Source organism: Sorghum bicolor, chromosome 10 (assembly GCF_000003195.3).
Source record: "Sorghum bicolor cultivar BTx623 chromosome 10, Sorghum_bicolor_NCBIv3, whole genome shotgun sequence".
Classification (NCBI taxonomy): Eukaryota; Viridiplantae; Streptophyta; class Magnoliopsida; order Poales; family Poaceae; genus Sorghum; species Sorghum bicolor.
In genome coordinates this window covers 14167880-14239700 of record NC_012879.2, presented here as the reverse complement: position 1 = coordinate 14239700, position 71821 = coordinate 14167880, and the positions used below count along the sequence as shown (strand labels likewise).

Here is a 71821-nt window from a genome sequence, read left to right as displayed (position 1 = left end):
AAGAGGGACTCTAGTGCAAAATAAACATGGAAACATATCCTCCATGGGAAACGTCGCGAGAAGACTCAGGAAGGATCGAGAAGCCACCCGAGCAATGGTGGGGCTTGGCGGCTGCCAGGTGGGGCCGACCAGCCCCACCCTAGCACCAGCCGGCGCCCCCCTTAGGGTTTTGGCCCTCCTCTTCTAGAAGCTTCCTCCACCGCCTTTGAGGAGTCATCTCGGCCCTTAGTTAAGTCAGTTTGATCCTACGGCGCACGTGAATCCACCAGACTATAAATTCATGGGTAGACCCCCCTAGAGAGAGCCACTTCATTATTCATCAATGCCTCAAGCCATCAAGCACCTTCAAGTTCATCAAGAGCCTTCTAGTTCATAGTTCTAGTTACTTAGATTAGAAGTAGAGGAGATCTAGTTCTTTATCGGGATCTGGAGCCCCTGGCGTCGGTCTGGAGTGCAAGAGTTCGGTAATAGATCTAGTTCTTATTTTGTAGTATTCAATTATATATTAGGGAGACTTTATTCTTAATAGATTCATATGTTCTTAATTGCATTAGTCATTGTCTACTTTGATTATATGTCTAGGATATTTGGTTTGATCTTATTGAATTCATGTAATTGCTCGTATAGCGTTTACCAAATCGATCGCTGGGTAGATGATAGACAATATGTAGATGTGGTGTCTAGATATATTGTTTGTCTGTAAGTTCCCCGTGATGTGCTAGGTCGTGTGGTAGTCTGCGTAGGTGACAGTTGCGTTAGTTCCTCTGTAGTCCACCCCCCGTACGTAGGGCTAGGGTGGGCGCGGTCGTGAAGGAGGTGACCTTTGTCTTAAAATCCTCATTAGTTGATGCCTCTTTACATGCAATTATGATATAGGGTTGACTTAACGATGATGTCTAGATGTAATTGCACTAATTAGAATTATTCATTGGCGTAGTTAAAGAATTACCTTAGATTCAACTCCCTAGTTTATCCATTGGCTAACTATTATTATGACTAGTAGATGCTCTAATGATTATCTTTAATTATGATACTTGATGATTATGCTATCACTATTATTTATCTATATTTATCTTGTGACCTCTGCCTATTATCAGTAAATGTCAACAACCTGGATACTTCCCTAGGTAAAATGCTACAACAGTATAATTATATGTCCGCTTGCAGAACCCATTTAGTTTATAATTATATTCATATCTATTATGCCATGTAGTAGAACATGTGAATCTATATTAAATTCCTAGCAATGTAATTAGGGATGACAACCTACTTCATGCTTAGGAATGTTAGAGTGGTTTGTTGCTATTTGACAAGTTAATGATATACCGTGCATTTCTGGTGTTGTTGCTAGGGATAGGGTTAATCTCTATTTTTAGTGATGACGGTAGTAAATGTTAACAAGCATTTTTGGCGTCGTTGCTGGGGAAGGCATAATAAACTTAGGATATATTGATAACATATATATGTATGAATAAAGTTATTTTACCAATCAATTTCTACTCAATCAGGTAGACCCTTCGTCGTTATCATTTTCTTATCTTGTGTAGGGTGATGAATGAATGGTTTATCTCTTCCAAGAAACTTTACTGAAGATCCAGAGAAACTCCTTAGGAAGAAGAAGTTTGTAGAAGCAAGGGACAAATATGAATCACCATCAAGAACACCCTCTGCTGCTCAAGCTAGCTCTTCAGAGGAGCCAGCTCCCACATTGGAAGAGGAATTTGAAGGACAAATAGAAGAACAAGTAGAAGAGTTAGGAGAAAACCTAGCTCCTGTGTTTGAAGACATGGCTGAGAAGACACTGCAAGAGTTCTCTGCCCCAACAACAACAAACATTCGGACTGGACCAGCAATCAACACTAGGGAGAATGGATTCGAGCTCAAGCCTGCTCTCATCACCATGGTTCAAGCCAGCCAATTCTGTTGAAAAGCTCATGAAGATGCAAGTGCACACTTACAACACTTTCTAGAGATCTGCAGCTCCTTCACGATCAGAGGAGTACCAAAAGATGCTATCTTACTCTGTCTTTTCCTGTTCTCATTATTGGGGAAAGCCAAGCGGTGGTTCTACACCAACAAGGACAAACACAATACATGGGACCTTTGCTCGACTGCTTCCTAGCAAAAATCTTTCCTACAACCAAGACTATTGCTCTGCATGGGAAGATTTCATGTTTCCAACAACAACATGATGAATCATTCATTGAAGCATGGGAAAGATGTAGGCTTTCTACCACGGGCTCATCATGGGATAGAGGAGTGGCTGTTAATGTAGGCTTTCTACCACGGGCTCATCTCTAGTACCCGTGAGTCTATTGATGCTACAGTCGGGGGAGCTTTCCTGTCACTTAAGCTCTCAGACGCTAAAGCACTTGTTGAGAAGATGGCCTCAAATTCAACAAGCAATGAAGAACGTACCCAGTCTCGGAAGAAAGGAGGAGGAATCTATCATCTCAAGGAAGCTGACATGGTCACTGCCAAGCTAGACCTCATCATGAAGAAGCTCGACATAGAGAAGAAGGAAGTCATGCACATCAATGATTCCCATATGACATGTGAAGAATGTGGAGACTACATGCACTCAGCTATCAGTTGCCCTACACTACAAGAGGATGTGAACTTATCAACAATACCACCTACTATCATCCTCAACAAAATCAAGGATGGAATCAACAACCTCGACAAGGTAATTACCAAGGTAACAACCAAGGTAATAATTTTATAATAGTTTTCCACCTTTGAGAGAATTAGTCGCTAGTCAATCCAAATTACTAGATTAAATGACTAGGAAACTAGCATCAAATGATAAAACTTTGAAAACATACATACTAGGATGGATACATTTGCTTCTGCTATAAAGAATCAGCATAGTTTCAATAAAATGCTAGAATCACAATTAGCTCAATTAGCTGATCTTGTTCCACCATTACAAAAAGGCAAGATTACAGGCCAACTAGAAGATTTAGAAAATGCTAACCTTGTTGATATTCACAATGCAACCCAATATCATATTGAGCCAGCAATTGTACAATGGATTGACCACTCTCTACCAGAGAAGATGGGAGACCCTAGAAGACCTATCATTCCTATCTCTATAGGATGCCACAACTTTCCAGAGGCTATCTGTGACTTCAGCGCAAGTGTCAACATCATGCCCAAGGTAATTTATGAGAAAATATTAAATGATCCCCTGTTGTACACAAATATGCGTTTGCAGCTTGCAGATCAGTCCATTTGCTACCCTGAGGGAGTAGTAGAACAAGTTGTCATTAGAGTGGGGCAATCATATGTCCTAGTTGACTTCGTGGTCATGGAGACAGGAGTAGATGAGAAAGCACCTATCATTTTGAGCAGACCATTCTTGTGCACAACAAAAGCCATCATCTATGCGGAGTACGCCTAGATTGTCCTATCCATCAAGGACAAGAAGGAAAGATTCACATTCAAGAACCACGTCCTGAAAGCTCCTGCAGCCCCGAAACAATTCTACCAGCAAGGAAAGCAAGAACAGCAATCAATGTCGAAGAAGAAGAATAATAGAAACAACAGAAGATGGAGGAGGACTAAGCATGCACCTACAGAGACAACTCAATTGATCACCGCTCTCAACACAGAGAATGACCATATGCTACCCAAGCCATTTCCAATCAAGAGAGGTGATCCAGGAATCCCAATCATTGAATGCACAATCAAAGATACCACACCTTCCCCACACCGTCTGCGACACTGGATCAGGCTGCAATGTAATGTCAAAACAGGTATATGATGAATTATTTGATTTACCTTTATACCCAACATATATTCAGTTGCAGATGGCGGATCAATCATTAAGGTTCCTAGAAGGAGTGGTCAAGGATGTCATGGTAAGAATTCAAGGACAATATAGACCTGCAGATTTTCTAGTTCTTGACATGCAGGGAGACGATGATTCCCCAATCATCTTGGGAAGACCATTCCTCTACACAGCCAAAGCCAACATCTACATCAGATCAGGGCATATCCACTTCAACCTACCTACTAGAAAGGTATGTTGTCAATTTAAAACACAAGTTAACCATGAACAGATCAGGAGACAACGCAACAGGAGAAGACGCCAAGCCCGCCGTCAGGCTGCCTAGCCTCACTGTAGATGGGAAGATTTTCCTAGGAAAATTGTGAAATATGAAGATCGCTTCACGGAGCAAGAAGAGAACACGCAAGCACCCCGATGGAGTGAGTGGGCTGAAGAAGCTGAAAGGATGCACCAAATTGCCAAGAAAGAGAAAGAGGAGATCTTAGCTCGATTAGAAGCCTCGGAAAAAGAGAACAGAGATGAAGAGTTGGAACTAGAGAAGGAAGAAGCAAAAGAGACAGAAGCAAGTTGGGAGGAAGACGCATGTACCGCATTACCACAAGATAGGGAGTTGACTGAGGTTACCTTAGACAATGAACCCACTGAGTAAGTTCTCTCTGCCATCTAAGTCCTGTCGATAGACTTTAAATTCCGTACCCTAGCCATAAGGTCAGAATGGTAGTTATCTAATTAAACTAGCATGCATTAGTAATTTATCTTTAATACACTTAGTAGCATATTTATTTCTCTTGGCATATTAATACAAAAATAACAAAAATATTGCTTTAATTACTGCATCATAAATACCAAAGCCCCATGTGAATAAACTGATGGTAACCCCTTAGGGATATTTATTATGGTGGCATAATATATATATATATAACATTCATATTTAATTCTGGCATCATAAAAAGAAAATTCAAAAAAGAGAAGACAAAAGTGAAATCCTATTAAATCAGACAACATTAAAATTAGCTCATAAGAATAATCAATTGCTCATTGGCTCACCGCTAACCCATTATTAAATTCAAGCCTCGAGTTTTGATTTTCTTGTTGGAGTATAATTATGCAGGAATAACATCATAGCAAGGAGAGAGTCTATCAGTGGCACCCACCAATTCGCCATTGGCTAGCTCGATCTGAAGGACATCTACACCAAGTATTACAGACATCCAGCTTGGGGGAGAAGCATCCCCTAGTTATCAGGTAATTATACCTAAGCAATTATCGAGTCTACATAGTTATAAAAATAGCAAAAATATGTGAGACATGAAGGTCCACAAGTCATAGAGTCTTTTGTGAGTTTATAATCAGTTAAGTGTTAGAGTCTTTTTAGAGTTAGTCTAAAGTAGAGCTAAATAAAAGTTGATGAAGATTAAAATTTTATCTTGGAAATGATGAATAGTTGCTCTACTCTTTACAAGTACCTAGATTCCAACATTAGATTTTCTTGAGTTTTAGACATTACTGTTTTCATTTGAAGATTTACTCTGAATCTGCAATTTGTGGAGGCATAAGTTTGAGCTAAGTCTAGGTTGTCAGTCGATATGATCATTGAAAGTCTGAGCTACTATTTATCTTATTCCTAGCATTACTAAGTTCTGGAGATTTATTTTGAAAACCTAAAATCCTACATGATGAGCTCTTGTATGACAAAGTATTAATCCTATCAAAACCATATATAATATATATTTAGAGTTAGGAAAACATTTACACATTTATGTTGCTTGCTTTGCATTGAGTTCAGTCAACCTTTGTCGTATACCTTATAAGAGTCTTGTCATGCTTTTAAATCCAAGATCACGTACACACTCCAGTTCACATATGCATTATTCTCCTACACTGGGAGTAAACACCAACATAAACCAAACCCATAGGACAACCTTTGTTTAATTGCTCTAAGTACTTATTGATATCTCTCCAATTACCATATTGTATCCAAAGGATGCATGTGGTTATGCAAAAGGAAAATTATTAAAAAAGAGAGAAGAAGAGAAGAAAAGGGTGTAAAAGATGGACAAGTGTCCCAATAATTAAAACAATGGGCACTAGATGCCCGCCTCCCTGAATTTTAAAAAAAGAGATAGCCCATGTCTTTCCTGAAAAAGTTTTCAATATAGAGTTATTCCCTAAGAAATATAAATTAGCCACAAATACCACAAATGCACCTACCCACCATATTCCATACACATGTGTTGATGGTCCTTAAGTATCAAATTTAATTATCAAATAAATAAAGAAAAGGATCCAAATGAAATCAACATCTAGACTTAGGGTTTTATCTGACAGAATTCCACGAGTTTTGGTGTTTGTGTATTTCTGTAGGGGGTTATCAGGAAATATGGAAGAAAGGCCCACATGTCGGGATTACGTAAAGATATTAACGTGCTGCGCAATTATCTTACATCTAGAAGACTCCAGAAGCCACGAGACCGAAGCGGAGGCGAAACGGGGCCAGAGGCAGGGCGCCCGCCCTGTCCTACTGGGCGCCCGCCCACCTCCTGTGTCCAATCAGGACTCTGCTTTGCGGGAGATCTCCACCGACCTAAAGGATGAATCTAAACCATACAATCTATGTCGGTTTGATCCAATGGCCCATATTCACTTGAAGGGACTATAAAACCAGACCCCCTGGCCCCTGGAGGAGAGAGCCTCTCAACCCTAATTTATTGTTCCATCAAGGGAGAAGAAGCCTCTGATCAAGATTAGAGCCACCACATCAATTAGATATCTAGATTAGCATAGCTACATAGGATTAGAACTAGAAGGAGTCAATCTTCGATTGGTTTCCGGATCTGTCAGGAGGATTCTTGGTAATTCTCTAATTGTGCTTCTAATTACTTTCTAATTATCTTTGTTCTTCAATATTATGAATATGACTTTGTTCTACTTCAATATATTGCTTATGACTTTGCTCTACTTGCTTATATTCAAGATTATATTGTTCTTAGTTTATCATAGTTATGTACTTAGCTTAGTTAGATTTGATCTATATACATGCTTAGGATCGTATAGCGTTTATCCATCGGATCCATCGGTAAATGATAGATATTGTGTAGGCGTGGTGCTTATACCGTATTTATCTGCGATTGTACCCAATATGCCAGATCGTGGGGTGGTTCGTGATAGTGACAGCTTCATTGATTCTATATAGTCCCCCTCTCGTGTATTGGGCTGGCAGAGCAACATTATTACAGGGGTGTGATTGCTATATTTCTCATATTCCTTGCTAATATCACTATGCATGGGCGTAGTCTTGTCTCGCAATGATTGCTAAGTATGCTTGCACTAACTATGATAATGCTAGACTATATAGTTAAGAATAACTTAGGGAATATTCTTGTAGTTCGTTCTAATACCATGCTAATGACTTTCTAGAGTATCTAATTGAGGTGCTTATCATATTTATTATGTGGCTAGATCAGATTAGTTATCCTTGTCACTATTATTATTTCATATATCTTTTATGTGACACTTATCCCTGTATGAAGAGTTAGATATAATGTTCTCAATTATACATGCAATGATAGATGCTCAATCTCATATTCTATTCTGTAATCAATAGTGATGATTGCTAATCCCTTCCTAGTGATAAAAATATAAATAACGATACCTGGAATACTTCCCGGTTAAAATGCTGCATCGGTATTAATCTGTGCGCTTGCAGATCCCATTCATTATTTATTTAGAAGAGCAATTGCATATTTCAATACCGCGTCTCTTATATCATGCTGGGGATGACAACTTGGCTTAAGTGGTGTGAGGGATAGGTTTGGTATTTTTGGCACCGTTACTAGATTTAGAGAACTTAGTCTACTTTTGGTAATGATGTTAAGAATACCCAACAAGCATTTTTGGCACCGTTGCCGGGGAAGGTTGATTACCAATCAGGAATGGAATAAAAGATTTTGAGTTATCATTCGCATCACTAATATGATTGAGCTTATCTGTTCTCTCATACAGTTTTACCCCGATATTTTCCTATTTCATCTTATGCAGCGGAATGTATGAATAGAAGACATCTTCCAGGAAATTTTGTTGACAATCTTGAAGCATTATTCAAGAAGACGAGAGCCAAGCTAAAGAAATCATCAACACTTCACGAAGAAGCTTCATCCAATCAAGAAGATCACCGGAACTTGTCTTCAGAGTTCGAAGCCATGGCGAACAAATCGATCCACGAGTTCTCAGCTCCCACTACGGACAACATCCGCACTGGACCTGCTGCAGAGATCGACGGCAACTTTGAGCTCAAGCCTGGACTTATCAACATGGTGCAATCCAACCAGTTCTGTGGGAAGGCACACGAAGATGCTAGTGCTCATTTACAACACTTCCTGGAGATTTGCAACACATTCACCATAGCAGGAGTTTCCAAAGACGCTATACTACTTCGCCTCTTCCCATTCTCACTGTTAGGAAGAGCGAAGCAGTGGTTCTACGCTACAAAGGAGAAGAATACTACGTGGGCACTCTGCTCAACAAACTTCCTGGCAAAGTTCTTTCCCATGGGCAAGACCAATGCTCTCCGTGGGAAGATTACAAGTTTTCAGCAACAAAATGATGAATCTGTTCCAGAAGCATGGGAGCGCTTTCAAGACTACATCCTAGAATGTCCCCATCATGGAATGGAGAGTTGGCTATTAATGCAGACGTTTTATCATGGGCTCGGCAACAGTGCCCGAGAGACTATGGATGCTGCAGCTGGAGGAGCATTCTTATCACTTACTATACCACAAGCCACAGCTCTTGTGGAGAAGATGGCGTCCAATCAAAGCTGGAATGAAGAGAGGACCCAGACACGCAAGAGAGGTGGAGGTGTGCATCAGCTGAAGGAGGTAGATATGTTGTCTGCAAAGCTAGACCTGCTCATGAAGAAGCTCGATGATAGAGCTGGAGACAAGAAAGAAGTTATGCACATCTACGACTCTCACATGACTTGTGAGGAGTGTGGAGACACTGGACACTCAGGCAACCACTGCCCTGAGATACTTGAGGATGTAAACTACATCATCAACAACAACAACAACTACTACAACCGTCCTCAACAAAATCAGGGTTGGAATCAACAGAGGCCTAACTACTCAGGTAATTATCAAGGTAACAATTCTTACAACAATAATAATAATTTTCCACCTTTGAGAGAGTTAGTGTCTAATCAAGGCAAGCTAATGGATAATCTATCTAAGAAATTGGCATCTAATGATAAAATGCTAGAAAATATAAATAATAGAATGGATAATTTCTCTACTGCCATCAAGAATCAAATTAGCTTTAATAAGATGATTGAATCTCAGTTAAATCAAATAGCTGCTGCTGTTCCTACTACTAACCCCGGTATACCATCACAACCGGAAGGATTAGAATCTGCAAATCTTGTAGACATGTTTGATGCAGGTAATTGGAGTAACCCCGTCAATGAATTCTCTACTGACCTTCTGCCGGTCAAGAGAGGCGATCCAGGACGCCCCGTCATCCCGATCTCCATCGGCATGGTGGACGTTCCAGAAGCACTCTGCGACTTTGGCTCTAGTGTCAACATTATACCCAGGGTACTCTATGAAAAATTCTTTACATATCCTTTATTAGAGACAACCATGTGTTTGCAGTTTGCAGATCAGACGATAACTTTCCCAAAAGGAATAGTGAAGAACCTTTGTGTCCGAGTTGGTACCTTATATGCCCCAGCAGACTTCGTAGTGGTAGAGACCGGAAATGATGAGAGAGCACCTATCATCCTAGGGAGGCCATTCTTAAACACCACGGGAGCTATCATCTACGCCAGTGCTGCCAAGATCAGTTTCTACGTCAAAGGGAAGAAGGAGACATTTTTCTTCAAGAACAAGACTACACAAATTCCAGATCAATCCAGACGTAAATCAAGGAAGAGGACCAACAGGAGAAACAAGAACAAGCAAGTGTGGACCGAGTCAGCTAAGATGGTCACTGTAGTTCATGGAGGCCAAGATCATCAACTTAAGTCACCGTTTTGACCAAGAAGGACGACCCAGGAATGCCAAGCATCTGCTGCTCCATAAATGGATACAACTTCTACAAGACAATTTGCGACACCGGATCGGGCGTCAACATAATGGCCGCAGTCACCTATCGGCTCTTGTTCGGGACCATGCCACTAAGACCAACATACATTCAGCTCCAGATGGCAGATCAGACATTCCGAGAAGTCAAAGGAATAGTATCTGATGTCCCAGTCAAAATAGACGATCACTTTGTCTACACAGACTTTCAAGTTGTTGACATGGGAGAAGACGAGTATGATCCACCCATCATCCTTGGAAGACCGTTCCTCAGCACCGTTAAAGCAATTATCTACATTGGAACCGGAGAAATCCATATGCACTTCCCCTCAGAGAAGGTACGCCGTTACTTTACTGACTCTAACTATATCATTGAAGAATCTAAGCAGGTCAGAAAGAGACGCAACCGCAACCAGAGGAGGCAGATCATCAAGGACGGATGGGCAGACTACGAAGGAGAAGTTGTAAGGTCAGAAGACGTGGAGTTTAAACAGAATTATCCAGAGGAGACCGAAGCACCGAGTCAGGTATGGAAAATGAAGATAACTATACAAGAAGAGGAGGCGCTGCCGGAAGTACCGACTACGCCACCCAACGAACCTCAGGACGATTAAAGAAATTGGAGAGTCCCGATTCGGAGGACTTAAAAATACCGAACGCCTTGCCAAGAGGTAAACTTGGTAGTTATCCTTTTCCTTTCAATTATTTATTTAGATAATCATATTCACACTATCTTAAAAAGAAAATAAAAATGTGAAAAAAATTGTAAGCCCCATGTGAGTAGACGAGTGGCATAAAACCCATAAGTACATTCACTGTGGTGGCATAAAAATAAAATAAATATTTTTTCTGCTTTATAAAAACAAAAATATAAAAACAGGGAGTAACAATTATTAAGGAGTCTCAACATGATAAAGGCTAGATATTTATGCTAACACTTAATCAGTTCCACAATCTATGTTGTCTATTTGAGCTCCACAGAATTTAATAATCAAGAAGACTAGCAGACGGAGGACATTCTAATCGCTGTCAGAATGCTGCTGACTTCCAAATACACCTCTGCCATCTGCTAGCTACATCAAGAGAAATTACGTCAAAATTCAGCTTGGGGGAGAGCACTCCCATTTATCTCGATAAGTATTTCTTTCTATCTATCTATCTTTATACTTATATTATTTTAGAATATAAATACACATAAACTATGGAAAACCAAATAAAGATTTTATGCTTATATATATATATATATATATGTCTTTTGCTTAGCGTGTTTAATAAATAAATAAAGTGGCTATGCTAATCTGTATCTAAATAAAACTTAAGCATGGATATGATAAATAGTTGCTCTGCCTAATCTGCAAATTTTAAGTTCTCTCTCAAGTTTAGATATAACTGTTATAATTTAAAGCTTGCCCTAGACCTAAACTTGTGGGATGAAAACTTGATCTGAAGTCTAAGTTGTTAACGGATACGATATGGGAAGGTTGAGCTGCTGTTTATCTGTTCCTAGAGATGCTAGAATTCTGGAGAATTTTATTTTTGAAAATCTTTAAAATGTTGCATGATGAGTTCCTGTATGATGAGAGTTTAAATTCCTACCACAGCCATATATACATGCTTGCTAGACTTTGAGCCATACATTTACTATTTACTGCTTATGAGCATTGAGTGTGGTCAAGCTGTGTAGACCCTTAGGAGATTGTCATGTGGTTAAATCAAGATTTCACTTGCACGTCCACTCATATATGCTACTTCTACTCCGGAAGTACCATCCACATATATCCATCCATTTCCATCTCCAGAATCCCCAAAAATATTCTACTCCTAATCCGGGAGAGAATAACCAAAAATATTTCTGTTCCCCTTGTGAAATAAATGCTCAAGTTATCTTGTTACTACCACTTGCTATATTATCTCAAGAGATGAATGCTCTGAAAAAAAAGAAAAAGAAAAAAAAAAGAAAAAAAGAGATACGAGGAAATAAAAAGGAGCAAGTGCTCGGAACCTCGAAAGAAAAGAAAAAGTGAGACGAGAGGTAAAAATGGACAAGTGTCTGACAGTAGAATTAGGGGTACAAGATACCCACCTGAGAGACAAGAAAAAGATAGAGCATCTCATTCTCATCATAAAGTTTCAAAAGCAAGGAAGGTATGTATCCCCTCAAAGAGCAAAGTAGAATTAGACTTCCACCACCATTGTTTTCACCATTGTTATCACCATCATCACCATACACCATTCATTCGCCACACATACACATCTTGATTTGGCTTATTGATTTGTTTCTTTGGATCCATGGTTTGACTATGCAATAAATGTCTTGTAAGTATGTATACTTTATCTCCCACCTATGAGCTCCAGATATAAAAGCCTTATTAGAGTAGGGTGAGAGAGAAGGCAATGTCACTATGCCTCAAACCACAAATACTACATATCTTGAGAGAAGGCATATACCATCACTGCCTTGGTAAGGATCCAGAAATACCACAAAAGAGAGACCTGAGAGAATCATACAAGGAATTTCTGAGTTTTATTTGAAAATCTGCAAAAAAAAAACACAGAGCTATAGCTGATCAAGAATAAGAGACATGGCACTTGGCTAGACTGTTCTATCTTTTAACCTCTTAAGACAGAAGTGACGGTTACAAGTCCCATGGTGTAGGTAAAGTAAGTAAGTTTTAAGTCTTGACAGTTTACTCTAACTTAGAGATGAGATCTTATTTTAAAAGCATGTGTACTGTCAAATTTTAAAGATATTGCAACAACTTATGATCCATAGCTAAGTCTATCCTTGCTCAGGGATGAGCAAGAGGTAAGCTTGGGGGAGTTTGTTGACGGTCCTTAAGTATCAAATTTAATTATCAAAAAAATAAAGAAAAGGATCCAAATGAAATCAACATCTAGACTTAGGGTTTTATCTGACAGAATTCCACGAGTTTTGGTGTTTGTCTATTTCTGCAGGGGGTTATCAGGAAATATGGAAGAAAGGCCCACATGTCGGGATTACGTAAAGATATTAACGTGCTGCGCAATTATCTTACATCTAGAAGACTCCAGAAGCCACGAGACCGAAGCGGAGGCGAAACGGGGCCAGAGGCAGGGCGCCCGCCCTGTCCTACTGGGCGCCCGCCCACCTCCTGTGTCCAATCAGGACTCTGCTTTGCGGGAGATCTCCACCGACCTAAAGGATGAATCTAAACCATACAATCTATGTCGGTTTGATCCAATGGCCCATATTCGCTTGAAGGGACTATAAAACCAGACCCCCTGGCCCCTGGAGGAGAGAGCCTCTCAACCCTAATTCATTGTTCCATCAAGGGAGAAGAAGCCTCTGATCAAGATTAGAGCCACTACATCAATTAGATATCTAGATTAGCATAGCTACATAGGATTAGAACTAGAAGGAGTCAATCTTCGATTGGTTTCCGGATCTGTCAGGAGGATTCTTGGTAATTCTCTAATTGTGCTTCTAATTACTTTCTAATTATCTTTGTTCTTCAATATTATGAATATGACTTTGTTCTACTTCAATATATTGCTTATGACTTTGCTCTACTTGCTTATATTCAAGATTATATTGTTCTTAGTTTATCATAGTTATGTACTTAGCTTAGTTAGATTTGATCTATATACATGCTTAGGATCGTATAGCGTTTATCCATCGGATCCATGGGTAAATGATAGATATTGTGTAGGCGTGGTGCTTATACCGTATTTATCTGCGATTGTACCCAATATGCCAGATCGTGGGGTGGTTCGTGATAGTGACAGCTTCATTGATTCTTATATAGTCCCCCTCTCGTGTATTGGGTTGGCAGAGCAACATTATTACAGGGGTGTGATTGCTATATTTCTCATATTCCTTGCTAATATCAATATGCATGGGCGTAGTCTTGTCTCGCAATGATTGCTAAGTATGCTTGCACTAACTATGATAATGCTAGACTATATAGTTAAGAATAACTTAGGGAATATTCTTGTAGTTCGTTCTAATACCATGCTAATGACTTTCTAGAGTATCTAATTGAGGTGCTTATCATATTTATTATGTGGCTAGATCAGATTAGTTATCCTTGTCACTATTATTATTTCATATATCTTTTATGTGACACTTATCCCTGTATGAAGAGTTAGATATAATGTTCTCAATTATACATGCAATGATAGATGCTCAATCTCATATTCTATTCTGTAATCAATAGTGATGATTGCTAATCCCTTCCCAGTGGTAAAAATATAAATAACGATACCTGGAATACTTTCCGGTTAAAATGCTGCATCGGTATTAATCTGTGCGCTTGCAGATCCCATTCATTATTTATTTAGAAGAGCAATTGCATATTTCAATACCGCGTCTCTTATATCATGCTGGGGATGACAACTTGGCTTAAGTGGTGTGAGGGATAGGTTTGGTATTTTTGGCACCGTTACTAGATTTAGAGAACTTAGTCTACTTTTGGTAATGATGTTAAGAATACCCAACAACATGCACATCTTGGTTTGATTTTATTCCTCAATTCTCTGTGGATCCATTAGTTGACTTTACAAGACATGCATTGCAAGTATGCTTATCCTTGTTATTAGCACTCCTATAAGCTCTACTATATATATATACCTTTAGCTATAGGAGGCATAACATCATTAATGCCTCATGAGAGAACCATAAATACCACATATATTGAGAGACTTGAGGGTGTCATACAATTAAGCTCTGAGTTTTATTCTGGAAACTTATAAAAAAACTCTAGAATAACGGTTCTGCAAAGAATTTGAGAAATAGTGCTTGACCTGATTGTTTTGTCTTCTGATTACTCAAGATTCGTGCAAAAAGCTATAAAGCCCCATGGTTAAAGGTAAGATGGGTAAGTTTGAATATTAGAGCAGGTATTAACTATTCCGGAGGAAAATCTTTATTTGGGAGCATGTGTACTTGGAAAAAATGAAAACATTAAACCAACTCTTGATCCAAACACAGATACTGCTTAGGCTCGGTTTGCCAAGGGACTAGCGAAAGGTAAGCTTGGGTAATTGTTGACGGTAGATAACATCAACTTTTATTATAACTTTAAACTTGAAGGAGAACATGAATACACACTAGTATAGGGTTTAAACTAACAATTTCCACGAGTTTTGTATATTCTGTATTTTCTAGGGTGAATTTCATGAAAGCTGAAAAAGAGGGACTCTAGTGCAAAATAAACACAGAAACGTATCCGGCACGGGAAATGTCGTGAGAAGACTCATGAAGGATCGAGAAACCACCTGGAGCAACGGGGGGCCTAGCGGCTGCCACGCGGCGCCGGCCGGCCCCACCCTAGCACAGGCCGGTGCCCCCCTTAGGGTTTTGGTCCTTTTCTTCTAGAAGCTTCCTCCACCGCCTTTGAGGAGTCATCTCGGCCCTTGGTTAAGTCGGTTTGATCCTACGGTGCACGCGAATCCCACCGGACTATAAATACATGGGTAGACCCCCCTGGGGAGAGCCACTTCATTTATTCATCAAGGCCTTAAGCCATCAAGCATCAAGCACCTTCAAGTTCATCAAGAGCCTTCTAGTTCATCGTTCTAGTTAGTTAGATTAGAAGTAGAGGTCTAGTTCTTCATCAAGATCTGGAGCCCCTGGCGTCGGTCTGGAGCGCAAGAGTTTGGTAATAGATCTAGTTCTTACTTTATAGTATTCAATTGTATATTAGGGAGAATTTATTCTTAAGAGATTCATATGTTCTTAATTGCATTAGTCATTGTCTACTTTGATTATATGTCTAGGATAGTTGGTTTGATCTTATTGAATTCATGTAATTGCTCGTATAGCGTTTACCTAATCGATCGTTGGGTAGATGATAGACAATATGTAGACATGGTGTCTAGATATCTTGTTTGTCTGCGAGTGCCCCTTGATATGTCGGGTCGTGTGGTAGTCCGCGTAGATGACAGCTGCGTTGCTTCCTCTATAGTCCACCCACGTATGTAGGGCTAGCATGGGCGCGGTCGGGAAGGTGACCTTTATCTTAAAACCCTCATTAGTTGATGCCTCTTTACATGTAATTATGATATAGGGTTGACTTAACAATGATTTCTAGATGTAATTGCACTAATTAGAGTTATTTATTAGCGTAGTTATAGAATTACTTTAGGTTCAACTCCCTAGTTTATCCATTGGCTAACTATTATTATGACTAGTAGATGCTCTGATGATTATCTTTAATTATGATACTTGATGATTATGTTATCACTATTATTTATCTATATTTATCTTGTGACATCTGCATGTTATGAGTAAATGTCAACAACAACCTAGAAACTTCCCTTGGTAAAATGCTACAACGGTATAATTATCTGTGCGCTTGCAGAACCCATTTAGTTTATAATTATATTCATATCTATATGTCATGCAATAGAACATGTGAATCTATATTAAATTCCTAGCAATGTAATTAGGGATGACAACCTACTTCATGCTTAGGAATGTTAGAGTGGTTTGTTGCTATTTGACAAGTTAATGATATACCGTGCATTTCTAGTGTTGTTGCTAGGGATAGGGTTAATCTCTATTTTTAGTGATGACGGTAGTAAATGTCAACAAGCATTTTTAGCGCCATTGTCGGGGAAGGCATAATAAACTTTGGATATATTGATAACATATATATGTATGAATAAAGTTATTTTACCAATCAATTTCTACTCAATCAGGTACACCCTTCATCGTTATCATTTTCTTATCTTATGCAGGGTGATGAATGAATGGTTTTGCTCTTCCAAGAAACTTTACTGAAGATCTAGAGAAACTCCTTAGCAAGAAGAAGTTTGTAGAAGTAAGGGACAAATTTGAATCACCATCAAGAACACCCTCTGTTGCTCAAGCTAACTCTTCAGAGGAGCCAGCTCCAACATTGGAAGAGGAATTTGAAGGACAAATAGAAGAACAAGCGGAAGAGTTAGGAGGAAACCTAGCTCCTGTGTTTGAAGACATGGCTAAGAAGACACTGCGAGAGTTCTCTACCCCAACAACAACAAACATTCGGACTAGAGCAGAAATCAACACTAGGGAGAATGGATTCGAGCTCAAGCCTACTCTCATCACCATGGTTCAAGCTAGCCAATTCTATGGAAAAGCTCATGAAGATGCAAGTGCACACTTACAACACTTCCTAGAGATCTGCAGCTCCTTCACGATCAGAGGAGTACCAAAAGATGCTATCCTACTTCGTCTTTTCCTGTTCTCATTATTAGGGAAAGCCAAGCAGTGGTTCTACAGCAACAAGGACAAAGACAATACATGGGACCTTTGCTCGACTGCTTTCCTGGCAAAATTCTTTTCTACAGCCAAGACTAAAGCTCTGCGTGGGAAGATTTCAAGTTACCAGTAACAACATGATGAATCATTCACTGAAGCATGGGAAATATTCCAGAATTACATTGAAGACTGTCCTCATCATGGTATAGAGGAGTGGCTATTAATGTAGACTTTCTATCACGGGCTCATCTTTGGTACCCATGAGTCTATTGATGCTGCAGCCTGGGGAGCTTTCCTGTCACTTAAGCTCTCAAACGCTAAAGCACTTGTTGAGAAGATGGCCTCAAATTCAACATGCAGTGAAGAACATACCCAGTCTCGGAAGAAAGGAGGAGGAATCCATCATCTCAAGGAAGCTGACATGGTCACTGCCAAGCTAGACCTCATCATGAAGAAGCTCGACATAGAGAAAAAGGAAGTCATGCACATCAATGATTCCCATATGACATGTGAAGAATGTGAAGACTATGGGCACTCAACTCTCAGTTGCCCTATGTTGACGGTTCTTAAGTACTAAATTTAACCATCAACTAAACTTGGAAAAGGATCAATATGCACCAAACATCTACAATTAGGGTTTTATCTGACATAATTCCACGAGCTTTGGTGTTTATCTATTTCTGCATGGGGTTATCAGAAAATATGGAGAAAAGGCCCACATGTCAGGTTTACAACGAGATAATTACGTGCCGCGCAATTTTCCTTAATCTAGAAGAGTCTAGAAGCCACGGAAACGAACAGGAGGCCGAACGGGCCTAGGGGCAGGGTGCCCGCCCAACCCCCTTGGGCGCCCGCCCACCTGCAGCAGCCAATCAGGCTCTGTCTCCCGGATCGTGCTCCATTGCCTTTAATCTTCAAGAATAACCGTGCGATTTATGTCGGTTTGATCCGACGGCCCAAATTCATCTGAGGGGGCTATATAAGCAAGGCCTCTCCACCCCAGGGGAAGAGGAGAAATCATAATCAAAGGAAGCCATCAAAGTTAGGGTTTAGGAATTTCTCTCCCACAGAGAATTAGAACTAGCTACTCCCAATTCCTTCAAGTTCTATAGGATTGATTAGATAGAATTAGAGAAGTAGAGCCTAGCACTCTGGATTTCGGATCTTCATCAATAAAGATTGGTATTATTCCATATCTTTCTCTACTACTTTATTCTAATTGCATTATGTCTCTATTTATTATGTTCTTAGTTTGCTCTAGTTCTATATTTGATATAGTTATGATTGATAATGAGTTTATGTATAAGTTTGCAAAGCACTTAGCTCTTGACTCGAGGGAGCTAAGTGGTAGATCATATATGGGCATGGTGCTTAGATATTATTTACCTGCAAATGTATCCTATTGGCTGGGTCGTGTGGTAGTTTGCGATGGTGACAACTTCGTTGATTCTTATATAGACCACCCTCCATTGATAGGACAGGCAGAATTTGTATTGCGGAGTAAGTCTTGCTATGTTCTGATTTACTTTAGTGATGTTCCTTATACATGAATAAAAAGTCTTTTGTGCTATATATGATCTTGTAGATAACTAGAGTAGATTGTGACTTAGTAGATAGTAGATACTCAGAATCCATTCTCTAGCTAATCAGACGTCACCTTACATTTATGTGGAGTAGTCTATTTCTAATCGCTGTGTTATTTACCCATGAGCTTATATTTCATTATCTTTATCTTATAGCTTACCACCTGCCAAAGCAAGTGATTGTGTGACGAGTTCCACATTAATAATCATGTTCTTGCAAGTTTATCTCTAGTTTATGCCTTGATAGATTTTTACCCCTATTTTCACTTTCGCCGTTCTCTTAACCAAAATATAAATAACGATACCCGGAATACTTTTCCTGGTGAAATGCTAAAATGTGGTATTTTATCTGTGCGCTTGCGGATAGAATAGACTATTTTCTAAAGAGCCTTCATATTCATAAATACCTTAGTACACTCTAGTGCCACGCTAGGGATGACAACCTAATATTCAAGTGGTGTTAGCAAGTGTTAACAAGCATTTCTGGCGCCGTTTCCGGGGAATGGTATGGAAAGTCAGGAAGTCAGTCAAGGTTATTCATATAAAAATATTAGACTAGACTGTGGAGAAATAATTGCATAAAACAGCTACTAAGTGAGAAATCATAACAAGGCACCTCTGCTTTGGCACGTTCACCCTGTTGTTTTTCTATATTTATATTTTTATACAGGGTATATTAGAATTGACTTTGGTACATTCAACTCTTCATCATCAGAACCAAAGAAATCAAGAAAGAAAGAAGAAGCTAGCTACCAATTGCTGAAGCTATGGCACAGAAGACCTTGCAAGAATTCTCTGCTCCAAGTCTTGAGAACATTCCAACTGGTCCAAGATTTGAAGTAGAAGAAGGAGCACCCGAGTTCGAGCTCAAGTCAAGCCTCATCAATTTGGTGCATGCTACACAATTCAGTGGAAAGGCACATGAAGATGCTAGTGCACACTTGCAGAATTTCTTAGAGATTAGAAGCACAATCCGCATCAACGGAGTCGACAAAAACATCATACTGTTTCGCCTTTTTCCATTCTCACTAGAAGGGAAGGTGAGGAAGTGGTTCTACACCCATCAAGATAACATCAACAACTGGACGAACTTGTCAGATGCCTTTCTATCAAAGTTTTTCCCTATAGGCAAAATAGCTGCCTTAAGAGAAAATATTGTCAGTTTCCAACAGCAGAAGACAAACCATTTTAGAAGCATAGGAGCGTTTTCAATGATACATATCAAATTGTCCTCACCATGGAATGGCCAGATGGTTACTTATGCAGACCTTCTACCATGGATTAACCCAGAAGGCTCGTGAGTGCCTAGATGCATCTGCTAAAGGATCATTCTTGGAGCTTACAATCGGAAAAGCAGAGGCGCTTTTGGATAAGATATCAGAAAATCAAAGCTGGTTCCAAGATAAAGCTCAACATTGTCATCAAACTGAAGAAATACCAGAAGAAGTAAATGCACTATCAACCAAGATGGAAAAATTGCTCTACTGGATTGACCAGAGGGCCAAGTTCAAAGAAGATCAAAGGGCCATTAAGACAGCATACAAATATCAACCTACTTCGAGTCAACCCAATAGCAAAGGTATGAATTCAGGTAACACTTTCAAGCAACTTTCATTAAAATAGATAATTGCTCAACAAACCAAAACTAATGATGAAGTTAAACAAAGGCTAGATACAAATGAATCATCTCTAAAAGATATACACAATAAAATGGATTTTCTATTAACTGCCTTTGATGAGCAAAACACTCTTAATAAAAAGGTAGAGCTTAAATTAATAAAGCTAGCTGCTGCATTGCCTGTTGCCACTAACATTGAACAGGTAAAGAATATAACTACTAGAGGAGGCAAAGCCACCAAGGATCCCCTATACCCAAAAGAGAAACAGAGAACATCAGCACCAGTGCAACCAGCAGTGATAGAAGAAGAAAGCCCAGTTGAAGTAGAAGATCTGCTACAACCACCAAGAGCTGGAGAAATGAGGAAAGATTTTTACGATACCAACTATTTGCCATTTCCCAGAAGAAACAGAGGACTACAGTCGGATGAGCAGTTTGGTAAGTTTGTAGAGGTCATTCAGAAATTATATGTCAACATCCCTCTACTTGATGTCATACAGGTACCCACATATGCAAAGTACATCAGAGATATTCTTAACAAGAAAAGACCACTACCCACCACTGAGGTTATCAAGCTGATAGAAGAATGCAGTGCGGCCATCCTCAACAAACCACTAAGGAAGAAGAAGGATCCAGGATGTCCCACCATTGATTGCTCGATCGGAAACCAACACTTCAATAATGCACTTTGTGATCTCGGAGCAAGTGTCAGTGTGATGCCAGCATCAGTCTACAAGAAGCTTGAGCATACGACCCTAGAACCAACATCAATGTGCCTGCAACTAGCAGATCAATTGGTTCGACACCCGATGGGCATCGCTGAAAACATCCCAGTCAAGATAAGAGATTTCCTTGTGCCAGTAGACTTCGTGGTACTAGACATGAGTCCTGACTCAAAAGTGTCCATCATCCTTGGAAGGCCATTTCTGAGCACTGTCAATGCCCACATTGATGTCGGGAAGAGAGAAATCAAGTTCAACATAAACGGACAAGAAGAACACTTGACATTCAAACCTAGACCAGAAAGAGACTCTACAGTGAAGGAAGTTTATGAAGAAGAACCACTGGAGACACCATCTCCGGAGGAAGGTAATTCAGAAGATTAAAAGATTTGGAGGTCCAGCTTGGGGGACCTAAAAATCCCAAACCCTCGCCGGGAGGTAAATCGGTATTTATCCACATCATTTAAATTTTTGCATAATTAATTCTTACATTAGTCATATTCATTCATAGCATTATTATAATAATCAAAAGCCCCATATAAATAATATTTATGGTGTGTAACAACCCACATTTATTAATTATTGTGGAGACACAAAAATATTTTTCCATATTCATTTTCAATAAGTTTCAAATTTTCATAGTTTTTTCTGCATTATATTATAGCAACCTTCTAGAAGCATGACTCACACTCCTTGGGTCCCATATGTCATACACCACACCTCACACACATCCCATCACATTATTTGATCCACCAACATATCCCCACTCACCAGACAACTTCCACTGTCCAACCACCACCTATGAATCAATTTTTGGCGTAAAGACTAAGCAAAGGAGGGAATAGAGAAAGGGCAGCCAGGATAGCCACCAGAAGTGGGCTCCCACCCACCTGCAAAGGGCGCCCACCCTGTCCCCCCTTCCTCCTATAAATCACCACCTCCTGCCTCCATCTCCATCACACAAACATTCCAGAAAACCCACGCACACTTCAGTTCTCGGTTTCTAGAGGAGGAGCTCTAGTAGTGAAGTGAGAGGGAGAGTAGAGGGGAAGAGAAGAGTGAAAGTGAGTTTGGTAGCCTGGGAGTAAGAAAGCAAGGTTCATTATTAAGTAGTGACCCTGCTGTCCAAAGCGAAATTAAAAGTTGTATAGGGGGAAGTGCCGCCAAAATTAAAACTTGTTTCGGATAACTAACCCCTGGACTACTGATATTTCGGACAGCTGACCTTTAACATTTTACACTAGTTGTGTCTATGTCAACTTTTGTCTACAGGATGTTCAAGAAGGTAAAGAACGCAGGCAAGACCCTCAAGAGCATAGGTACAAGGAGTTCATTCCGACACTCCTCACACCAGTCAGAGATGAGCGTCGACCCGACACCCCCGCAAGCTCCGTCGTCTTCATTAGGTACACGAGTCAAGGTTCTCCTCAAGACAGGAGACCTTGGACTAAAGACCCGCAGGGAGAAGGAAGTTTTCTAGCAGCTAAAGAACAAGGATTTCATTCACACCCCCACTCTTGATCCTATCTTGCTACAAGAAACAGGTATGGATACCCAATTTGACTTGATTTTCCAGATGGTGGGATGGACAAATTTTTGGGACATAACTGAGCTAGGTTCCCATCTTCTCACCCTTGAATTTCTTTGTACTTTGCAATATTATGAGGGAGGAATCGCTTTTTGGATGTTCAAACAGGACATTATGTTGTCTTGGAGAGAATTGAGCGACCATCTCGGTTTCTCTTCAAGATGCATCCTGGACATTGACTCCGACTTACCCAATTTTGAGGGACACCAGTTCTGGAGAGAGATATCTAGGGATGAGTTTTATAGTCAAGCCCGAACCAGCGACATGGAACACCTCACTCTTAGGATGTTCCACAAATGGCTCGGGTACAATTTTTCCATCGCGATGATATTAGAAAAGTAAGAGTACGAGACTTACAACTTCTTTATGATACTATAAATAAATACCCACTTCACCTGTTACTCTTTTGGTTTCTCATTGGCTTAGTATACCTAGTCTTCAGGGACCTATCGGTTGTACTTCACTCATCACTCGTCTAGCTTCTAGTCTTAATTTGCTAGAAAACTCGTCATTGGAATTCATTGACGAGTTACGAATTTATCATGGCTATGACACATTTAGGTAAGCTCGGATGCTGAAAAAGGAGGGGAACATAATGTATATGTTATACGATAATAAAGGCAAGATTCGGTTACCTAACCCGAATCTTGGCCTCTATGTCGTTCAAAATTATTTGATTGAGATTGCAGTGGCACCGGTAAATCAAAGAGCTCCACAGCGAGTGGCATCCAAAAGGATGACCACCCATCAAGAATGCACCTAGTATGGAGCTGATCTCGGGCCGGAAGAAGCAGTGCACCTGCATTACTGCGACTACAACCCCGAGTCCTTCGGGACCCATGGGTTCGACATGCTCAGCCGCAGGAGCCGACATAGGAGATGTGGCCGGAGGGCCAAGATCACCAGTGGGCAAACCAGCCTTTTAGTACGGGCAGGTACTCCACTAATCCATATGGAGCTTCAGGGTCCAGGCCCCAGCCCCAATTCAATGCAGGACGGTACTCCGACGCCTCTTATGCTTTCACGAACGACTACTACCAAGAGGCCGGCGCCTTCTTCAACCATACCGACAACACCCTCCTCGACATCCAGAATACGCAAGTAGAACATGGACGACTCCTGGAACAGCAACAAAAGTGGAACCAGGACCACGCCGCTGCAGTACAAGGACTAAGGCAAGACACCACGACGATAAACGACAACATCACCACCATGATGCGATTCTGGAACACTTAGTAGGACCGACACAACAACATCCAGCTTGGGGGAGTTCCTCCCCATTTTACCGAGTAAGTTTTTATTTGTTTTTCTTATTCATTTTTCTGTTTTATTATTTCAAAAAAATATATAAATAAATATTAGAAAACCTAATAAATAATTTCTTGCTTAATTTATTACATTCCTTAAAAATGAAAACCACATAAAAAGAGTGTGTAGATAAGTGTGCTTTATTTTTCCTGCTAAGTTTAATCTCTAGAAAATGAAAACCAAAAAGCTGCATGATGGAAATGATGAACAGTTGCTCTGTTTGCTTACTTTCAAGTACCTAGCTTTTACATTAGAGTTCTCCCAGGAATTACTAAAACTAAAATTTACTATCTATGGGAAGCATGAACCTAAAACTAAAGTCTAGGTAAGAGAAAGGTATGATATAAAGTTTGAGCTACTGTTTATCTTGTTCTTACTACACTAAGTTCTGGAGAATTATTTTGAAAACTTGAAAATCACATGATGAGTTCCTAGCATGACAAAATTCCTACCACAACCATACTTGCTATAACATCTTTTGCTACATATATTCACATTGAGTTTGATCGAGCTGTGTAGACCCTTAGGAACTTTTCATGTGGTTAAATTAAGATATTCACTTGCACACATCTACTACACCATCCACCACCATTCATTAAAATTGCTAAAAAATATTATCACTCACTGTCCTAAGTGTTGTTATTCTCTCTCTCCAAAAAGATTCAATGCAGAAGAGGCATGGGTTATGCAAAAATATACGAGGAAATAAAAAGGGGCAAGTGCCCAAAACCTCGAAAAAGAAAGAAAAAGAGTGAGACAAGAGGTAAAAATGGACAAGTGTCTGGAGTAGAATTAGGGGGCACAAAGATGCCCACCTGAGCGGAAAAAATAGACAAGTGTCCGACAGTAGAATTAGGGGTATTTACTACCCACCTGAAAAAAAAGAGAAAAGAAAAAGATAGCCCATGTTCTCCCAAAGCAAATATTAAGAGGAGGAGAGATAGCAATATGAGGAGCAATGAGAAGTAAGTTTTATCATTACTTATATCTAGTGCTGCCAATATTAGTTTCTACATCAAGGGGATGAAGGAGACGTTTTCATCGAGAACAAGACTACACAAATCTCAGAGCAATCCCGACATGAACCAAGGAAGAGGACCAACAGGAGCAACAGGAATAAGCAAATATGGACCAAGTCAGCTAAGATGGTCACTACAGTTCAAAGAGGATAAGATCGTCAACTTAAGTCACCATTCCTAACCAAAAAGGACGACCCAGTCACCTATTAGCTCCTGTTCGGAACCATGCCCCTAAAACCGACATACATTCAGCTCCAGATGGCAGATCAGACATTCCGAAAGATTTTTAGGTTATTGATATGGGAGAAGACGAGTACGATCCACCCATCATCCTTGGAAGACCGTTCCTCAGCACCGTTAAAGCAATCATCTACATTGGAACCGGAGAAGTCTACATGCACTTCCCCTCAGAGAAGGTACGCCGCTATTTCACTGACCCTAACTATATAGTTGAAGATTCTAAGCAGGTTAGGACAAGAAGAAGACAACGTAACCGCAACCAGAGAAGGCAAATCAGCAAGGACGGATGGGCAGACTACGAAGGAAAAGTAGTAAGGTCTGAAGACGTACAACTTGAACAGAACTGTCCTCAGGAGACCGTAGCACCGAGTCAGGTATGTAGAGAGAAGATAGTTATACATGAAGAGCAGGCGCCGCCGGAACCACCGACTACGCCATCCAGCGAATCCCAGGACGACTGAGAAAACGGATGTCCCGTTCGGAGGACTTAAAAACACAGAACGCCTTGCCAAGAGGTAAACTTAGTAGTTATCTTTTTCCTTTCAATTATTTTAAAATAGTTTGCTTAGTTAATCAGGTTCATATCATCTTGAAAAGAAAATAAAAATGTTAAAAATAGTAAGCCCCATGTGAGTATGCTCATGGCATAAAACCCATAAGTACATTCACTGTGGTGGCGTAAAAATAAATATATATTCCTATCCTATAAAAATGAAAATATAAATAAGATTGTGATCCTACTAAAGAGAGTAACATTTATTGAGGAGGCTCAACATGATAAAGGCTAGATATTTATGCTAACACTTAACTAGTTCCACAAAGCTTTGTTGTCTATTTGAGCTCCACAGAATTCAAGGATCAAAGAAGACTAGCAGACGAACGACATCCTAATCGTCATCAGGGTGCTGCCGACATTCAAATACACCTCCACCACTTGCTAGCTACATCAAAAGGAATTACGTCAAAACCCAGCTTGGGGGAGAGCACCCCCATTTATCCAGCTAAGTATTCTACTCATGTTTATACTTTACTCTAATAATAAAAAGATGCATAATCATAAAAATCCAAATAAAGATTTTGTGATTATATATATCTTTGCTTAGTTTGCTAAATAAATAAATAAATAAAGTTTGCTATGAACCCTCATGATAAGCTCTCACATGGAAATGATGAATAGTTGCTCTGCCATGGCTAGTTCTCAAAATTGAAATCTCTCTCTAGTTTAGGCATGACTGGTATTAATTAAGATTTGCTCTAAACCTGAACTTGTGGGGAGAGTACTTGATCTGAAGTCTAAGTCGTTAACGGATATGATATGGGAAGGTTGAGCTGTTGTTTATCTGTTCCTAGAGATGCTAGAATTCTGGAGAATTTTATCTTTGAAAATCTTTAAAATAACACATGATGAGTTTCTGTATGATGAGAGTTTAAATTCCTACCACAGCCATATATACATGCTTGTTAGACTATGAACCACACATTTACTTTTTACTGCTTATGAGCATTGAGTGTGGTCAAGCTGTGTAGACCCTTAGGAGCTTGTCATGTGGTTAAATCAAGATTCACTTGCACGTTCACTCACACATGCTACTTCTACTCCAGAAGTACCATCCACACATATCCATCCATTTTCACCTCCAGAACCACCCAAAAATATTCTACTCCTAATCCGGGAGAGAATAGCCAAAAACATTCTCCTATTTCTGTTTTTCCCTGTGAAAAAAATGCTCAAGTTATCTTGGTTACTACCACTTGCTATATTATTTCAGGAGATGAGTGCTCTAAAAAAAAGAGAAAGAATACGAGGAAATAAAAAGGGGCAAGTGCCCGGAACCTCGAAAGAAAAGAAAAAGTGAGACGAGAGGTAAAAATGGACAAGTGTCCGACAGTAGAATTAGGGGTACAAGATACCCACCTGAGAGAAAAGAAAAAAATATAGAGCATCTCATTCTCCTCAAAAAGTTTCAAAAGAGCAAGAAAGGTATGTATCCCCTCAAAAGAGCACAAGTAGAATTAGACTTTCACCATTGTTATCACCATCATCACCATACATCATTCATTCGCCACACATGCACATCTTGATTTGACTTATTGACTTGTTACTCTGGATCCATGGTTTGACTATGCAATAAATGTCTTGTAAGTATGTATTAGCTGTCTCCCACCTATGAGCTCCAGATATCAAAAGCCTTATTAGAGTAGGGTGAGAGAGAAGGAAATGTCACTATGCCTTATACCAAAAATACCACATACTTTGAGAGAAGGCATACACCTTTACTGCTTTGGTAAGGATCCAGAAATACCACAAATGAGAGACTAGAGAGAGTCATACAAGGAATCTCTGAGTTTTATTTGAAAATCTGCAAAAACTCCAGAGCAATAGTTAATCGAAGAACAAGAGACATGGCGCTTGATTAGACCGTTCTATCTTTTAACTACTCAAGACAGAAGTGACGGTTGCAAGCCCCATGGTGAAAGGTAAAATGAGTAAGTTTTAAATCTTAACAGTTTACCCTAACCCAGAGATGAGATCTTGTTTGAACGCATGTATATCTTTAAGGCATAAAACCACTGCAGAAACTCTTGAGTCCATCTTTGCTCAGGGACGAGCAAAGGTTAAGCTTGGGGGAGCTTGTTGACGGTCCTTAATGCTCATATTTAACCATCAATTAATCATGGAAAAGGATCCAAATGCAACCAACACCTAGACTTAGGGTTTTATCTGACAGAATTCCACGAGTTTTGGTGTTTGTCTATTTCTGCAGGGGGTTATCAGGAAATATGGAGGAAAGGCCCACACGTCGGGTTTACATAGAGATATTAACATGCCGCGCAATTTTCTATCATCTAGAAGACTCCAGAAGCCACGGGACCGAACGGGAAGGCAATCGGGCTCGGAGGCAGGGCGCCCGCCCTACTCTCCTGGGCGCCCGCCCTGCTACAGTGCCCAATCAGGGTCAACTTCGCGGATCGTGCTCCACCGACTCTAAGGATCGAGGAAAATCACACGATTAAGGTCAGTTTGATCGGATGGTGGAGAATAACGTGGAAATTCCTTGGGAGCTACTCTTTCTAGATTTCTTGGGAGCTACTCTTCCTAGATTTCTTGAGGGCTACTCTTCCTGGACTATATAAGCAGACCCCCACCAGCCCCTGGAGGCATACCTCTTCTACAGAATCAAAGCTAGGGTTTCAATTCTTCATCCAAGTAGAGAGGATCCCTCTAGTTCTTCTAGTTCTACCTCTAGTTCATCTAGATCTAGTTCTAGTTCATCTAGTTCTAGTTCTAGTTCCTCTAGTTCTAGTTCTAGTTAGTTCTAGTTGTAATCTAGAAAATAGGGAGAGAGAAGAGGAGAGCGGAGGAGGAGCCGGATCTATCGGATCTGCCTCAACATTGTACTTTTGCAACAACTGGTTCATTCTTCATCGTTCTCCAGGTTCTTCAATTCATAATCTTGAGTTCTTTAATTACTTTTATTTACATTCAAGTTATTTATTGGATTCCCACTTGCATCAAGTGCTCTAATCTTTGCAACATTAGAGTAGTAATTAATAGATTAGACGTGGTGTTTAGTCTTGCAATTACCTGGAATTGCACCCAATCCTGCGGATTGTTGTGGTAGCCCTAGGGTAGTGACAGCCCTAACGGTCGACGTATTCCACCTCGTTCGGATCGGTGTTTGTAGGACCGTAGTCAGAGCTTCCTAGCCCCCTTCTCATCTCTTTCTGTGGTTAGTGTTCTGATGTCCCGAAATAGATAATCTTGAAGTAATTCTTGATTCTTAGATCAACTAGAGAACTCTCAGAAAACTTCCTCTCTTCCCACCAAAAATAATTATATAGTTATCCTTGGGCGATCTTGAATCTTAATTAGTACACTCACGTTCTCTGTGGAAAATCGATACTCTGGAATACTCCCGGGTGAAAGCTACATCGGTATCCGTGCGCTTGCGGATTTTTCTGTTTGCGTTTAAAATACCCAACATGTATGAGCTGTTTTTCACACCTATGAGCTTCACACAAACATTTCCTTAGTTATAGGTAAGTGACATTTTTGGTGAGGATCCACAAATACCATATATAGAGAGATTTGAGAGTAACATAGCTGGGAACTCTGAGTTTTATTTTCGAAAACGTATGCAAAACTCCAGAACAAAGGTGAAGTATAGACAGGAGGAATAGTACTTGACTTAATTTTTTTATCTTTCGATTACTTAAGACTTAAGTGCATGTACTAAGCTCCATGATACTTCACTCTAATCTAGGAGAATTTTTATGTGAAAGCATGTGTGCCTGTCAGGAAAGAAAACATCGAAGCAACTCCTGATCCATCTGAGTTTAGTTGTTTGCTGAGGGACGAGCAAAGGGTAAGCTTGGGGGAGTTTGTTGACGGTTCTTAAGTACTAAATTTAACCATCAACTAAACTTGGAAAACGATCAATATGCACCAAACATCTAGAATTAGGGTTTTATCTGACAGAATTCCACGAGCTTTGGTGTTTGTCTATTTCTGGAGGGGGTTATCAGAAAATATGGAGAAAAGGCCCACATGTCAGGTTTACAACGAGATAATTACGTGCCGCGCAATTTTCCTTAATCTAGAAGAGTCCAGAAGCCATGGGAACGAACGGGAGGCCGAACGGGCCCGGGGGCAGGGCGCCCGCCCAACCCCCTTGGGTGCCCACCCACCTGCAGCAGCCAATCAGGCTCCGTCTCCTGGATCGTGCTCCACCGCCTTTAATCTTCAAGAATAACCGTGTGATTTATGTCGGTTTGATCCGACGACCCAAATTTATCTGAGAGGGCTATATAAGCAAGGCCTCTCCACCCCAGGGGAAGAGGAGAAATCATAATCAGAGGAAGCCATCAAAGTTATTCCTTCAAGTTCTATAGGATTGATTAGATAGAATTAGAGAAGTAGAGCCTAGCGCTCTGGATTTCGGATCGTCATCAATAAAGATTGGTATTATTTCATATCTTTCTCTACTATTTTATTCTAATTGCATTATGTCTCTATTTAATAGCTTCTTAGTTTGCTCTAGTTCTGTATTTGATATAGTTATGATTGATAATGAGTTTATGTATAAGTTTGCAAAGCGCTTAGCTCTTGACTCGAGGGAGCTAAGTGGTAGATCATATGTGGGCATGGTGCTTAGATATTATTTACCTGCAAATGTATCCTATTGGTTGGGTCGTGTGGTAGTTCGCGATGGTGACAGCTTCATTGATTCTTATATAGTCCACCCTCCGTTGATAGGACAGGCAGAATTTGTATTGCGGAGTAAGTCTTGCTATGTTCTAATTTACTTTAGCGATGTTCCTTATACATGAATAAAGAGTCTTTTGTGCTATATATGATCTTGTAGATAACTAGAGTAGATTGTGACTTAGTAGATAGTAGATACTCAGAATCCATTCTCTAGCTAATCAGACGTCACCTTACATTTATGTGGAGTAGTCTATTTCTAATCGTTGTGTTATTTACCCATGAGCTTATATTTCATTATCTTTATCTTATGGCTTACCTGACTGTGTGACAAGTTCCTCATTAGTAATCATGTTCTTGCAAGTTTATCTCTTGTTTATGCCTTGATAGATTTTTACCCCTATTTTCACTTTCGTTGTTCTCTTAACCAAAATATAAATAACGATACTCGGAATACTTTTCCTGGTGAAATGCTACAATAAGGTATTTTATCTGTACGCTTGCGGACAGAATAGATTATTTTCTAAAGAGCCTTCATATTCATAAATACCTTAGTACACTCTAGTGCCATGCTAGGGATGACAACCTAATATTCAAGTGGTGTTAGCAAGTGTCAACACCCTATACTACAAGAGGATGTGAACTTCATCAACAATAACACCTACTATCGTCCTCAACAAAATCAAGGATGGAATCAACAACCTCGACAAGGTAATTACAAAGATAACAACCAAGTTAATAATTTTAATAATAATTTTCCGCCTTTGAGAGAATCAGTTGCTAGTTAATCCAAATTACTAGATCAAATGACTAAGAAACTAGCATCAAATGATAAAACTTTCGAAAACATACATACTAGGATGGATACATTTGCTTCCGCTATAAAGAATCAGCATAGTTTCCATAAAATGCTAGTATCACAATTAGCTCAATTAGTTGCTGCTGTTCCTCCATTAGAAAAAGACAAGATTCCAGGTCAACCAGAAGATTTAAAAAATACTTACCTAGTTGATATTCACAATGCAATCCAATATCATATTGAGCCTGCAGTTGTACAGTAGATTGACTACTCTCTACCAGAGAAGATGAGAGACCCTGGAAGACCTGTCATTCCTATCTCTATAGGATGCCACAGCTTTCTAGAGGCTATCTGTGACTTTGGCGCAAGTGTCAACATCATACCCAAGGCAATTTATGAGAAAATATTAAATGATCCCTTGTTGTACACAAATATGCGTTTGCAGCTTGCAGATCAATCCATTTGCTACCCTGAGGGAGTACTAGAAGAAGTTGTCATTAGAGTGGGGCAATCATATGTCCTAGTTTACTTCGTGGTCATGGAGACAGGAGTGGATGAGAAGGCACCCATCATTTTGGGCAGACTATTCTTGTGCACTGTGCACAATAACAGCCATCATCTATGCGGAGTACGCCAAGATCGTCCTATCCATCAAGGATAAGAAGGAAAGATTCACATTGAAGAATCGCGTCCTGAAAGCTCCTGCAGCCCTGAAGCAATTCTACCAGTAAGGAAAGCAAGAACAACAATCAATGCCGAAGAAGAAGAATAATAGAAACAACAGAAGATGGAGGAGGACCAAGCATGCACCTGTAGAGACCTTTGCCTGTTATGAGTAGATGCTCTGATGATTATCTTTAATTATGATACTTGATGATTATGCTATCACTATTATTTATCTATATTTATCTTGTGACCTCTCCCTGTTATGAGTAGATTATAGGACTTGGGTAATATCATTTATTCATCCTATATACTTTCTTATCAATATAATAGAATATAGTTTAACACTTAGCCTTTCCAGTGGTATAAATATAAATCGACAACCTGGATACTTCTCTAGGTAAAATGCTACAACGGTATAATTATCTGTCCGCTTACAGAACCCATTTAGTTTATAATTATATTTATATATGTTATGTCATGCAGTAGAACATGTGAATCTATATTAAATTCCTAGCAATGTAATTAGGGATGACAACCTACTTCATGCTTAGGAATGTTAGAGTGGTTTGTTGCTATTTGACAAGTTAATGATATATCGTGTATTTCTGGTGTTGTTGCTAGAGATAGGATTAATCTCTATTTTTAGTGATGACGGTAGTAAATGTCAACAACACGCGTCGCACGTAGGCAAGCAATCAATCACAGTATTATGGAAACATTACCTGCCGTTTACGCACTTGCCATAATACGAGAATAATTGCTTACTAAATAGGCTAGCGCGATCTCCTCCATGCATGCAAAGGTTCCAAGTAGCAAAAGAAAGCCGCGCACCCGCAAGGGTCCTAGCAATGTAATTAGGGATGACAACCTACTTCATGCTTAGGAATGTTAGAGTGGTTTGTTGTTATTTAACGAGTTAATGATATACCGTGCATTAATGGTGTTGTTTCTAGGGATAGGGTTAATCTCTATTTTTAGTGATGACGGTAGTAAATGTCAACAACACACGTCGCACGCAGCAAATAGGCAAGCAATTAATCACAGTATTATGACAATAATTGCTTACCAAATAGGCTAGCGCAATCTCCTCTATACATGCAAAGGTTCCATGTAGCAAAAGGAAGCCACACACCCACAAGGGTCGAAGCGGGAAATCACCGCGCGCCCATTGGCCCCGCCCGGCGAGGCGAGGCAAGCGAGCGCATGTGGTTCTTCCTTTTCATCTCCCCAATTACTTCAACAAAATAGAGATAGCTCAACTTTTTAAGTTGGCCTCACTCCACTTGAAATAGCAAGATGGGACTAAAGTCCCCCACCTTTCCACATCTAGCATTGTACCTGTTGAAAATTAAAGTCTTTGCAAGACTAGCAATAGTATATGAACACAAGACTTGGGTGTGGCCAAATTAATGAAGAGGAGGAAGAAGTCTTAGCCTTTCACACCTAGCAAAATTCAGCCTCCTCTACTATAAATAGGAGGCTTCGTGCACCATTGTAACTTGAACAAGACGAAGTGAAAGATAGAAATACAGAACACTCTTCCTCCATCCCTCTCTATGCATTTGTTCTTGTGTTGTGAGTGTGATTGTGAGCAATCTAGTGATTCGATTTCTAACACGTTATCAGCACGAGTTCTACCGAGCTAAAAGGTAAATAGGTGAGAAATCATTTCACTTGATGCTCCATATTTTTGTTCATGAACAAACACACAGAGTACAAATACTATTACCTCGCCGCCATCCTGAAGATGTGCGTGCGGGCGGAGCTAACGATGTCCCGAAGACATGCGGGTCAAGAACACAAACGCAAAAAAAACTCACCGCCATTCTGAAGATGTGAGTGAGCCACTGCTGCCCCGAAGGCTAGCAGATCGGACCTACTGCCGTCCTGAAGACAGACGAAATAGCCCCGGCGTGCGCGGCCCAAGGCGCACGACCCTGGCTCGACCCGGCCAGGCGTGAGCACAGGGGAGGACCAGCCGCCGGCACGGCCCCCCTCGAAGCGCGGGCGAGCCCCTCCGTCTCTGCCCCAGCCGGACACGGCGTAGGCACGGGCGCGACCCAGCGCGACGCGGCTCGTCGCGCGAGGGCACCAGCGCGGCCGCCGTCCTGGCGCAGCTCCGGCCCGGCGTGGGCGCGACCCCGCGGCACGAGCGCGCGACCCAGAAGGCCGCTTGCCGCTGCCTGGCCGCGTGCGAGCCGCGAGCATGGGCGAGCAAGCGCTGGCCTGGTAGGCCGGCTGCAGTCCCACACGCCACTCCTTTTTCTTTCCTGCTGCCGTGTCTGGGAAGATGAGGTTGAGGAGTCATTTTCTCTCACCTCATGAGAGAAAGGATAGCCGCGTTGCTGGCTCAACTTTTCGGATAGCAGGGACGGTTGAGCCAAGGCAAGCATTGTTAAACTATTAAAAGGTACGCATGTGTCCTGTAGACCTGCTACCTGGATGCTTGCGCCTGAAGCCGCTGTGCAACTCTAAGTTGCATGTACAAATAACTAATGGCCAGTTTAATACTTTATAACATCGACCGGAAGTCGTATGTATAAATACACGGCTCGAAGTCCGTGGATCATGTGCGGCCTGAAGTCCGCCATATTCTTATTTATTATTGTTATTATTTATTTTCTGTAATTATCTATTGCATTTAAATTATACGTATTTACTTCATTTGTAGTCCTAGTCAGAAAGTAATCCAGAAGATTACATGTAAAAAATGAAAGTGTAGTCCTGAAGATTACACCTCATTGTAATCCCGAAGATTACAATCAAAGGTATTTTTATTTTGATATATGTGCACTGGACCACTTATCTAGACGGTCTGAAGTCGCTAGACAAAGGCCTGAAGCCTTGTGTCCACAAACTTTTGGGCCATATATAGAGGCTAAAAAGCCACACATATGATCCGAAGCCCGCAAACAATAAGTAGTGAACCTGCAGTTCACCATGTCATACCACTACATGACCAGAAGCCCATAAAATCGTTAAGGCCTGCAGTCCTTACATGACATGACTGTTTATCTTATTGCAAGTTTTATATTACTGTAAGTCATATTTATTTACTGCAATTTACTTTCTTACGGTCATTTGATTTTTGCATATTTATGCAAGTATTTATGAGAACCACATATGATCCTGAAGATTATATGCATGAGATATTTGGAGAAATATAGTCCTGAAGACTATATAAGAATGTGTGATCCTGAAGATTACACATGGTCGTAATCTTGAAGATTGCGCGTAACCGACATTCACTAGTCATTGGTCGGACATTGCGAAAATAGAATTCGCTAAGCTAGCTGTGAATGACAGCAACTACCTCACTTGGGGATTGACGTTGAGATGAAAACTCGACGGCTGGTGCCTCGATTACACCATTGTTCAGCCTGAAGCTGGCAATGATGAGCACACAATACTTAATAAAGCAGAGACATTGCATTCTTTGCAATACCATTTACACTCAGATCTGAAGTCTGAGAATATAAATGAGGATGATCCACTAGTTTTATGGCAGTCCCTGAAGGTCCGCTTCACTCAGCAAAAGTCAATTGTGTCCCCCAAAAACACATTGTGACTGGATCGCCTTACAAAAACTGTATGTGTGTAGCAGCGTACGGCTCTACTTTACATAGGATTGTGTCCAGACTGCGTCTACATGACCAGAAGATCACTAACGCAGATATGATCGAGAAAACTCTTTCTACCCTCCATCCCGGCAATATAGTACTACATCAGCAATGCACAAGTACCTGAAGTACTATAGGCTGATAACGGTACTATTGATTGCAAAAGCAATAGAATGAGGTTCTTAAGAACAATCATTCTGCACGGCAACTGTGCCCAAAGCACATGTTAGCGTTGCTGGAAATTCTAGCAATCACAAAGAGGGCCGTGAAAAGGGAAAATGGAAGGGAAAAGAGGTGTCATCCCAAGGGGGTTAAAGCGGGTCACAGGTGAAACATCTTAGCAGCGGGATCGATGTTCTAGATGTGGAGGCATGGAACATGGGTTCCACAATTGTCGCGCCCCTAAAACACCTAGTTGATCTCTACCAAAGTTCTTCCAGAAGCAAGAACAAGGAGAGTCAACATAAATCCCAGCTCACCACTGAGCATGAAGCTCAGAAGTGCGGAAGACACATTTGTCACCGTGAAAAGAGATGGTGAAAACATCCAAGTGGATGTGAGTGGGGATGACCTTCTCCTGATTTCTATGATATATCTAGGGACCTGCTAATCCCTGAGATATCATGTTAGTCGCAATGAAATGTCCACATACACCAATTGAATTTGGCCATTCATGCTCCTGAAGAGTATTTATAGTGTGTTGAGTGGTGGCCATACATGCTCCAGTAGAGCATTTTCAATAAGTTTTGAATGTTGGTTTCTGACTTTTGAACATATGTCAAATCCCTAAATTCTCACACCTTGTGGGAACCCATATGATTGAAGTGGAAATCTGTCCTGCAGATAGTGACACCACCAATATTAAGGGAGACTAGATATTTCCAAATATTGACTGAGAAAATGGAAATATTATGACCATGGCCAGAAGCAATGCTCATATCAAGGGCACCGGAAGTGCCGCACTAGTTCTCCCATAAATATTCAAAGTATGTGGTGGATGTATTCCCTTCATCGGGCTCGTACTGCATGTACATAATCCCACTAAGAGATATGTTGCGATGAAAGCCATATTATTTTAGAAGAATAAAAATATGGCATGACCAATTGGGTCATTCTGGGTTGGATATGATGAGAAAATCATCAATAGTTCTATTGGCCATAAAAACTTCTCTAATCCTAAAGATTTTATTTGCACCGCACGTGCAAAAGGAAGATTGATCACTAGGCAATCCCTCCTGAAGATTAGGGATGAGTCACAAAGAGGCCTAGTTGAGTCCTTGATCAAAAGGATCAAGTGGATAATGTATGGCCATTGCTGCAAAATCAAAGGCTGCCAACAAGCAGTTGGGGCCATGCAGCATTGCATACTGCAAAATTTATCCAACTCAAGTCAACTGCACATCCCCCATATGGCTAGTGTGTGAGAAAGAAAGTATTTCCCATCTGCGTATAAGTTATGCGATATATGTGCCAGTATCGCCATATCAGCGTACACCAAATAAACCCCACCAGAAGTTGGGATGTATGAGCCTATGACTGGGGATCTTCATGAGGCTCGGTACGCTGATTGCATTTCCCAGCATTAGGGGGAGAGAGGCATCCAGAAGAATGCCGGGAAATTGCATGAAAAGGAATAAAGGCATTCCTTCTACACACACTAGTAAATCTGGACCAGAAGTTCAGAAAAGTATGCATTTGCAAATTACTATAAATGAGCTGCCAAATGCCTTCACTGATTAGAGAAATGACAAGGCCACATTTACCTGTAGTAAATGTGCCAGAGAGAGTTCGGGTATCCCTGAAGGTTACCAACTCTATTGTCTCCATCCTGATCCTAGGTTGAGAGGGAGACCTCTGGGTGCTCAGACAAGGTTCCATGGAGACGTCCATGTAGACAAGGTCTTGAGCCACTTGGTATCATTTAAAGAATCAGTTGAAGAAGCTCGACCTAAAATCGAGAATGCCCCTGAAGTGGCAACTCAACCTGAAGTTGAGGAAGTCCCTGAAGGACACCATCCTGAAGATGGAAATCCCAATGCGTCAAGCATGCACCATCGCATTGGAAGATCGGAACGCCCCAACTCAATCGTTATGGGAAATCACGATGAGTGGGAGGACGATCATGAGGAGATCGCCACTAATTATGTGAAATCAGGAGAGTCATATTATATAAAGACCACCGTTGTCGACACATATTTTGCCTCAAAATTGTTGGCTCAATGGATCCGGATCCAAACCAAAGTCCACAGCATCGTGCCGGAAGCACTCGGATTGGGACAAATGGAAAGCCGCAATTGAGGCAGAGTTGCGCTCGCTTTATGAAAGAGAGGCTTCTTGGGCCTACAGTCCCAAAACCTCCAAAGTCATCCCTGAAGGATGCAAATGGGTCTTCCTCCTGAAGAGGAATAAACATGGCACAAGACGAGGCTGGTGGCATGAGGGTTCACGCAGAGACCCGACATCGATTATGATGAAACTTACTCTCCCATGAGTGGCATAACGTTCCAATATATGATACCTATGGCAGCTAACTTGAACTTAAAAATGCAGTTAATGGATATTGTGACCGCATACTGGTATGAGACACTTGATTCGGGAATCCACATAAGAATCCCTAAAGGACTCAAGATCCCTGGACCGAATCAAAACCACAACATGTTCAGTGTCCGCCTGCAGCGGTCGTTGTATGGGTTGAAACAATCTGGAAGAATGTGGTTCAACCGATTGAGTAACTTTCTCCTACAGAGAGGTTACATCAATAATGATGATTGTCCCTGTGTTTTCATAAAGAAATCCAATGATGGATTTTGCATAATCTTCGTCTATGTCGATGATTTGAACATCATCGGGACTACAAGGGACATTGAGGAAGCAATGGCTTATCTCAAGGCGGAGTTTGAGATGAAAGACTTAGGCAAGACCAAGTTTTGTTTGGGCCTGCAGCTCGAACACCTCCCTGAAAGAGTGTTTGTACACCAGTCCACTTATACTAAGAGGGTACTTGAAAAATTCAATATGAGCAAGTGCCACCCTCTCTAAGACCCCCATGGTGGTCTGATCCCCGGAAGCGGATAAGGACCCATTTAGACCAAAGGGCGATGATGAGGAAGTATTGGGACCCGAAGTTCCATACTTGAGCGCCATTGGAGCACTGATGTACCTTACAAACTACACTAGACCTGACACTGCATTTGCAGTGAATTTGTTGGCAAAGTATAGTGTTGCCCCAACCAGGAGGCATTGGGTTGGCGTCAAAACCATCTTGAGGTACCTACAAGGTACACAAGACCTTGGTCTATGGTTCCCGAAGAACCAAGCTCCAACCATGGTGGGATATGTGGATGTTGGCTATATGTCTGACCCGCATAATGCTAGATCACAAACTGGTTTTGTCTTTCTCTGTGGTGGTGCAGCCATTTCGTGGTAGTCTGTAAAGCAGACCCTAGCTGCCACATCGACTAACCACTCAGAGATAATTGCTTTATATGAGGCTGCACAAGAGTGTGTTTGGTTGTGACAAATGATTAATCACATCCAGAAGTCATGTGGTTTTGAACGTCGCCGACACCCCCACCATTATCTATGAGGATAATGCGGCTTGTGTTGCATAGATGCACATGGGTTATGTCAAGAGCAATCTCACGAAGCATATTGCTCCAAAGTTCTTTTATCCCCATGAGCTCCAGAAGAGCGGGGAGATAAATATCCTGCAAGCAAGATCATGCGATAACCTCGCAGATCTTTTCACGAAATCTCTACCCGCCTCTAGCTTCTATAAGTGCATCCATGGAATTGGTATGAGGTGGCTTAGAGAGTTGCAGGGTTTAGGGGGAGACTAGCCCCAAAAATATAATCTATGACCGCGGTCCTGAAGATCATGAGTCGGTCCTGAAGACCGACCTGAACATCATCAACTGTTGTACTCTTTTTCTCTTGATGAGTTTTTTTCACTGGGTTTTCTCATGCAAGGTTTTTAACGAGGCAACAGATGCAACATAAGCGATGCGTGTGATGTACTCTTTTCTCCTACCTTTTTTCCCACTAGGTTTTTTGGGAGGAGTTTTTAACGAGGCATACACATGACATATAATTTGGCCAAAGGGGAGTGTTGAAAATTAAAGTCTTTGCAAGACTAGCAATAGTATATGAACACAAGATTTGAGTGTGGCCAAATTAATGAAGAGGAGGAAGAAGTCTCAGCCTTTCACACCTAGCAAAATTCAGCCTCCTCTACTATAAATAGGAGGCTCCTTGCACCATTGTAACTTGAACAAGATGAAGTGAAAGATAGAAATACAGAACACTCTTCCTCCATCCCTCTCTGTGCATTTGTTCTTGTGTTGTGAGTGTGATTGTGAGCAATCTAGTGATTCGATTTCTAACAGTACCAATAAGATTGTGGTGTTATAGGGGAAAAAATTTGGGTGAGCAATGCGTGTAATGTGTCTCCCGTGCGCGCCCTTCGCTGATGCTGTAATCTAAGGGCCAGCACGGGAGTCGCGTCGTCGGCTCCCCTCAGCTCCTCACGTACACACCCAAAGGCTCCACCATGGCTCCTCGGCTCAGGTGTGAGTGCGGCTTCTCCTCGAGTAAAGGCTGCTGGACGCGGCTTCTCCTCGAGTACGGGCTACCGGACGCTCAGAGACAGAGGCGTAGGCGGCATCCCAAGGCGTTGGCGACGGCGGGCTCACAGCCGCGCCAAGCAGCAACAAATCATCCACAGCCGTGCTGCACCGACCTGGCCTGCTGCCGTGGAGACTGCACGCATCTCATCCGAGGAGGAGGCGAAGGCGGCAGCGATAGCAGTGGTTCCGCTGACGTGCAATACATCGAAGTCATCGAATGCCCACGAGTAGGCGCGTCGACCTGGCGTCGGCTTCCAAGAACACCTCCACGAACACAGGTGCCGCCTCATCCGTAGACAGGTAACGAAATAACGTAAAAATTCATATGTGGGTACAAGCATGGATGTCCTTAATTCTAATTTGTCTGATCCTTGTAGCAGCTTGTGGGTCGAAGCAAGCTACAATATGGCCAACAGTGGCGAAGCTAGAGCAAAATTAAAGAGGGTGCATTTGGGTCATGGGTGCATAAACTTGTGTTATTGTGGGTGCATATATGGTGAAAATTTAGAGAAAACCACTATTTTCAAAAAATTTGGGGGTGCATTTGCACCCCCTAGTTACTACCTACCTTCGCCCCTGATGGCCAATGATTATAGCATGTCTGACGAGCACAAATCTATAATACAACTACGTGCTACTTTATCTTAGGCCTTATTTAGTTTCTAATTTTTTTAGCTTTAGGTAATATAGTATTTTCGTCTTTATTTAGTAATTATTATCCAATTATGGACTAACTAGTCTTAAAAGATTCATTTCGTGATTTACAAACAAATTATGTAATTAGTTTTAATTTTTTTACTATATTTAATGTTTCATGTATGTGTCACAAGATTCAATACGACGAGAATTCTTGAAAACATTTTTGGTTTTTGAGGTAAACTAAACAAAGCCTTATTTAATGCCCTGTGCTATGTGATCTTTGTCTTCTCCACGACAGCCATGACCGACGACGTCAATTGGTACCATACATAAAGCCTCCATTAGAGAAGATGATGCCGTCAGATCAACATAGCACAAATCTTCTTGCTCTCCAACTTCTGCCATGGATGCTTCTGGACGGAGGCGACGACGGCGGCGTGCAAACTGCCCACACTAGCTAGGCCTCGATGCAATCTGCAGACTCGAGCCAAGCCAATCTGAACTGAAGCCAAACCGTCTGTGATTTGTCTTGAGCTGAGAGTCCATGCAGCTTCCGTCAGATGGAGCCGGTGGCACGCATCAGCTTCTGACACCCCCTTATTTGCGAGCAATGCTCGATAGACGTTTTGAGCACTTCCGCAGCGGCAGCAAACATGCTCAGACAAAAATCCAGGTCGACGTCGACGGGATGCGTCCCCAATTTGCTGGGGGCCGCCTTACCGTTTGGTTGGCACTCGGAGCCGTCTCTCACCGGCCGTGCCCTTCAGGTGTTCGTGGCAATGCCTGTAAGGGCCCTGTCCGCGGCCTTGGCGGGTGCACGTGCGACGGGACATCCGAGGCTGGCAGCAACAGGGGAAGGCGACACCCGTGACTCGTGCACAGTGCAGTGCCTTGTGTGAACTGGATCTTTTCTTGGCCTCGGGGAGGTCAGAGTAATGCTTTGCAATTGGAGGCTGCCAGTGCCAGGAACGGGGGAAGGCAACTTCTGTCATCACCCCAGTGACTCGGTGCATTGCGCACTGGTGGTGTGAACTGGGGGTTGTCTTGGAAAAATTGGGGAGGTCCCGGCAGATGCTTTGCTTTGTTGCTGTCTGCAGATTCCATTTCGGCGCCCCTGGGTTGCCCACCTACCCACCATTGCCTTCAGGTATTAAAATTTCTAGCAACTTTTCTTTTGCGCATCTTTGCATCAATTCATTTCATAACTAAACCAAGCTCCTGCTTAATGAAATACATGCAGCACATGTTCTCTAAAAAAACTAAACCAAGCTCAATATGCTATTAGCAATTGGGCATGATTTTTTGTTGAATCTGAACGTACCTCGTGACTTCACTACTGACTGGAGCCTGGGATGTCATTCTTTACGAGGCTCGATGTTCAAGCTCCACTGTCAAGTAATTAACAATTTGGATACCAATCGAGTCGTGATTAAGAAAAGGTACAACTTACCAAAAGCTTATTGGTTGACACAGTTTGCATTGGGCTTTTAATATGCCATGAGCAGCTCATAGCTTTAGTTACAGATAACAACGTGGGCATTGAGGTGGGGTCTACTGAGTGTGTTGTCCAGTCTGAGATGTCCTCATCTATCATGCTGATTGCTCCTAATTCCTTCGATACATTACATGTTTACTATATGATGATGAGTATTGTAGTACCTTCCAATACAGTCCATGTGCCTATATGAGCACTACAGTATTGGCCTACAGAGTTCTTATTTATTATTTATAGACAACTCTGATAGAACAAGGAATCAAATCCAGTCACTAGGGTGTGTATGTGGCTGCTAAATGTTACCCTTTTATGGAGTAAACAATACCCTCTGTCTTAGATTTGGAGTTTTTCTGGGACTGAAGCACTAGGGTTTATCTTTCTGATTTTGGGAGAGAAAAATGACTTTGTGCATGCACTTTACTGTCCCTGTCCTTCTGAGCCCCAGCCTGTGTAGACTCTCAGAGTTGACGAGGTCCCACTTAGTACAAGTCATTCACACTCGTTGAAAAGTCATACATGCATGCTGGAGTCATTTAGCCTTATTTTCTTGAAAGACTTTATTTTTTTTTTTGAAAGAAATCAATTGAGCCTTCAATGGGTCTTCAACTTGTCATCTTCGCTTGGGCATTGACCTCACCCAAGTCTCCGTCTTCCTTCTCCGCCAGCTGCCAGTTTTCCCTCTCTTTTTGTTCAGAACCATCCTTGAATTTCTCCTCATTCCAGATATATCATCTCTAAAGCCAAGAATCCCTTGCTCTGTTCTTCAAATGCATGGTTAGAGGGCAATTTCACCTGAGAGGCCGAGGTTAACAACCTTTGTTGGAGAGCAAGCAGCCATGGCCAGCACCGCTGCTGCTCCGGAAGCAAGCAACAATCACAATGAAGACAGCACCACACATGGGGGTAGCACAGGGGAAGAATCCATTGATAGTTCGTCCACCAGGAAGTTGCTAGCCCCTAGCCATGAATCTGATTTTGAGCTCCTGTGGAGGCTGCGGAAGTATCTGCTGCTTCTTGGTATCCTAGCTGTTAGTGTTACATACAATGCTGGAATAACTCCACCTGGAGGGTTCTGGTTGAACAACACAAAACATGGGCGTTCTGGACATGACGCGGGTGACCCTGTCCTTAGGGCTTGGTTCTTCCCACGGTATGAGGTATTCTTCTACTGCAATGCAACTGCCTTTGCCGCATCCCTTGTCCTAATCATCTTGCTTCTGAGTAAAAATGTGACAAGGCAGAAGTTATGGCTCCGCTCAATGCAACTTACCATGATTCTGGACCTGTTTAGCCTAATGGGGGCCTATGCTGCTGGAAGCTACAGGGCAGTAAAGTCATCCATTTACATCTGGGTTCTTGTCTTCTCTGTTTTCATATATATTATGATCCATATCCTAGTATTTATAAGAGTTGTTCGGAAATTTGTTTCCGAAAAAAGATTTGTTCTAAAATGGCTGAAAGAGACGGCACAGTCTGTGCAAGATTGGATTCTATCCAGGTGTGGTTTTCAGATGACCCGAAGGAACAATTACCATGAGAAAGATCTAGAGGAAGCTCGCAAATTCATTTTGATGCTTGTGACTTTTGCTGCAACTGTGACATACCAAGCAGGGTTGAGTCCACCTGGTGGTTTTTGGGCTGAAAACGGTGATAACAAAATTCCAGCTACATCTATGCTTCGCAGTAAAAACCTTGCTCGATATAATACTTTTGTTATTTGCAACTCAACTTCCTTTGTTGCGTCTTTGGTCACAATCATACTGCTTCTGAGCCCAGAATTGAGTGGGCATGGCATCAGATCCAAAGCAGTGATTGTATGTGTCGTTATCGACATATTGAGCCTGGTTGGAGCATATGCTGCAGGAAGCTGTAGGAGTGTGGCGACATCTGTCTGTGCTATTTTAATTGCTGTTGTAGTATGGATCTGCTTTGCACTTTTAGCTGGGATCTTTGTTAACAGATCTGTAGCAGGCTGGTTTGGAAAAATCAAACCAGATATTATGTGGTACATGGATAAATTTGGCCGGGTCGTTTCATTGAATTTTGGCAGCAAGAGATCAAGAAATCCAGAGGGAGAGAACTCTATTTCAAGTAATCAGCAAACTGCAGATTGCATAAAAGATGCAGCAGAACCAGAAACTGCTAGGGTATCAGAATACCAGCTTCAATACCATCAGCAAGATCCAAATATTAAAGAGGGCGAATCTCCTGGGGAGCAGCAGAGTACAGGCAAACAACAACCTACAAACACTGGGGTTGTGTCCAGTTCAGACCATGCATTTGTGAATGACAAGCAAGCAGAAAATGGCAGCAATGTCACGTGCAACCTGGAAGGTCAGTCTACAGACGCAAATTCAGTTGCAAACGAGGTTATGTCTGAAACTGAAACAGGTAATACTTTATGAGATTTTAGTAAGGTAAAAATACTAATACCAATATATCTAACTCTGATTGTCAACCTGCAGAAAACATGCAAGATGCAAAGATGGGGGAACAATCTTCATTGGTGGATGATCTTAAAAGTCCCATAACTGTGGCTGGTATGTCTAATCATGAGCATCAATTGGTAGAAAACCATAGAGTTCAAAGTATGATCAGGCAATCTTTCTCTACTGATGATCAAGAATCCACAGCCATGGAGTGCTTGTCCGACATTGCATCCAATAACCATGATGGAGGCACCAACAGTGTCAAGGAAGAGGAAAAAACTTCTGAGGAGACTTTGGAAGAAATTGAGATAGAGAGTTCCGAAACCATTAATATCTCTAGACCTATTGAGAATGGAGACATTGGCATGCATGAAGTAGCTCCCAGACAAAATGCCAGCAATGTAAATGCTGGTGCCAACCCAACTGATGAACATCTGAAGAAGTCCCGGACATATCTTCTTCTTCTAGCCATTCTTGCAGTATCCCTGACGTATCAATCAGGTTTAAATCCACCAGGTGGTTTCTGGTCCCAAAGAGAGAACAATAATTCAACTGGTGTTTCCATGCCTAAGAACACTCATCATCGTCCCTATCATTTACCTGGTGATCCCATCCTTGAGGACACTCACCATCGACGCTATATTGCATTCTTCTATTTAAATGCTATCGCCTTTGTTGCATCCCTTGTCATGATTATTATGCTCCTGAATAAGAGGATGAGCAACAAGGTCATAAAACGATATGCACTGCAGATAACAATGATAGTGGATCTTCTTGCTCTAACAGGGTCTTATGTTATGGGGAGCTGTAGGGACAGCAAAAGTTCCATATACATCTGGCTGTTGGTGTGCCTTGTGCTGGCTTATGTTGTTCTTCATGTTCTGATAGCAATACATGTAATCCCTGAAGGGTGCAAAAAGTTTGTTGCACATGAGATTGAGAATTTATCCTGCAGATATATATGGACAAACCCTTTGAATGGGAACAACCAAAGAAGTGATGCTAATGGTAATGATTGTGAGCTTGGGCTGAGCCAGAGGGGTGATGCTGATGACAAGAACTGGGAGCAGAGGCGTAATCTACTACTAATGCTTGCTATTCTAGCTGCAACAGTCACATACCAAGCTGGCATGAATCCTCCAGGAGGTGTATGGTCTGATGACGAGGCGGTGAGTGGTAAACCAGGAGACCCAATCCTTCAGCACAACAATTTTAAGCGTTATGATGTTTTCTACTACTCAAACTCACTCTCATTCGTGGCATCTGTAGTTATCACAATATTACTTGTGAACAAGGAATCCTGCGAGCATGGTATCAAGTCCTATGCACTAAGAGTGTGTTTGGTGGTGGGCTTGGTTAGCCTCTTGATTGCCTATTCTGCAGGAAGCTGTAGGAAAGCAAGAGAATCTATTTATCTCATCATCATTGCTGTTGCAGTTCTGATTTCCCTTGTGATTCAAGTGATTCTTCTCTCCTCAACACAAGATAGTCTCAGAGGACCGACTGGACAATTTATAGAACGTCTGCTTAAGCTGCTTTTTGGAAAGGATGAGGCCTGGCATGGAGCTACTTCTCAACAGAAAGAAAGCTCAGATAGTCCTGAGAAAAAAGTTCGAAAGAGGCACAAGTATTTGATGCTGCTTGCAGTTTTAGCTGCCTCCATCACATACCAAGCTGGTCTCAACCCACCTGGTGGTTTCTGGTCTGACGATAATGAAGGCCATGTGGAAGGCAATCCTGGCCTAAAACCACCTGGTAAATTGTGGTCTGATAACAAAGGTCATTTGGCAGGAAATCCTGTTCTTCTTGATATTAATCCTCAGCGCTATGAAATATTCTTCTGCTTCAACTCTATATCATTTATGGCATCTATTGTTGTAGTCATGTATCTGTTGAACAAATCTGCCCGGAAGAAGGATGTGCCACTTGAAGTATTGCATTTGATCATGATATTGGACCTGCTGGCCCTCATGACAGCTTTTGCTGCTGGAAGCTGCAGAAAATTCAGGACTTCAGTCTATGTGTATGCTCTAGTGCTTGGTGTTGTAGTATACCTTGTGATTGTAGTTCTTTTGTCAAGTGGCATTGCAAAATGTCTGAGACCGATGGAGAGAAATAAGGTTTCCTCTCAGAGAAGTCCTAGTCACGCTTCTACAACAAGCACACTGATACTTGAAGACCAAGTTTGATGGTTCCATCCCTTTGGTAATAGTACTAATTTAAAAGTTAGTTTTTCTTGTATTATCTGCAAATAGTGTCCGTATTTGGTTTTTCAGTGTATGTTATGTTCTGAGAGTTTGAACTGAACTGAAATTTGGCGTTGCTGTATGCTGTCCATTTCTTTCAGATTGTAAAAGAGTGCAATCTTGAAGCTACATGTGTATGCCGTAAGTTCCAATCTATGCAATGCAATAACAATCAAATCCTGGAGACTATATCACGATTTTCTGTTTGTCCCGTATGCCTGAGCTTGAAATTATGTTGTGTATGGCATTGCCGTTCGTAATAGTCTTGGAGTCACAACTCTGAAGGTTCCATTCTTGTGGCAGCATTGTTAGAATGAAAATATTTTTATCTGTATTGTCTTCTGATGGCTGTGGTTTTGTTTCGGTGAATGTATTCTGAGTCCAAAGGAACATGGATACCAGTGGTGCAGTACGCTCATCAGCTTTGTAGTTTTTTCCCCCACTGATCTTTGATTTTTCCCCCCACATATGTATATGTATGTGTTATTAGGTTCCAGTGTAGCCCATGCTACTACAGCCCTAGAGTTTATTTTCATGATTTTTGCCACATATGACTGAACCTATCATGGACCTATTCCTCTTTTCTTTTTTTCCCTTTTTTTTGCGATTGTCTTCAAATCACTTTGACTATTTTTCTGTCATTTCGGTAACCGCGGTCATGGAAATAGTCCCACTGCTTTTGAATTGCTTGGAAGGCCTGATGGTTTGCTGGTGGTGTTGATTTAATGTTTGCTGCCAATGAATTGTTGATGTTTGGTGATGTTGTTTTATATTTTCTCCATGAATGCAATTCTCACTTTTATTCAGTGATCATAGAGACCTCAGCATTGAAGAATGGAACTTCAAAGATATCCTTAAGGATCACTTGCTTGATTTGCTGGAAAGGCATAGACTGTATTGGAAACAGAGGGGCAACATCAAGTGGGTTAAGCTGGGAGATGCAGGAACTAAATTTTTCCATGCCAATGCTACCATTAGGCACAGAGGTAATCTTATTAGGGAGCTCCAGAAAAGTGATGGGTCCTCTGTCAGTAATCATCCTAGTAAGGAAAATTTGTTGTGGGAGGAATTCAAGGAGAGGTTGGGCTCTTCAGACTTGAATAGCTTTACTGTTGATGCTAGTTACTTTGTTCAGACAACTTTGATTTGTCCTCCCTTGAGGAGCCTTTCTCTTAAGAAATCAACTCAGTGATTAAGAGTCTCCCAAATGACAAGTCCCCAGGCCCAGATGGATTCAATAATGAATTTATGAAAAAATGTTGGCCAATTATCAAGCATGATTTCTACAAGCTCTGCAATGATTTCTTTGAAGAATCTGTTTGCCTCAGAAGTATTAACTCTTCCTATATCACTCTTATCCCCAAGGTGGATAATGCATGTTTGGTCACTGATTTCAGGCCAATTTCCCTCTCAATTCTTCTGTTAAACTCATCACCAAGATTTTGGCTAATAGGCTCCAGCAGCATATCACTTCCTTGGTCCATAAGAATCAATATGGGTTCATCAAGTCCAGAACTATCCAAGACTGTTTGGCCTGGGCATTTGAATACCTGCATCTTTGTCATCACTCCAAGAAGGAGATTGTGATCATTAAGCTTGACTTTGAGAAGGCTTTTGATAAGATTGAGCATCATGCTATGATTACAATTATGAGAGCCATGGGCTTTGGGGGAAAATGGCTACATTGGATGGGCTCTATCTTTTCTTCAGGAACATCTACTGTGCTCCTTAATGGTGTCCCTGGTAATGGCCTTAAATGAGAAAACAAAATAAGGCCATTCTATCCAAGAATCTGCATAATTCTTTAACAGGGCTGGTGTTCCTTGGGTTGAACTTATATGGGAGAAGCATTATAGAAATGGAAAGTTGCCAAGTCACATAAGAAAGGGATCCTTCTGGTGGAGAGATATTCTTAAGATTCTCCAGACTTTCAAGAGCTTCTCTAGGCCTTAGCTGCATTGTGGAGATTCTGCTTTTTTTTTTTTTGGCGTGATGATTGGCATGAGCATACCTTTGCTGATTCATCTCCAGAGCTCTTCTCTTTTGCCCTCAAAAAGCAGATCTCTGTGAAAAAAGTTTTTGAAAGAGATGAGCTGTCCTCTCTTTTTCAGATCCCCCTCTCCTAGACAACCTTCCTTCAGTTGCAAAATATTCAGCAGGCTGTGGAGAACACTGATCTTAACAATGAAAAGGACAAGTGGGTGTACAGTTGGGGCTCTGATCGTTTTGCCTCTTCAAAGGTCTATTGGCTCTTGGTTGGCCACTCGGTGATTCATCCCATGTGGCTTTGGAAAAGTAACTGTCAGCCGAAGCATAAGGTCTTCTTTTGGCTGCTCATCAAAGACAAACTTAGCACCAGAAACATCCTCAGAAGGAGAAATCTGCAACTTGATTCTTATTGTTGCGTCTTCTGCAATAGCCTCACTGAAGAAAGATTGGAACATTTGTTTCTGGAATGCCCATTTACGGCTATTTGCTGGGACCTCATCAGAGTGGTCATCCCCCTTCAGAGCACTATCCTTGATATCTTCAGCCAAATCAAAGTGCAGTTGGCCTCACCTTTTGCCATGGATGCTATTGTTCTGCTCACCTGGGCAATCTGGAATGTTAGAAACGAACTAATCTTCAATGGGGTTCAGATTAGTGTTTCAAGCTGTCAAAGGATATTTCTGAAGGAGATCTCTCTCCTGCAGCACAGAGTGAAGCCAGCCTTTCTACCTCAGTTTACTGCATGGATTCAAAGTCTAGGAGGATAAGATGCTTAGAGCTGATGTTATTTGTTTCTTTTTCTGTATCTTGAATTTTCGGGTGTATGTGCCCCCTTGTTTTTTTCTTTTGTTTGCTGTTATTTTGCTACCCTTCGTTTCAATAAATTTTTTGTAGAGGCCTTGACCTCTCCAGTTTTCCTAAAAAAAAGTTAAACATATTTAAGTTTGACTAAATCTTTATAAAAACAATTACAAATATTTATGACATTGAATATTCTCTCTATTCCTATTTAATTGTTGCTATGGAAAGCCGGTTGGTTCAAATTTAGTATGTTTGCCTTCTCAGAAAAAGAAGCGAAGTAAGTATTATCATATTAATTATAAAATATATTTGCATAGAAAATCTATTTGGAGACATGATTGTTGATATTATTATATTTTATAAATTTCGTTAGAAAAGTTTGTCGGACTCTAAATCTGTAATTGCATTTTTTTAAGACGTATATGGAGTAGTATTTCTGAATGTTGATGACGCACGTAATGTTCCTCGTACAGTGGGTTCAGTGATTCTGCCCCCTTCCTGCCTGGCCGGCCGGCGGTGTTGGTACGAATGCGGGGCCGGGTCGGGTCGCAGAGGTGCTTCCCCGACTCCCCGCCCGTCCCATCCGCCACGCGCGTCAGGTGCTGGAGCGAACGGCCGAGCGGCCCCAGCCGCCGCCTGCACGCCGTGAGGCGAACGCGCAGCAGTGGATCCGCTGGAGGTAATATTCCATTTGCCTGTCCCAGAGGACCCGGAACGGCGTCCGGCCGGTGCTCGACGAAATGCCGGACCGAGCAACGGTACTTCCCCGCCCGTACTGAACCCGTCCTGTGCTCGAACAAATGCCGGAGCGGGAGCGGTGGACGTACCCGGCCCGGGTGGGTGCCCCGCCTTTGCCCGCTGGCGAAGCAGCGCCCGGCGTACGGACACCAAGCCCGGTGCCAGGCGCGCGCGCGCGCGTCCACCGCTTGGCCTCCGTTGAGAAAAGCACGACCGGGACGTCACGTCACGATTCCGCACGCCGGGATGAGACCGGCGAGCCTCGACGCGCAGTGGAATTGTCAGATGCCCAAGTCAGCGTGGCAGGTGGGCACGGTCACCGAGCACAACTGCTCGGCGGAGACACACGGGGACCGGTGGATGTCTGAGCTGAGCTGGGACGACACGGACGGTGCGAACCTATGGCACCACCAGTCAGCCAGTCTTCTGGAGATTGGAGTGGACTTGCTCTCCGGCGTGAGCCCGTTCACACAGTCTGTCTTTGTCGGGGCCTCTACTATTCCGGTGAGTCCACTCTGGTGACTGAAGAGTGCTGTTATACAGTATTTGCATTTTCCTCTAGGTGAGGTATGGTGCTAAGGACTTGTTTAGTTCACCCAAAAACAAAAAAGTTTTCAAAATTCCCTGTCATATCGAATCTTTTGACATATGCATGAAGCACTAGACGAAAATAAAAATTAATTGCACAGTTTAACTGTAAATCGCGAGACGAATCTTTTGATCCTAGTTAATCCATGATTGGACAATATTTACCACAAACAAACGAAAGTGTTACAGTAGCGAAATCCAAAATCTTTTCGCATCTAAACAAGGCCTAACAATGGGGTAGTACCCAGTTAGTTGTACCTCGCAATTCCATTACCATTACCCAACGATTCAATTAGTTTGGCAGCCAACAAGCTAATGCATTCCGGTATATTTTAGTCTTGATGAAACAGATCATCTCTGGATTGGATAGTGTCCATGTCAACCAGCTTGGTGGAACTTCTTTTTTTAAACAGTGCTCTATGCCTTATCCAGGGGAAGCAGATGTTGGCTATTTATTCTTCTTTTAAGAAATGGGAAAACAAACTTGCAGGTCAGTATACAGTTCATTCTTAGTAAGTCATTACCATCGGCTAAGGCCTAGTTTAGTTGAGGAGGTGAAAAGTTCTTGGATTTTGTAACACTTTCGTTTTTATTTGGCAATTATTGTCCAACAATGGACTAACTAGGCTCAAAAGATTCGTCTCGCAAATTACAGGCAAATTGTGTAATTGATTTTTTTATCTATATTTAATGTTACATGTATGTGCTGCAAGATTCGATGTGACGAGAAATCTTGAAAAGTTTTTGGGTTTTGGGGTGAACTAAACAAGACCTAATTGCCCATTCAATCATAGGTACTAATATGACATGGTTGGTGGCTAGTCACTGCTGTTGGCCTCTGGCTCTGTGGGGCCATTGACTCCACTTGGTCTCAAGTCTCCTCCCTTTGTCTTATATATTCTTTTTCCCTGCTTTCTCTTTGCCATACTCAAACTCAGACTCACACCTTCTATAGACTCTTCAATAGCTTAGCTTCTTGGAGTCCTTACAAATGTGCTCGCCAGTCTGAGAAGCCAAGTCATCTGCTGCTCTCTAAAATCTCTATTCGAGCTTAAACTTTCCACCTCGGCTGCAGAAGTGATCATATCATGTCTTTCGATCTTTCCATGTAATTGCATGAGCAACGTGATGTCTTCCCCGTAGGTATGTCCTCATTTTCCTTCCAGTGTTTACTCATTCGTTTGTAGACCTGTATGTAACTTAGCATTGCCAAAATGCCAGTAGCCAACGGCTTCCAGTTAACATCTTTCATGATTGTGGTATATACAGTAGAAGTTACTAAATAAACATCTTTTGCTTGCAATATTCTAGTTTTTTTTAAAAAAAAAACTCGGTTTGTTTATTTGGTTGCCATATAATCTTTTTTTTAACACAAACCCAGTTCGGATTCTAATGCTGTCTTTCTTGTTAAAACTCTCACTTGGTTTGTTTCTTAGCCACAGAAGCATACACAATAATACTGTTTATTCTCTTTATGTTGGTGACATTGACTTCACTCTTGACGAAATCTTCTCTTTCTCTCTGCACCCTTTGTTTTGCTATTGTTGTTGTTCCAGAAATCAGAACACTCCTTCAATCACCTGTGACTCTGAATCTTCCAGAAATCCTCTCACATCCAAAGAGCTATTTACTGCTGCTGCAAATGGAAGGGTAGAGGGCAGCTGAGACTTGAACTCAGTTGGGGAGCTACCATATGGCTACTGATGTGCAAATAGAGCGTGCAATTGCTCCAGCCAACACCACGACTACTCCAGAAGCTAGCAATGATGAGGTTGAAAACAGCAACGCCCATGATGACAGCGATAAAGTGGTTTCCATCGCCACTGCCATTGGTGGTGGTGGTAGCACCGGGCAGGACTCCATGGGCGATTCATCCACGAGGTCTTCATTAGTTGAATTTGATTTTTTGTGGAAACTGCGGAAATATTTGGTACTGCTTGCAAGCTTGGCCGTTGGTGTGACATACAATTCTGGATTAACACCGCCGGGGGGATTTTGGAATAAAACCAAGGATGGTCATGAAGCTGGTGACCCTGCCCTTCGTGTTGAGTTCTACGAGCGGTATGAGGTATTCTTTTACTGCAACGCAACAGCTTTCGCTGCATCTCTTGTCTTAATCATCCTGCTTCTAAGCAAGAGAGTGACCAAGCAGGAGTTATGGCTCCGTTCAATGCAATTTACCATGCTAGTGGACCTATTCAGTCTGATGGCCGCCTATGTTGCTGGGAGCTGCAGGGCACTCAAGTCATCCATCTACATATTGGTTCTATTCATCATTGCTTTTGCATATATTTTGATTCACATCCTAGTATCCACCAGGATTGTTCCAGAAACATTCAAAAAGAAGGTGACGACCAAGGTCAATGAAATTCTATCCAAATTGGGTATTCCTGATGTGCAAAGTAGTCGCAAAGAGAAAAAAGACCTTGAGGAGGCTCGGAAGTTTATTCTGATGCTTGTAACTTTTGCTGCTACTGCCACGTACCAAGCAGGGTTGAGTCCACCAGGTGGCTTTTGGGCTGAAAATGATTACAAGCAACGTCCAGCTACTCCTGTTCTTCGCAGACACTACCTGCCCCGTTATAATATATTTATCAGTTGCAATTCAACTTCCTTTGTGGCATCTTTGGTTACAATCATACTGCTTCTGAGCCCAGAATTGAGCAGGCATGGAATAAGGTCAAAAGCCGTGATTGTTTGTGTGCTAGCTGACCTGTTCTTCCTGATTGGTGCTTATGCTGCTGGGTGCTGTAGGGATGTAGCAACATCATTCTATGTTATGTTTATTATCATCATAGTGTTGATCTGCATTGTCCTTTTAGCTTGGATCTTTGCTTACGATCCTGTAGCAGAATGCCTACGAAATATCAAATCAAGCACTAAACGGTGCATGAGTCTAGTACTCTCATCAAATGGTGGTAGTATTAGATTGAGCCACACAGATCAGGAGGGTTCTAATGCAAGATATCAGCAGGCTTCAGTCCATGGTCCGGGTGCACCGACAGGTGAACTAGAACTCCAGTCTACAGTAAATCAGCATGTTTCAAATACTGAGTCCTCTGTGGAGTATCCGCCTATGGACAACCAGAAAACAGAAAATACTGGGAAATCGTTCTCAACCTCTTGGCATACATCAGCCAACATTCCACAATCAGAAAATACCAAGGATATGTCCAATCTGAAGCATGAATCTACAGACAACCAACTAGTTCCAAATATGGAGTCTCTGACAAGCACAGAGCATCCATCATTTAGCTATCAGGAAACATCAGATAGCAATGGTATGTCTGCAGATAGACAACAAGTTGTAGGTGTGAATGACGGGAAATCTTCTGATGATGTCAGGACCACTGATATGCCAGCAACTGGCTCTTCTGAACAAACTATGTTAGTCTGTGACTCTAATGGAGCCACTAATGATGTCATAGAGGATGAAAGGCCTTCTTTGCCTGCAGAAACCGTTGTTAATGTGGAATCTGCAGAGCAACATAGTTCAATGGGGTATAGTAACCATGACATTGAAAATGGTGGCGTTAACAATAATGCAGAACATGAGAATGGGAATGGACATATAAACAGCCATCAAGGAGCACCAGATAAAAATTCTCATGGAAATTCAACTGAAGATCATCTAGAGAAGACCCGCACATATCTGCTTCTTCTTGCTATTCTTGCAGTATCTCTGACATATCAATCAGGTCTGAATCCCCCAGGTGGCTTCTGGTCAAGAAGTGAGAATAATCATTCAGCTGGTGATCGCGTCCTCGAGGACAATGACCATCCACGATTCATTGCATTCTTCTATCTCAATGCAGTTGCATTTGTGGCATCTATTGTCATCATTGTTGTGCTCCTGGAGAAGACTATGAGCAGGAAGGTTACAAAACATCGTGTATTGCAGCTAGCTATGATAGTGGACTTACTTTCCTTAACTGGGGCCTTTGTCATGGGGAGCTGCAGGGAGCCAAAGAAGTCCATTTCCACATCAATATTATTGTTTCTTGTACCTGCTTATGTTGCTCTTCATGTTCTAGCGTTTCATGTAATCTCTCCACTGGTTCCAGATAAAGTAAAGCAGCTCTCGTGTGGGAATGTGTGGTCAGCATTTGTTCAATTATGCCACAAGCAGACAGGGAATAAAACTGAGGCAAAGGAATTGGAACGGAGGCGTAATCTACTATTGACACTTTCTATTATAGCAGCAACTGTGACATACCAAGCTGGTATAAACCCTCCAGGCAGTGTTTGGTCTGATGACAAAGATGTCAGTGGCAGACCAGGAAATCCAATCCTTCAGGACAACCATCCAAGGCGATATGATGTGTTCTACTACTCAAATTCAATCTCATTTGTGTCATCTGTTGCTATCACAATACTACTTGTGAATAAGGAATCATGTGAGCATGGAATCAAATCTTATGCACTGCGAGTGTGTTTGGTGGTCGGTTTAGTTGGCCTCTTGGTTGCCTATGTTGCAGGAAGCTGCAGGTATCAAAAGCAATCCATCTTTGTCATCATCATTGCTGTGGCTGTCCTAGTATCCCTTGTGATTCAAGTGCTACTATCTTCGATGTATGAAACACTACGAACACCATTGGCTAAACTTATGGATTGTCTGCAACAGCTTATGGAATCTCTGCAAAAGTGGTTTTTTCGTACAGAGGAGGTTAGGCGAGAGATTATTATTCCTGAGTCGCAGGAAACTAAAGAGTGTGGTAAAAAAAGAGAAAGAAAGAGACATAAGTATCTCATGCTTATTGCCACTTTAGCAGCCTCTGTCACATATCAAGCAGGTCTGAATCCGCCTGGTGGATTCAGGTCTGATGACGATGACAATGGCCATTTTGCAGGCGATCCACTTCTCCGTGATATTAACCATCGACGCTACAAGACATTCTTCTGCTTCAATGCTATCTCCTTCATGGCCTCTATTGTTGTGATAATGCTTCTGCTGAGTAAATCTATTAGGAAGAAACCTGTCCGACTTGAGGTACTCCTCCTGATTATGATACTGGATCTGCTGTCTGTCATGACAGCTTTTGCTGCAGGAAGCTGCCGGAAACTCAGTACTTCGATCTATGTCTTTTTACTGGTTGCTGGCGTCGTAATATATCTTGTATTCTTTGTTGTTATTTCGAGAGCCATTGGAAAATGTCACAAGAAGTGGAAGACAGTCGTGCTTTTCTGCTCAAGGTGTACTGTTTGTGTTTCAAGCACAAGCACAAGTGTACCCAGGTAGCAAGTTTGAGGAAATCATTCCTATTGTTCGTAAGTCATGTATCTTCATCTTCTTTTCCTGTGGTGGGATGCAACAAAATCAATGTGTTGAACTCTGACCACTGTTTATGTATTCAAATTTTCTTGTAAGATGGTTTTGTTGTTTGTTACTCAACATTCGTTTAGGAAAGTCGAATCTGGATTAAAACCTTTTAACATGTTTGAGAGTATTCATGCAAATTGTTCTACACTTCACGAAACTCAGTAGACCACGGAATTTGTTGTGCATTATGTAGCATGTATGTTTCATATGTTTCCTTTTTCCTATTATATGCTAGATAACCAGATGCTGAAAGACTTAATATGGTTTATCAAAATTGTAGTGGCTTTAGAAAACTCATTGTATACATCTTCTCACCCTAACTAATATATGTTCGGGGGCATTTGTTTTTTTTTCACAATTATGGTTTTTCTGTTGCATTATTTACAATCATATGGGAACAGGATGATAGCATTGAAGGTTTTCTTTGGGCAACTCTTGTGGAGAGCCAAGAAGAAATATTTTCCAGATATTGAAACATGGCTAGAGCAAGTTGTGTAATTGATTCTATTTTCTTTGTTTCCTTTTTTGTCTCTTAGTTTTTGTTTAGAGTTCCCTGTTAGCCTTGCCCCTATCTTTCTTTTGTTCTTGTTCTGTTTGAACTCTTGTAACCGTTCTGGTTACCTTAATAAATTTCAGTAGGGGCTCTTCTGCCCCTCCTGTTTTCTCAAAAAAAAAAACGAGATGATAGCCTAAGTGCCTGGTAAGCTCTAGCACCACTTCCGATTGGAGATTAGAAAACTAATATCCAGATAAAAACATCATTAGTAGACCATCTAAGAACTCTTTAGCGGCCATTAACAATTCTAACGTGTTATTTTAAATGTATTGTGATTTTGGGGAATTGCACATTCCAGAATAGAGAAGCTCTCTATTTCTTCTTCTTCTTACATTTTCACATAAGTCCCTCTACAAACCATTATTTACACCACACCAACACTCCCCTTCAAAATGGGATGAAAATATCTAACATGCCCATCTTGCTACAACTCAACTCAACTTTACTAGGTCCTAAACCTTTTGTAAAACAGTCCACTAATTGGTCACGTGATTTTACATACTCTAACTTTAGGACCCCACTATCTAGCTTTTCCTTGATGAAGAATCGGTCAATCTCCACATGCTTAGTGCGGTCAAACTGGACCGGATTGTTTGCAATATTGATTGCAGTAATATTATCACAATAAAGCATCATTGCCTTATTTCTTAACACCCGCAGCTCCTTTAATAAGTATTTTAGCCACAACATCTCACACAAGCTCAATGTCATTGCCCTATACTCAGCCTCCGCAGTAGAGTGAGCCACGATGCTTGCTTTTTGCTTCTCCATGAGACGAGATTGTCTCCCACAAACACACAATACGCAGAGGTAGACCTCCTATCATCTTTGCTACTTGCTCAATCCACATCACAGTAGCCCTCCAAATCAAGGTGCCCATTCTTCCTGTACCATACCTCAAAATCTTGTAGACAATCTCCATATGTCCTATTCTTGGGTCATGCATATATCTGCTCACCACACTCACTGCATAGGAAATGTTAGGTCTTGTGTGACACAGGTATATCAATTTTCCTATCAATCTCTGATATGTTTCTTTGTTCACAGAATCTCCACACTCGGCAGTGATTTGATGATTTTTATCAATAGGAGTACTACATGGCCGACATCCAAGCATACCAGTTTCGATCAACAGATCAAGGACATATTTTCTTTCAGAGAGAACTATCCCCTTAGGTGACCTAGCAATCTTAATCCCAAGAAAATACCTTAGTGGTCCAAGATCCTTTACCTCAAAGGCCTTCCCCAAATTCTCCTTCAAATATTTGATTTCTCCACATCGTCTCCTGTGATCACAATATCATCCACATACACGATCATAATGGTGATAAATGTTCCTCTATGCTTGTAGAAGAGCATATGATCACCATTACATTAAGTGTAGCCTATACCAAAGACTGCTCTCCTAAATATGTCGAACCATGCCCGAGGTGATTGCTTTAGTCCATAATTTTTTAAGTCTGCACACCTTCCCAACAGTTTGACTATTCTCAAACATAGGGTATAAATGATCAAGGCGTAGGTATAAACATAGGTGATAGACAAGGAGTAAAATGATCAAGGCAAAGGTATAAACATAGAGTTTTACTTTTGCTAGTCTAAGTTGAGTAGAGAAGTGTTTGACCGGATTTAGGATAGATAGCCGACTATCAAGAGGGAAAATCATGGTCATCTCTCGAATCAAGTGCTACTAGGTCCATATCTTGAGCATATGCATTAGGATCTAGTCTTGTGCTAACCCAACTCCTTTGGAAAAATGTTTGTGAAATGCTAACACACATGTACATTGGTGGTGGACACTTGGTGGTGTTAGTACATTTGTAAAGGAGATGGAGTTCCTAGGGTAGAGAGGAGTTTGGGTTCCTCTCTCCCTCCCACCGAGCTTGCGAGGTAGGATTCGGCGCTTTTGAGAAAATGAACGCATATTTTCTATTACGCCAGTGAAAAGTTTGGAGAAGTTACGGGAGAAAAACACTCACCGAACGCAGCATCGGACGCTGCACCAGACGCACTCTGTGCGTCCGGTGAGTGGCACTTTCTAGGGTAGACACATCAGACACATGCACAGTATCATAAGCAAGTTCGGTTATGTGCGTCCGGTGGTTCTCTACAGAAGCGCTCGCGGCATCGGACGTAGGAGAGCGTCCGGTGCTCAGCGTCCGGTGACCCTGTGTGTTTTACACCCTCTCTGAGTACGGGTCCGGTAAGTACCAGACACATCCGGTGCTCACTTGACTGCGCCTGGTGGTTTATAAGTAGCCGTTAGAGATCAACGCGCGAGATTTAAGTAGGAGACACATGACTGTCTTCTAAGCACCGGACGCAGGGCTCCAGCGTTCAATGGCTCCCTGTTGTGCGTCCGGTGACCCTGAGTTTTGCCCAGCGATAGAGCCAATGGCTCTATTTATTGAGAGGGCTTATAAATAGGAGGTGGCCGGCTTTGGGGGAGTCTCTCTTGCACTTTGGCATACTTGAGACATGCTTTGAGCTAGAGAACACTACCTCCACTCATCTCCTTGCTTGATTGCTAATCTTAGTGAGATTGAGTGAGATTCAAGTGCATTGCATTGAGAGTTGCATCTAGTGGCACTTGATCTTTGAGTTTGCTGCGGATTTTTTTGTTACTCTTGGGTGTTTCCCGACGCCCTAGATGACTTGGAGCAACGGAGGTCTTGAGCTCGTGATTAGAGATTATTTCGAGCCTCACCAAGTGATTTATGAGGGGTTCTTGAGCCTTCTCCGCGGGAGATCGCAATTCGCTACTCTAGTGGATTGCCCGTGGCTTGGAGGATCCCCATCTTGGAGTAGATATGCGGCACCCGCTGAGGATTTGGCTTTGGATTGCCAATTAGCTCGTGATCCATCAAGTGGGTGCATCGCCACAATGAGGACTAGCTTGCCAGGAAGTAAGTGAACCTCGGTAAAAAATCTTGTGTCATCTCTTGCCGAGGATTATCTATTGTGATTGTGATTGTGAGTGATTAGTTGGACATATCTTTACTCTACAGTGTTAGTATAACAATCATTCTCCACTCCTTTACTTACTTGCATACCTTGCTAGTTGTTTAGCTTGTTTAGCATAGTCTTCTTGTTTAGGAGTGTAGCTAGCCTTGTCTTGTTGTTGTGGTTTAGTGTTGAGCCTTGTATTAGACTTTTTGTGGCTTGCATAGCTTAGTTAAGCTAGTGTTAGTTTAGATTCGCCATTTGTTTTACTAATCAACTTGTCTAGTTGAGTTTGTAGAAAATTTAAATAGGCTATTCAAACCCCCCCTCTAGCTATTTGGACCTTTCACCCTCTCTCAATTGTCAAGTTGTCCAAATTGCAAAATACAAATGCAAAACTGTTGGATACCTCATTTCGATAATTTTAGCAAATTACAAGAATACAAACCTCAAATACAAAACTGTTGGAGATGCTCTAATACCAATATTGAATCTAAACAACCCAATTATTCATATTTGAGTATGTTTAATCTATATTTATATTCATTTTAAAGTATATATATAAATATCGAAAGTGTGCTATCTAATTTAATAGCTAGGGATGACGCCAAGAACATTAGTAGTACCACCTATTGATGACTGTTCATCTTGAATCATGGGTAGTCCTAGAACTGGTAAGGTGTGACAGTGCTGTGTTCAGCCGAAGAAAAGTTGAAGGACTAAAATATATTCTTATTAGTTTATGGATGAAGTTAATCCAAATATAAACTTTAAGGACTAAAATAGTCGCTTTGATAGTTCTAGGACAAAATTGAGTCTAAAAGTAAAAATAAAATGGCCATTTTAACAAGGATGAAATGACAAATGCTCCATCTATCCAAAATAAGTGTCACTATAGAATTTGTGGTTAAACTTTCTAAAATTTAACTAAGTTATAAAACATATTAGCAACATTTATATTTTCATATAATTTTATTATGAAAAAATTATTTAACAATTTATTGAATGATACCAATTATGTATTATAAATATTAAGATTATCTTGTATACATTATTACGTTAAAAATATATTTAACTTGAAGTGAGGGACGGACGAAGATACTCTGCCGTATTTAAGACGTCAGCTTTCGGTGCTGCTATACGAATTTTCTCTATTTATAAATTCTAGCAAGGCACTCCGGCTCTGTGATTTTTTCACTTTGCATCCCTTGTTTCTGCATCTTTAAAAACAATTAGTACTGAAAAGTATGTGAAGTGACGCGGGGCAACGTGCGGCAAGGTAAGGCCCTGTTTAGTTCTCAAACGTTTTTGGATTTGGCTACCATTGTATTTTTATTTTATTTGATGATTAGTGTCAATTATAGATTAATTAGACTTAAAAAGTTCGTCTTGTGATAAAAGGCAAACTATGTAATTAGTTTTTATTCCCGTCTATATTTAATGCTCCACGCATGTGTCTGAAAAATTCGATGTGATAAGTAAAAAGTTTTTATTGAGAAAGTAAGACCTTGTTTAGTTCACCCCAAAACCTAAAAACTTTTCAAAATTTTCCATGACATTGAATCTCTCGGCACATGTATGTGACACTAAATAGAGATAAAAAAGTAACTAATTGTACCGTTTATATGTAATTTACGAGATGAATTTTTTAAGTTTAATTAGTTTATAGTTAGACAATAATTACCAATATAAATGAAAGTGCTACAGTTTAAAATTTTTAAAAAAATTGGATCTAAGACCTAAATAAAGAATCCAAAGTTCCAAAAAATAAAAAAGAACCGAGAGTGCTGCACGAGAGCGCTTCATACGAGTAGGCTACTGCCAAATTAGGATTCAACAGGTTCAGGCAGGAAACAGTAAAAAAAAAATGTAGCGACGAGCCGGCAAAAGTTCTGACCATGGCAGGCCAAATGCCCCAAATTTTTACCTGAGCTCCCTCGGTTCCGCTGCTCTACCGTGCAGATGGGCTCGGACAAGGAAATCCGACAGGATGAGACCGTTACTCGATCAAATAGATTTGTGATTTCTTTGTTGTTTTACTACTGACCAAGATTTTGTAGATTTTGAGACAACTGAGGCCTTGTTTAGGCCTTGTTTAGTTCCGTTTTTTTTGTTTTTTTTGGTACTGTAGCATTTTGTTTTATTTAGCAAATATTGTTCAATCATAAACTAATAGATTCAAAAGATTCATCTCGCGATTTACATGTAAATTGTGCAATTAGTTTTTGTTTTCGTCTATATTTAATGCTCCACGCATGTGCCACAAGATTTGATATGACAGGAAATGTTGAAAAGTTTTTTGTTTTTGGTGTGAACTAAACAATGCCTTAGTTAAATCCAAAATTCAAAAAAAAAATTCTAAGACATATCAAATCTTGCGGCATATGCATGAAACACTAAATATAGATAAAAGATAACTAATTGCATAATTTGTCTGTAATGAGACAAATCTTTTAAACTTAGTTAGTCCATAGTTAGATAATAATTACCAAATACAAACGAAAAATGCTACACTACCTAAAAAATTTTCGGCCACGGAATTAAGGCCTTGTTTACTCGAAAAAAATTGCAAAATGGACATCATAATATTTTTATTTATATTTGATAAATATTGTCCAATCATTTTATGCATGTGCTATAAGATTCGATGTGAAGAGAAATTTTGAAAACATTTTTGTAAAATTTTTAGAAGTAAAGAGGGCCTAAATAAGGCATGAGAGTGATGGGAGGAGGCCACGTCAGCTGGAGGCCGCCAAGGCCAAACATCAGAGACGGCACAGAATCATCGTGCAGTGGTATCTCTGAACGATTCCGCTTGTGTGAGTGATGAGCCTGTGAGTGTGACTGTGAGGGGGCACGTCGCCTTCTCTCCCCTCCCTCTTCCGTGTTGATTCATCGCTCAGGCTTCCCTGACTCACGTCTCGCACGCCACTCTCGGTCAAATGCTTCCCTGACTCGATCCGCCTGCGCCGGTTTCGCCCGACTCCGTTTCTCCGATTGGTTCCTGGGTTCATCTCCGTCCGATCCTTCAGCCCATTCCGGTGAGATTTCTTCTTCCGTCCAGTTCTCTGTGTGTGATTCGTTCCCATCTCCATTAATTCTTCTTTCCCCATTTGCTGTTCTAGCGATGCGATTTCGCCGCGTCCTGTAGATCTTCGTCGCCTGGATTGGTTCGTCGTCCCCTTTACTTCCTTCCCTCCACCGTACAAGATGAATTTCAGGAGTGGCGCTCCAGCATTTCGCAGAAAGACGAAAGGGCGTCCTCCCGCTTTTGCTCCTTCTTTATTTCTCGCTTTGTTAGTCCTTCGTTCACCCTTTCTGCCAACAAAAGGTCGCGCCTCGATGTGACTGAAGCCACCAATAGCAGCAGCCCTTGCCGCGCCAAAGGGGCGCCATTGATCTGCAAAGCTCTGCCTATGTGTTCCACCGGCGGCAATGCGCCCGCAGGAAACTAACCAAAGGGCCCAACATTCTGGTTTGGATGATGGGGGATGGGACATGGGAGCCACCGTGCTCCCCTTTTGAGTGGAAAAGATGGCGCCTTTGACAGCACAAGCTATCTTTGCTGATCGCCAGCACTTTGTTTATTCGCAAAATGGGGATCGGTAGATCTGTAGAGTAGAGCGCTAAATGATTGTGGTTAGTGGGAGGTTGGGCGGGCTCGAGTCTATTAGGACCTCTGGCGTGCCATCAACCGTAGTTTTTTCAGTTTGCGGGGAGATGAACTCAGCTAGTATCAGCTGAGAGGGCTGAGCTGAGATGCGGTGGGTGGAGGATTGATGTATCTGAATTGGAGGCTATTTCTTAGATTTGGTTTGCACTGTAGCATGATGTTTTTATTTTTCTGTTCGATGAATTTCTGTGTTTCTATATATGATGATCCTTCTCTGCATGTGTGAATGGTTCAGTGTATTGAATGTTTGTCCTTCTATGCAGATTTCTTGAATGGAAGGCCACAGTTCAAACCTCAAGCGTTGTGCCAAGCTTGAATTTTTTATTCAACAGTGCTTGTAGAAGTCCTTTTGATCTCTGCAGTCTGAGCCAGGGTATAATTTGGTCTGTGAGATACAATGGCTACAGAGACATTGCCTGAAACACTTCCAGTGGTCCCTGATACTCAAACACTGAAGTTGCATTCTCAGATTGGTTCCTCTTTGGAGGCTTCCAGGCTCAATAAACCTTGTGCATCGGTGCGAACAAGGCTGCCTGAACCAAACAACTTGAGCAAACCAAGTTCTGAAGCGGAGCCTAAGGTCCAGAAACCAAGCAACCTACTAAATGAGTCAGTTGATCACACTAGTTTAGACAAGATTTCCACAGACCCCATCCAAGATAAACTGGTTTTAGAGTGTCCTGTGGATGAACAGAAGAAAGATGTGAACCAAGAGAATATGTGCAGAAGATTGAAACCATCTTCAATATTGGACAAGGAATGTGGCCTAGCAAAGGCAAATGAAAGTGGCAGGCTGATCAAGAGATCAGATACTGGTGAAAGAGGAACAAGTAGCAGATACAGGCCAAGCAATAGCAGTGATATTAGTGATGAAAGCTCGTGTAGCAGTATCACCAAGCCTCATAAGGCAAATGATTCACGCTGGGAGGCAATTCAGATGATCAGGACTAGAGATGGGATCTTTGGTCTGAGCCATTTTAAGCTGTTGAAGAAGCTAGGCTGTGGTGACATTGGCAGTGTATATCTTTCAGAATTGAGTGGAACAAAGAGTTATTTTGCAATGAAGGTCATGGACAAGGCATCACTTGCAAGTCGTAAGAAGTTGCTTCGGTCCCAGACTGAAAAGGACATCTTGCAGTGCCTGGATCACCCATTCCTTCCTACATTGTATACCCACTTTGAGACCGATAAATTTTCATGTCTGGTTATGGAGTTTTGTCCTGGAGGAGACATGCATACCCTGCGACAAAGGCAACGTGGCAAGTATTTTCCAGAACAAGCGGTCAAGTACGTCTTATTTTACTATGTTTTGCCCCATGCAAATGATGTAGATTTTACTTATGTTGGATTTGTCACTTTATTAGTAATTGATAGAAATAGGTGGCATGGAGGAGATAATATGGCTTAGTCTGAGTTAATTCGTGGAGGAGTATGATCTGGATGTTTAGCCAAATAACCTTGTGTGCACTGCCAATAAGAAAGAAGCATATGCAAAAGTGAAAATGCATGGACACAAACTGATATTATTATTTAATTTATTGCAGCTTGCATTCATATATTTACCAAAATTCACCAAACAGCTTGCACAAATACTATATATTATACCTCTTGAATTGCCCATTTTTCATCTATGTTTATTTCTGCTAAGTGAACCGTGTAGTTTTAGTTTTTCCTGAGCTAGTGAGCTGTTTTACTTAACTAAATTTGCTTTTGAATTGCAGATTCTATGTATCTGAAATTCTCCTAGCATTGGAGTACCTGCACATGCTCGGTATCATATATCGGGATCTCAAACCAGAAAATGTCCTTATCCGTGAGGATGGACACATCATGTTAACGGATTTCGACCTCTCCCTTCGTTGTGCAGTGAGCCCAATACTGATCAGGTTGTCTAACTCCGTTCCAGAATCACTTAAGAAGTATAACCAAACTCATAGTGCTCAACAAGCTTGTGTTCAGCCATCCTGTGTGATGCAGCCATCATGCACAGCTCCCACGGCATGCTTTGGCCCACGACTGTTTTCTAAATCAAAGAAAGTTCGAAAACCGAAGCTTGAAGTTGTCAACCAGGTGAGCCCATGGCCTGAGCTTATAGCAGAACCTAGTGATGCACGATCGATGTCATTTGTTGGTACACATGAGTACTTGGCACCCGAGATTATCAAAGGTGAGGGTCATGGTAGTGCTGTTGACTGGTGGACCTTTGGTATATTCCTATATGAGCTCCTGTTTGGGAAAACACCATTCAAAGGCACGGGGAACCGGGCGACACTGTTCAATGTCATTGGTCAGCCCTTGCGTTTCCCTGAATATCCAGTTGTGAGCTTCCCAGCTAGGGATTTAATAAGAAGTCTCCTGGTCAAAGAGCCCCAACAACGATTGGGTTTTAAGCGTGGTGCCACCGAGATAAAACAGCACCCATTTTTTGAGGGTGTGAACTGGGCATTGATACGCTGTGCGAGTCCTCCAGAGGTTCCAAGGCATTTTGACATTGAGAAGCCCCCGAAGCAGCCTGTGTCAACATCAGAGAGTGCTGCCCAGAATGGTGGTGATAACTATTTAGAGTTTGGTTTCTTTTAGGGGAATAGGACGAATTTTCTTTGTAGCAATTGGATAAAGTAGGATGCTTGCATCTGTGTTTGGAAATGAATGATAGTTAGAGTTTTGTTCCTGTCAACATGTTTCTATTATTTAAAATGAACACGTGGATGTTTCAATCTGCATTCCTCAACATGTTACAGTGCACTGAGTCAAAATCTTTACCCAGTGTTATATGTAAGATAATCTGCTGCTCCCTCTCTTTGTTTTTCTGCAACAAGGAGTTGGCAATAGGCCAATCCTGCTGCCCTTGTATCTACTAGAGAGGTATGGCAATAGGCCAACCTAGTGCCTTACCTCAGCGATTACATAGATGTTGAGCGGCTGATCTCAGCCATGTCCTCTTGTACTAGCAGTAGGTGTACTTGTATAAATACTCTAGGCAATGCAAAGAGGCAACTAGTTCAGTACTTAAGTTGCTGCACCTGCAGGCTTGTGCTTGTGCTGTGCCTGTGCTCAAGCTCAGTTCATCTTCTACCTCTAGCCGTGAGTTATGAGAGTGTGGGTGAGTGAGCTTATTGCTCACCTCTGCAGGTGGCCGGATTGCCAACATTATATGCATACCTCGTTCAGTTATATGCAGCTTGTATTTATGACTGCAAGTTCTGGCAGCAACTATTATTCCTTCTCAAGAGGTAGCTTAGTTTGAGTTCTATTTCTTCTTATTTACAATACTATCTAGTTCTTCATAGTTTTGTCTGAGTTTCTTTCTTAGAAAAAATTCATTTACAATACTGTCTAGTTCTTCATAGGTTTGGTTTTCTTTCTTAGCAAAAGTTCTTTCGCATGCAACATTTTTTTTTTCAGTTAATACTGATCACAGTTCTACTGTTATGAATGTATAGATTTTATCTATGCATTATAATGTGTTAGACTGTACTGAACCACTCTCAGTAACAAATTTTGCTAGGTTGTTTGGTTTAAGTAATGCCCTCAACAGACTTATGTTATGAACAACAAGTAGCAGTTCCTTGGCACTTATGACTTATAGCAGCATAAGTTTGACAAGACATGGTGGCATAAGAAGCATTCATTTGTCGACACAACTTACTGGTTTTTCATAATCCCATCCCTAACTTGCAGAAGCCAGCCAAAAAAATCTGCTTATAAATGGGTTGACTGCTGAGTACTTACAGAGCCATGTGTACTATCCCATACTCCTTGTCTCAATCAGGTTTAACTAGGCTGTCTTCTGGCTACATGAGTAAACAGTGTACCATTCTTCTGGCTGCACATAGAAGTGTTGTGTTGCCTGCGTTTGCTATTTTGACCAGCTGGAAGTACTAAGCTTTCTTCTGAGGAAGATACTCTCTGGTTTCCTACATGTTTTATCTTGTAATTTTCATGTGTTTTCTTACTCTTTACAGTTAAATACAACTCTTCATTTCATCTAGTGAAGGAAAGGGGTGGAAAGGAAAATAAACTCTTAATCACAAAAAAAAAAAAATCTACAAAATGCTAAAAGGTTTCCACATGTACATGAAAATCTCTTTTTGTACACAAGAAGTCAAGAACTTCCAGTAACAGAAGCATTGGCAAAAATGATAATCACAAACTTATACTGTCCAATCATGATGCATACAGTGTGCTAGCTCTGAGAAGGTAAATGAAACAGGAACATGACAAATAATCATAACGAGAAACATCTCAGAAACTTTGTGATTTTCTTTCTCTCTCTGGGTTCATTGTATTTTCTGTCACCATTTGCACCTGTTTTATCGTGATTTGGTGTAGATGATGGTGGTGTCGGGTTGTTGGATCTGCTGTTGTTGTTAACAGGAGAAGGTGACAGTGGTGGTGTTGGGTCAGCGGTCGTCTCCGTCGTCACCTCTTTGCCATCGCAGATGATCTTGACTTCACAGTAGAGGGGTGTGCTCTTCTGTACCTGTCCTGCTATTGTGGTTCCTCTCTTCATCTTCCTGTGTTCATTTTGACAGATTCAGCATATATTTGCAGGCAGGAGTGGCATGCACACAATTTTGTGTTTCTGTTAATTGAAGGCCTGGTAGACCTTACCGCACATTTGACTTTGAAACCCCTAACACTAGCAGTTTAATGTGCAGAATAGGAACAAGTTCGATGATTGCATTAGCAATCTGATCGCTCTCGATGAGGTACACATCAACGGTAACCTGAATATGAAAATAGTGATATCAAAACTGAAAACTTGTTGAGAAATCAGAATTGGTAACGAAATGGTGGTCCAGCTGCTTACCTGAAATTTGCGGCACTGGTCCAAGAATTTCTGCAGCATCTGTCGCCTCTTTGATCTCTCTTGATTCAAGTAAGTTTCGATCTGCTCTGGGCTTGCTTGGCTCTTAGGCATCATTCCTACTATTTCAGAAATTGACAGTGTGTCAGATTCGTCACAAATTACCCTTTTTAACTGAATATTGCTTAAATCATCATCAATCGCAGAAATGGACAGTAACACGTTCAGAAACTAGGACATCTATCTTTTTTGTTTTTTTTCCTTTTGTATGTATTAGTTACTGAACCAGCTGAAAGTCTATTTTCATCTTTGTGCCATTTTGTCAGGACTAAAAGGTGGCAGAACGGAATCCTACCGTGCTGATCTTGTTCACACTTCAGTGGCAGGCAGTCTAGCTCTATAGCATCACATCGCATACTATGCGCTCTACTCTAAGGGGCATCGCATCACAAAGCTACTTTGTTTTTGGCATCCAGTATTATTCCTGTATGGTCCACGAATCTCGTTAGCATTAGAATCTCAAATAATGGATGCATGCATATATGATCTTTGAGAATGGATTCTAAGTGCTTCACTAAAGCGAAACTCAGGTTTGGTTCATGATCAAACCACAAGCCTCTGATTATAACCCAAGAATTTCACTGGAAACAGTTTGATTAGAACCCAATAATTTGACAGGAACCATGCTGATCACCAAACAGATCCCAACCCCATTATTCGTTTGCCAACGAAAATTGAAAAGAAAAATACAATTAGGACGAGGTCAGCATAATGTGTCTCCGACTCCCATCCCCTACAAGGTCAGCATCAACCGTTTGGAGCTTTGCTGCTGCAGCTTTGCGTCGGGGCCAAACCCAATGTATTCTTGGCACAAGAGGTTACAAGGCTCCAAAGGGAACTCCCGGCCCGTGAGGACGACGACGACACCTTTGAAAGTTTCAGTCAGGCGAACAAAATCAATCTCGAAAATACCAGTGCAAGAACTGGACCGTCGTCTTCCATCACGACCATCGTCATCTTTATTGATTGATTGGCGACCCTAAACAAGACTTTGTTTGCAAATTGCAGCGTTGTGTCGTCTTACTACTAGTTGTTACGGTATTAGTCTTCATTCATTTCACTCTTACTTTTCCATTAGCTAGTGAGCAAATTAAACACATTTTGTTCAAGTTGGGTTGAGGAAGGGTGAAGTATATTGTGAGAGCATCTCCAAGGATTTTACATTTAAGGTTTGCATTTGAGTAATTTGCTAAAAAGATCTAAAAGAGGTATCCAACGGTTTTGCATTTGGAGTTTGCAATTTGGGCAACTTGGCAAATAAGGGAGCAAACTTGGTAAAAATGCCAAGCTGTGGACGACTTTGCAAACCCGATCGCGCGAGCAAAGTCACGCGTGAGAAAAGCGCGCGCGTTTGGAGACCTTCTATTTTTGTCCTTTGCCAAGTCCAAATGCCAATTCCCTTGGAGATGACCTATTTTTATCTTTGCATTTTGTTATGGGAGTTTACAAATAGCAACAAATGTCAAGTTAATTTGTCAAAGCCTTTGGAGATGCTCTGACATGATCGAATGATCGATGTTTTTGAGGCCACAAAGCCTGGCTGTAAGCCAAGAATTTCGGAGGAAGCAGTTTGCCAGTTTGATCGATCCCTATCCTATGAGAGTCAAGGGGGAAAAAATAGTCCTGTTCCAAACGGAACACTACTAATCAGAGGCAATCTGAATGCTATAATCATCAAAATTGCATAGGAGTCGTAGCTAATCTGTGCTACATGTTATACTACTAGAAACGAAGATGATGTAACATATGAGGAAGAAGGCCATGAGAATTGAGTAGAAGAGGAGAGAGACCAATCAAAATCAAGTACTGTAGTAGATGGCTCACATGGGGTGGGGATGCTGGTGACGACGGGGAAGACGTGCACGAGGTAGACGAAGCTCCGCGGCTTGGTGAGCCGTCGGAGCGCCCAGGACAGCGCGGCCATGCTGGAGCCGCCCTTGCCGACCGCCACGTACACGTCGTCGTCGGCACCGGAGGACGCGGTGGAGGCCGCGGCGACGGCGACGCTCCGCGGCGGCCGATCGTCCGGCTCCTCCAGCTCCTCTATCTCCCACGTGCTGCCGGCGCCATCACCACCGCCGTTGGCGTGGCTCGGCGGCAGGTTTCCGGCGCCATCACCACCGTTGTTTGTGTGGCTCGGTGGCAGGCAGCCGGCGTCCTCTACGCCGCCGCCGCCGCCACCGGACTCTGCCATACCCGGGCGAGCGAGGTATTAGAAGAATGTGAAGACGAGCAGGAGTCGTCGTCCGGAGCCTCTAGCCTGGTGACACGCTCTGTGTGTCCTCCCCTGCTGATGAAGGGCCGCGGCCGCCGGGGGAAGATATATATATATATTTGGTGATTTCTTGTGGTTTTGTTTGCTCTTAATTTGACATTTTCGAGGTGGTATATGCTATTATTCGTTCGTTGGGTCCTGCAGTTGGCAGGTTATGCATAAATTCTACCGGTTCCGCTGACAATGTGTGTTCATCTGTGAAATAATCTGATCGTAGTAGTGGTATTATTGTACTTTCATTAGACTAGAGATATGCCAAGGAAATGAATTGCATGTGTTGCTTACAAGCAACTAGCAGTATTTGTATACCAGTTGACTACATACATAACCACAAAAATAAAATATGTAAATAATGCAATGGATTTTAATTTATCCATACATATTTGTTCATAGAAACTCGCCAGTTTCGTCAACAGTAGCAATGTTAATCCTTTGATTGGTACTCTTGTCCTCGGCTTGGTGTGACTGTGATTGATCAATGCAAAGGCTGGATCGCTTTTCTCCTCGCGTAGGGCCAGAGCTACTGAATCTGAATGCCCATGGACATGGCCTCCTGTTATTTATAAAGTGGTCCTTGTTAATGTATGTAGCTACAGGAGTGGTCTGCAGGAGCGATGATGGATGGGCAAGCTAGCTGCAAGTAGCAACGCCAGCTTGGGCAATTGTCCTCCCGTCTCCACAGTAACAAAAGATCAGCAGTTTTTTTTTTAGATAAAAAGAATTGAATCCTGCTTCATCCCTTAGCACTAAGGGGTCCTTTGGCAAGTGATGGGAAGAGGCATGGGAATTGGAGGTGGGAGTTTGAGGAGGAAATTAGTGTGGGAGTTTGATTTTTAGTCCCAATAATCCTTTGTTTGGTTAGTGTTGGGAATTGATATAGGGGGTTAAAAACAGAATTGTAGTCCACCATTTGGTACGTGAGCTTGGACATAGGAATTGATAACATTATTACTGAATTGCAGGATATGTTGTCTTTGTGCCTCGAACTCCCTGCCACACCGATGAATTACCAGCCCTGTGGGAAGAGATCGATGGGAGTTCTACTTCTCAACTCCCTTTCCCACGAAACAAACAAGAGAGTTTAAGTATCTTCCTCTGTAACTTGCATTCCCTCCCACCAATTCCCTCTAACCAAACGAGGTCTAAGGGAATCAGACCACTTATTACACA

The 71821-nt window shown here is 41.6% G+C and overlaps 5 protein-coding genes across 10 annotated transcripts; 3 read left to right on the top strand and 2 right to left on the bottom strand.

Moving 5' to 3' along the window:
* LOC110431300 lies at positions 31388-34338 on the bottom strand. The gene is made up of 2 exons (XM_021450282.1): positions 33665-34338; positions 31388-31888 (listed from the first exon to the last, which is right to left on the bottom strand). The coding sequence occupies exons 1-2, from the start codon at positions 34050-34052 to the stop codon at positions 31851-31853; spliced, it is 426 nt and encodes a 141-aa protein (XP_021305957.1). The 5' UTR covers positions 34053-34338; the 3' UTR covers positions 31388-31850.
* LOC8076419 lies at positions 39654-50995 on the top strand. Its single transcript, XM_021449249.1, has 3 exons — positions 39654-40389; positions 41027-44614; positions 44689-50995. Exons 2-3 carry the CDS (start codon positions 43060-43062, stop codon positions 46839-46841), a joined length of 3708 nt encoding a protein of 1235 aa, XP_021304924.1. The 5' UTR covers positions 39654-40389; positions 41027-43059; the 3' UTR covers positions 46842-50995.
* On the top strand, positions 51936-56471 carry LOC8072803. 2 transcript variants are annotated; one of them, XM_002438218.2, is made up of 2 exons: positions 51936-52157; positions 52616-56471. In XM_002438218.2, the coding sequence occupies exon 2, from the start codon at positions 52708-52710 to the stop codon at positions 56251-56253; it is 3546 nt and encodes a 1181-aa protein (XP_002438263.1). In that variant the 5' UTR covers positions 51936-52157; positions 52616-52707; the 3' UTR covers positions 56254-56471. The 2 variants fall into 2 exon arrangements, with proteins under 2 accessions (XP_002438263.1, XP_021304925.1); XM_021449250.1 differs by having other exon boundaries at positions 52571-56471.
* Positions 62617-66519, top strand: LOC110431263 (protein kinase G11A-like). 4 transcript variants are annotated; one of them, XM_021450175.1, is made up of 4 exons: positions 62617-62874; positions 62959-63003; positions 63770-64793; positions 65228-66183. In XM_021450175.1, exons 3-4 carry the CDS (start codon positions 63904-63906, stop codon positions 66084-66086), a joined length of 1749 nt encoding a protein of 582 aa, XP_021305850.1. In that variant the 5' UTR covers positions 62617-62874; positions 62959-63003; positions 63770-63903; the 3' UTR covers positions 66087-66183. The 4 variants fall into 4 exon arrangements, with proteins under 4 accessions (XP_021305850.1, XP_021305849.1, XP_021305852.1 ...); XM_021450174.1 differs by lacking the exon at positions 62959-63003 and having other exon boundaries at positions 65228-66519; XM_021450177.1 differs by lacking the exons at positions 62617-62874; positions 62959-63003 and adding an exon at positions 63019-63597.
* On the bottom strand, positions 67561-70695 carry LOC8076418 (U-box domain-containing protein 35). 2 transcript variants are annotated; one of them, XM_021450178.1, is made up of 4 exons: positions 70201-70683; positions 68320-68438; positions 68121-68236; positions 67561-68023 (listed from the first exon to the last, which is right to left on the bottom strand). In XM_021450178.1, the coding sequence occupies exons 1-4, from the start codon at positions 70568-70570 to the stop codon at positions 67735-67737; spliced, it is 894 nt and encodes a 297-aa protein (XP_021305853.1). In that variant the 5' UTR covers positions 70571-70683; the 3' UTR covers positions 67561-67734. The 2 variants fall into 2 exon arrangements, with proteins under 2 accessions (XP_021305853.1, XP_021305855.1); XM_021450180.1 differs by lacking the exon at positions 68121-68236 and having other exon boundaries at positions 67829-68023; positions 70201-70695.

Coding starts and splice junctions, on each gene's coding strand:
- LOC110431300 (XM_021450282.1), bottom strand. CDS start 34,052: ATGCTCGCGGCTCGCACGCGGCCAGGCAGCGGCAAGCGGCCTTCTGGG. Junction 31,889..33,664: donor CTCACATCTTCAGAATGGCG/GTGAGTTTTTTT, acceptor GAATTGCTTCAG/GGCTGCAGGAGCTTTCAGGA.
- LOC8076419 (XM_021449249.1), top strand. CDS start 43,060: ATGGCCAGCACCGCTGCTGCTCCGGAAGCAAGCAACAATCACAATGAA. Junction 44,615..44,688: donor TATGTCTGAAACTGAAACAG/GTAATACTTTAT, acceptor GTCAACCTGCAG/AAAACATGCAAGATGCAAAG.
- LOC8072803 (XM_002438218.2), top strand. CDS start 52,708: ATGGCTACTGATGTGCAAATAGAGCGTGCAATTGCTCCAGCCAACACC.
- LOC110431263 (XM_021450174.1), top strand. CDS start 63,904: ATGGCTACAGAGACATTGCCTGAAACACTTCCAGTGGTCCCTGATACT. Junction 64,794..65,227: donor TTTCCAGAACAAGCGGTCAA/GTACGTCTTATT, acceptor TTTGAATTGCAG/ATTCTATGTATCTGAAATTC.
- LOC8076418 (XM_021450178.1), bottom strand. CDS start 70,570: ATGGCAGAGTCCGGTGGCGGCGGCGGCGGCGTAGAGGACGCCGGCTGC. Junction 68,439..70,200: donor CACCAGCATCCCCACCCCAT/GTGAGCCATCTA, acceptor TTTCTGAAATAG/TAGGAATGATGCCTAAGAGC. Junction 68,024..68,120: donor GTTTCAAAGTCAAATGTGCG/GTAAGGTCTACC, acceptor AAATGAACACAG/GAAGATGAAGAGAGGAACCA.